At 50.4% G+C, this 57,136-nt stretch overlaps 1 protein-coding gene across 2 annotated transcripts; it reads right to left on the reverse strand.

Moving 5' to 3' along the window:
- Positions 1–4,567: 4,567 nt before the first annotated feature.
- HHATL (hedgehog acyltransferase like) lies at positions 4,568–41,407 on the reverse strand. Of its 2 annotated transcripts, XM_048836942.2 has the most exons (12): positions 41,146–41,407; positions 35,190–35,335; positions 33,736–33,803; positions 33,034–33,147; positions 30,891–31,085; positions 29,151–29,360; positions 15,527–15,698; positions 13,626–13,770; positions 12,515–12,550; positions 10,288–10,489; positions 6,259–6,400; positions 4,568–4,856 (listed from the first exon to the last, which is right to left on the reverse strand). In XM_048836942.2, the coding sequence occupies exons 2-12, from the start codon at positions 35,293–35,295 to the stop codon at positions 4,735–4,737; spliced, it is 1,512 nt and encodes a 503-aa protein (XP_048692899.2). In that variant the 5' UTR covers positions 35,296–35,335; positions 41,146–41,407; the 3' UTR covers positions 4,568–4,734. The 2 variants fall into 2 exon arrangements, with proteins under 2 accessions (XP_048692899.2, XP_048692900.2); XM_048836943.2 differs by lacking the exon at positions 6,259–6,400 and having other exon boundaries at positions 4,723–4,856.
- Positions 41,408–57,136: the final 15,729 nt, after the last annotated feature.

A 57,136-nucleotide genomic window follows, 5' to 3' on the forward strand; every position in this document is an offset into this window, starting at 1 on the left:
ATGCATCTGAAGAAGTGGGTTTTTTACCCACGAAAGTTTATGCCCAAATAAATCTGTTAGTCTTTAAGGTGCCACTGGACTCCTCGTTGTTTCTGTGGATCCAGACTAACATGGCTACCCCTCTGACAGTGTATAGCACAAATCCTTCAGTTTCACCTTGTTGCCCCTGTATTGAGCCCAATAACTTGATTTTGACTAATGCACATCTTCCGGAGCGGCATCTTGATCTGACGACATCAAGAGATGGATAATCCACCACTTTGGGAATTTGTTCTAATGGTTAATCACCCTCACAGTTAAAAATGTATGCCTAATTTCCAACTTGAATTTGCTCTTGTTATGCCTTTCTCTGCTAGATTAAAGAGCCCTTTAGTATTTGCTATTTTTGTTAGGATATAGATATTCAGGCCTGTCTGTAAAGGCCTAGACTCTAAGAATTTAGGTGTAGTCTTATCACTTGGCTAGTCATAGAGGTATAAAAGAAAGAATCAAAATCACTGTCTGCCAGTGTAAGGGCCTTCTCTTACTGTGACAGTCTGAGGCCCTGTTCTTAGGCTAAGGCCTTTGGCTAAGCAACAGAGGCAACCATAAGCTGGGAAGCGACCGGTCACATCCTTACATTCCAAACTAGTCACATCGAAAGAAGGTGCTATTGGGCTGTTAGGATAGGTGCTGTTGTCATCATGAATAGGTCGGAATATGAACAAGAGGCTGCTCGGCAGCTCTCCAACACGAGTTTCTACAAGCCATTACCCTATGATCCCACTGAGAGTTACCAAAAGCAACTACAGCATTTGCTCAAGAAACTTCCTGAAAAAGCACAAGATCAAATCCGCACAGACACACCCCTGGAACCCCGACCTGGGATATTCTATCTACTACCCAAGATCCATAAACCTGGAAATCCTGGGCGCCCCATCATCTCAGGCATTGGCACCCTGACAGCAGGATTGTCTGGCTATGTAGACTCCCTCCTCAGGCCCTACGCTACCAGCACTCCCAGCTACCTTCAAGACACCACTGACTTCCTAAGGAAACTTCAATCCATCGGTGATCTTCCTGATAACACCATCCTGGCCACTATGGATGTAGAAGCCCTCTACACCAACATTCCACACAAAGATGGACTACAAGCCGTCAGGAACACTATCCCCGATAATGTCACGGCTAACCTGGTGGCTGAACTTTGTGACTTTGTGCTTACCCATAACTATTTCACATTTGGGGACAATGTATACCTTCAGATCAGCGGCACTGCTATGGGTACCCGCATGGCCCCACAGTATGCCAACATTTTTATGGCTGATTTAGAACAACGCTTCCTCAGCTCTCGTCCCCTAAAGCCCCTACTCTACTTGCGCTATATTGATGACATCTTCATCATCTGGACCCATGGAAAAGAAGCCCTTGAGGAATTCCACCATGATTTCAACAATTTCCATCCCACCACCAACCTCAGCCTGGTCCAGTCCACACAAGAGATCCACTTCCTGGACACTACAGTGCTAATAAACAATGGTCACATAAACACCACCCTATACCGGAAACCTACTGACCGCTATTCCTACCTGCATGCCTCCAGCTTTCACCCTGACCACACCACACGATCCATCGTCTACAGCCAAGCTCTGCGATACAACCGCATTTGCTCCAACCCCTCAGACAGAGACAAACACCTACAAGATCTCTGTCAAGCTTTCTTACAACTACAATACCCACCTGCTGAAGTAAAGAAACAGATTGACAGAGCCAGAAGAGTTCCCAGAAGTTACCTACTACAGGACATGCCTAACAAAGAAAATAACAGAACGCCACTAGCCGTCACCTTCAGCCCCCAACTAAAACCCCTCCAACGCATTATTAAGGATCTACAACCTATCCTAAAAGATGACCCAACACTCTCACAAATCTTGGGAGACAGGCCAGTCCTTGCCTACAGACAGCCCCGCAACCTGAAGCAAATACTCACCAACAACCACATACCACACTACAGAACCACTAACCCAGGAACTTATCCTTGCAACAAAGCCCGTTGCCAATTGTGCCCACATATCTATTCAGGGGACACCATCACAGGGCCTAATAACATCAGCCACACTATCAGAGGCTCGTATACCTGCACATCCACCAATGTGATATATGCCATCATGTGCCAGCAATGCCCCTCTGCCATGTACATTGGTCAAACTGGACAGTCTCTACGTAAAAGAATAAATGGACACAAATCAGATGTCAAGAATTATAACATTCATAAACCAGTCGGAGAACACTTCAATCTCTCTGGTCACGCAATCACAGACATGAAGGTCGCTATCTTAAAACAAAAAAAACTTCAAATCCAGACTCCAGCGAGAAACTGCTGAATTGGAATTCATTTGCAAATTGGATACTATTAATTTAGGCTTAAATACAGACTGGGAGTGGCTAAGTCATTATGCAAGGTAGCCTATTTCCTCTTGTTTTTTCCTACCCCCCCCCCCCAGATGTTCTGGTTTAACTTGGATTTAAAGTTGGAGAGTGGTCAGTTTGGATGAGCTATTACCAGCAGGAGAGTGAGTTTGTGTGTGTATGGGGGTGGGGGGGATGTGAGAAAACCTGGATTTGTGCTGGAAATGGCCCACCTTAATTATGCACATTGTAGGGAGAATGGTCACTTTGGATGAGCTATTACCAGCAGGATAGTGAGTTTGTGTGTGTGGTTTTTGGGAGCGGGGTGAGGGGGTGAGAGAACCTGGATTTGTGCAGGAAATGGCCCAACTTTATTATCATGCACATTGTGTAAAGAGTTGTCACTTTGGATGGGCTATCACCAGCAGGAGAGTGAATTTGTGTGGGGGGGTGGAGGGTGAGAAAACCTGGATTTGTGCTGGAAATGGCCCACCTGATGATCACTTTAGATAAGCTATTACCAGCAGGACAGTGGGGTGGGAGGAGGTATTTTTTCATATTCTCTGTGTATAAATAAAGTCTGCTGCAGTTTCCACGGCATGCATCCGATGAAGTGAGCTGTAGCTCACGAAAGCTCATGCTCAAATAAATTGGTTAGTCTCTAAGGTGCCACAAGTACTCCTTTTCTTTTTGCGAATCCTGTCCTGATAATGCCTATCGCCTCCAGAGAAAGGGAAGCGCCTAGAAAATGTAAAAGGAAACTTTTTAGTCTGATTTCAGAGGAACAGCCGTGTTAGTCTGTATTCGCAAAAAGAAAAGGAGTACTTGTGGCACCTTAGAGACTAACCAATTTATTTGAGCATGAGCTTTCGTGAGCTACAGCTCACTTCATCACGAAAGCTCATGCTCAAATAAATTGGTTAGTCTCTAAGGTGCCACAAGTACTCCTTTTCTTTTTAGTCTGATAGCATTCTGTCTGGCAAGAACTCACTTATCAATAGCTGGGATGTGAAATCCTCACTTCTGTATTGTTTTGTCATTACAGTTCCCACTTTGCCATTGTTTGTCTGTATAATCTCTGTCTGGTTCTGTGATTGTTCCTGTCTGCTGTATAATTAATTTTGCTGGGTGTAGACTAATTAAGGTGGTGGGATATAATTGGTTACATAATCATGTTAAGATTGGTTAGTTAAATTTCAGGAAAATGATTGGTTCAGGTATAGCTAAGCAGAACTCAAGTTTTACTATATAGTCTGCAGTCAATCAGGAAGTGGGGGGGGGGGGGGAATGGGAACAGGGAATGGGGGTGGGGAAATTGGAATCATGTTTAGCTAAAGGGGGAAATGGGAACAGGGACATAGGTAAGGCTCTGTGGTGTCAGAGCCTGGGAAGGGGGCCACTAAGGAAGGAAACTGGAATCATGCTTGCTGGAAGTTCACCTTAAACATTGAATTGTTTGCACCTTTGGACTTCGGGTATTGTTGCTCTCTGTTCATGCAAGAAGGAACAGGGAAGTAAGTGGGTGAAGGAATAAGCCCCCTAACAATTTTCTTCCCTTGAAGATACTTATATACTGTAATCAAGTCTGTTTTATTTCTGGCAAGCTGAAGGCTGAGCTCTCTAATTCTGTCACTATCAAGCATTTTCTCCAGTCCTAATCATTTTGGTGCTTTAAGATTTTGGGGTTTTTTATATAGATGTTATGTTGGCCTCTGTTGTTATACAGAGATTCGATTGAAACATATGCATAGCACCCAGAATGCATTAGTGAAGGGCTGGGTAATTTTCAGATCCATACTAGGAAGCTATAGTTAGATAGGATAAGAAAACAGTAACCAAACTGCATGCTTCAGGGTATAAGATGACCCTCTCTTCTTGGGAACAGGAAGGAATCCTTCCCTTCCTATGGGAAGAACAATTACCCGGTGCATGACAGGGGAAATGCTTTCTTCTGAAACACCCAGTGTTGTGTCTTGCAGCAGGACAGAATGCTTTAGCTCCACTAGAAGTTATGGGCTCGAGATGCTGGGATCAGTGGGTGAAACCTTACTGTCTGTGTTATGCAGGAGGTCAGACCAGATGACCATAAAGGTCTTAGCATCTATTAAATGGATCTAAAATAACTTAGCCTGCCATCTGATCGGAGCATATTAAAAGCCTATTAAAGTCTTATGGAAAATCTTTATTTAAGCTAGGTTTTTATTACAAGTGGTTTGTACATGGGTAAGATACAGTCGCTTGATTGCAAATAATGCTGGAGAGCCCCATTTGCAGGGGTCTTGGTCTGGATGGCTGGGAGGAAGTGATGCTGCCACTGAGGTGTCTGGGCCAATCCTCTTCTCATCTCTATGCTGCCTTTTCTTTGTCTCGTTTCTCCTCTTCTATTGCCAGGAGGCGCTCCCTCTCCTTGATCAGCTGCACTCCACAGTAGGTGATGAACCAGATGGACAAGGTGCTCAGGGGGAAACCTGCGAGCCAGAGGGACAGACAGTCAGCTTGACTTGGGCGCTAATGAAAAGGGTGAGGTTCTTCTCCAAAGCTAGTCTGAATGCAACTCAGCATCCTTGCTCGGTGCGGGGCAGGTCCTGAGAGGTGATAAACATGGGGAATCATGTCTGTGCATGATCCACAGCCCATGGCAATCCATGGCACTCTTTCCATCGACTTCCCTGGGCTTTGGATCTGACCCCATCTGCACTCATCCATTGGGGCGGAGTTCTCCAGGGGTGGGCCCAGATCTGCCAAAGTAGCATGGTCTTCTATAAACTATGAGGCCCTCCCAGCTTTGAATCCTGTGGAAATACTTTCTCAGCTCCCCAAGCTCAGACAGACTCCTTCGTCCCACTTAGGGCTTGTCTGCACGACTGCATAAGTTGATGTAAGTTACATCGCTCAGGGGTGTGAAAAAGCCACCCTCCCTAAGCACTGTAAGGTACATCAACTTAAAGCTCTGTTCACACCGTGCTATGTTGGTGGGACACGCTCCCTGCCAACATCGCTTCTGCCTCTCGTTGAGGTGGAGAGTAATTATGCCGACGGGAGAGCTTCTAGTACAGGGCCATAATTCCACTGGGCACGGGTCTGCCAGCGTTAGAAGCCACAACTGTTTCCATAGCAGAGAAAGAGAGATCTAGGCCCTGTGCCTGTTAAAACAGGACCTCTCAATGAGTAATACGACTAGCTCTGACAATGAACTCAGCCATCAGGAACTTCTGATGTTCTGAACCCCCCAGGTCACACGTTATCCCCCTCCTGAGCCCCGGTCAGTCCCGTGGGGGAGCCTGGAAGGGGACGGGACACCACTCAGTCAGCTACTTATAGCCCAGGCTGTTTCAACATGCTGCTGCCACCTCTCGGTGAGAAACACGCCGTCAGGGTAAGTTATTAGGGGATGGGAGAATGAATGGGATTTAATAACAGAAGGGATCCAATACAGATGCCTAAGCTGTTAGAAATACAAGGCTGGTGAGGAATCATAGAAGATCAGGGTACCTCAGGAGGTACCTAGTCCAACCCCCTGCTCAAAGCAGGACCAATCCCCAACTAAATCAAGAGAGCGTGTGTCTGCCAAATTCATGGGAATAGTAGCTGTAATGGAAGAAGGAGGAAGCGGGGAAATAAATCCCTGTTATTATTATTTATGTTGCAATAGCATTGACAGGTCTAAACCATGGTCAGAGCCGCAGTGTGCTAGGCCCTGTAGAAACATGGCAAGAAATGATGGTCCTTACCCCAAGAAGCATATACACTAACGCTCCTCCCGTTAAATCAGGGTGCCAGACTGGGGGGGTCGTTGGTTTGAGTTTAGTGTAGTGACTCCTGTACGCAAAGGAAAAGGGCTTCATCTGAGGGAGACCAGAAGGGCTTTACCTGTCAGGAGGATTCTCTTGGCAACCAGCAGCGTGAAGTCCAGGCTGTTGAGGGCAAGGACGTTGTAGAGGACAATGGCCCAGAAGTTTGCAGCCCCGAAGATCCCTCTAATCCGCCGAGACATCGGCTCTGACATGTTGGCCTGCCCGGTGAAACAGAGGGATAGGAGTGGAAGGGGAGAGCGCTGCCTGCTAAGGGGAGTGGGATTTTTCTTAGCTGTGCTCTCTGAGAGCCCATCTTTCTATCTCAGGTTCCACGACTGTGGTATCCGAACACCAGGCCATCTTTAGCCTCAGAGCATCCCCGTGAGGAACAATCCTGCTATTACCCCCATTATACAGATGGGGAACTGAGGTGTGCAGAGACTAAGGCCTCACTCCCACTGAGTTCAGTGGGCCCAAGATCATACAGGGAATCTGTGGTAGAGCAGAGAATCGAACCCAGGTGCAGACAACCTGAACCATCCTTCCTTTCTAGTCTTGTCGCTCCTCTCTCTGGCCCATTCGTTGTCTCCCTCCATTTGGCACTCAGGCTCCCAATTCTGCCAGGTGTTGAGCCGTGAAGTCTGTGGGAGCTGGGGGCACTCAGCACCTTCCAGGAGGGACTCCCGGGACTAGGGCTGCCAACCCTCCAGGATCGGCCTGGAGTCTCCAGGAATTAAAGATTAACCTTGAATTAAAGATGATGTCATGTGAGTCAATCTCCAGGAATATGCCCAACCAAAATTGGCAACCCTACTTGGGACTGGGCCTGCTGCCCACAAAGATCTGCTCTGTGTAAAGTGCCCGTAGCAGAGTGAGGATCCCCCTCGCTAATGGACGGTAGCGTGGGGCAACCAGGCTAATGCGTGAGCTGAGCCAGCCCGAGGCCACCACCTTCCATTCTGCGAGCACCAGCCTGCAATGGCGTTTGGTGCTCCGGACGGGATGGAGCCAGGATGGAGCTGGGGCAGCCGAGTCTGGCCAAGAGAGCAGAGACCCTAAGCAAATTTCATTGTGCTTCACGCTGACTCGGGCCCATGGCTGACGTGGTCACTCTCATTTTCCCTACGCTCTTCCCCCTGCCTCACGGCTGCCTTTGCCCCTCTCTCCTTCCTCTCCTGTGGCTGCCTGGGCCGTGGTGCTCTCTCCACCTCTCATAGCCACCTTGCCAAGCAAACCCTCCCCATTTCAGTGACCCCCACACCTGTCCTGGCCTGGATTATACCCCTGGGTCGTGTCCTGAGTTAGACTGTAGGCTTATCAGGACAGGGAGGCTGATGGGAGGGGAAGAATTCAGCATCTCCCGTCATCAGGCAGGCAGACAGTCCAGGTTCACTCCATACTATAGCTACGTTGTTCTGCGATTCCTTCGGTGGGACAGGGCTGCTTTGCCACCATCTCTCCTGGTCTCCAGAGAGGGAGCCTGGCCTGCAGAGGGGGGCATGGCTGGGATGTTGCTACATGTGGCTGATCTCCAGTTGCTGGAATGGTTTCCTGGGGCCGTGGGCAGTCATGTGTAGAATGCAACAGCGTTTAGGCTCTGTTCGCAGCCAGGGATCCCAGGACTGGGGGAGCACAAGAATGTGTTAAAACTTTTCCTCCGGTCCTGCACTGAGTCCCACTCAGGTAGACAAGGGAATGACCCAATGTTTGCAAAGTGCGTACTAGATGATGGGAGGGATTTTTTGCCTCTCCTGTGCACCTTAGTAATAGGAGACTGCTTTGAGGCACGCTGCTATGGGCACGATCCTTTGCCATGATTGTTATTAGCACTGGCTGGAAGCTGTTAAGATTTAGAAAAACCTAAAGCCCCATGATAATAGCAGAATGTGATAGTCACTTGCACATAATCCTCAGTGCCGCTGCTGTGACTGGAGATGGGAAGTGGTTTTTACAGCAATCTTCAAAGAGAACTAGAAATCCCAGGACCCTTGGAGCTGAGAAGTATGGTGCCTTGGGCAATAAGATTTCTCTGGCTTTGTGGGTTATAATCTGGTTACAAGTTCAATTTGAAGAAGCAAGGGGATAGTTAGCTATGACGTGTTTCTTTGAAGCGCGTCGGTGTCAGGGCCGATGGTTTAGGTTTGGTAAAAACAACAGAAATGTTTCCCTGATGTGATTTCTTGCATCTTTCCCAGCAGCACCCTCCTACTGGCCACTAGCTCCCAGATTTAGATGGGGGTCACTGGTCTTTAGAACGGAGCAAAAAATGGCATTTCAGACCTGCAGGAAATTCCAATATTTCGATGTTTGTTTTCATCCCAGATCGGGATAAAAAGTTGAAATGTCAAAAAAAAAAAAAAAGTGCAGAATGAAAAAGGGTTCTGGAAAAATTCCATGCGGACACATTCAGTGTTTCGTTTCTGGTGGGCATTAACTTTACTTCCACCTGAGTCGCTGTGGGTGCTTCAGGGGTTGTAGTTCTGGGTCCCTCGATGCCCTCTCCATTTTCCCCTAGGGGAAGCTCCAGTTCTGTGGCTGGAATAACTCTCCCCTGAAGCACCGCAGCAGCTCAGGTGGGCTTTGGATCAGGTTCTGGGGGGAAGGAATTTGGATTTTTTCTGCGCATGTGGCTGCTCATGAAGGTAGAGGACTTGGAGCACGAAGGCTGCTCCTTGTTGGTAATCCCAGCAGAAAGGCCATGGACTCTATGGCCATGGACTGAGCTGCCCTCCCTGCCCTAGCGGTGATCCCTTCAGCTCTACCAGCCTTTCAAAACCAAAATGAGGGTGATCTGAAGTACCCAAAGGGCTTTAGGTGGGAGGGATGGGGCTGTCACCCCTTCCCAGCCAAAGATGGGGAATGTTCCTGTGTTGCGGTATATAGACCCTATGAGAGAACGGACACTAAGGCTACGTCTATGTAGCTCATGGCAGCGAGACACCTAGCCCGGGACGACAGCCTCAGGCTGGCTCTACTGCGCGAAAATCAGCTGTGTAGACATTGTGGCTTGGGCTCTGAAGCCTAAGGAGGGGGTGGGTGTCAGACTCTGAGCTCTAGACTGAGAGACAGCATTTACACAGCTGTTTTTAGCACGGTAGCGCGAGCCTGAGTCTGTTGACCCCCACGATGGGATGCTCATGTAGACATACCATAAAGGGTTAAAAAAGGGAGTGATCACCTCCCCAGCTGCACCTATGGATCAGCTACAGACAGGGGGGGATCAAAGGCTGCAGCCCAGCCAGAACAGGGGGCTGGAGATCCAGAAAGCCCCAGGGTAGGGGCTCCATGGGGTCAGACAGGAGGAAGCTGCCCAGGAAAACCAGTTCTCTGCCAGAAGGGATTTGAAAAGATTATCAGGCAGGAGGAACCGTCAAGGCCATGAGGTAGGAAGCAGCCCAGGGAAGCAGTAGAAGATTTATGTAAACAAGTCCCGGACTGCATCACCCAGGGTCCCTGGGCTGGGACCTAGAGGAGAGGGCAGCCCTGGGTCCTCCTCCTAGCCCCACACAGAGTAGAGACTGCTGAGAACCCTGACCAGGGATGGCAACAATAACAGGAATTCTCAACTTTGCCTTTGTGTTCCTGCTTTAACTTACTTCATTCCTGCCCTGTTGAAGAAAGAAGGGAAGACACCAGTAAAGGGGGCAGCCCCCAAAAGAGGGGATAAGAAGAGAGGCCCCAGGCCGAAAGCCCAAACTCCTGGGACTACTGAGAGAAGGTCCACTAAAGAGACGGGAAGGACTTTGGGTGGGGCCAGACTCCTTTCAGTCCTGAAATGGGAGAGACGCAAGTAACCCAGCCGGAGAACTGGGGTTACAGACGCAGACTGCTGGATATAGGTTCCATCCCTGAACAAACTAAGGGAAACCGAGGCAGGGACGACAGCAGTACCGTGGCAGACTGCCAGGGAGTGCGGCAGTGTTGCGGATCCTCAGTTACAGCTCCCCATTTGATCGGAAATCTAAAATGCTGTATGAAGCCAGCGTTTTGGGCCCCGGGTGTAAACTGGTACAGCTCCCCTGAAGTCACACGTGTTCTTATCCATCTGTCACCCAAACCAGATGATCCACCCCACTTGACGGCAGGTTGCCATTGAGTTTCTTACCTCCAGGCTGCCAAAGGGCTCCATCTGGAAACACTTCTGCACCCAGAGCTCGAAGTTGAGTCCAAAGCAGTTGCAGACAGACCAGATGTAAACGATCTCGCAGGGGCCCAGCCACAGGGTGGTGACAGCGAAGGTGCAGATGGTGGCCCGAAGCTCCTTCACAACAGCGTCGTGGTTCTCTCCCAGGTGATCGTACACATACCTAGGGGTCAATAGGATCAGTATTGTTTAGTGGAGATCTGCATTGTATTCCTGGTTCGGCTACTGGTCTGCTGGATGACCTTGGGCCATAGGCGCCGACACCGGGGGTGCTCCGGGGTTGGAGCCCCCAAGGGGGAAAAATAGTGGCTGCTCAGCACCCACCAGCCACAGCTGTCTGGCGGCCCAGGGAGGGGCTTGGGGAAGGGTGGAGAGCAGCAAGCAGCTGGTGGGCAGGGACCTTGGGGAGGAGGCAGAGTGGGGGCAGGCAGTGGCGGAATGAGGGTGGGGCCCTGGGGGCCGAGGCGGAGTGGGAGTGGGGGCTTGGGGCAGAGCAAGGGGGGGGGTGGATCACTGGTGGGGAAAACTTAAACTTGGTGCTTTCGCCTTGGGCAAGTCTTGTCACCCCTCTGTGCCTCAGTTTCCCCATCTGTAAAACGGGGGTGGTGGCCCTGGCCCCCCTTTGTGCTTTGGGAGCCAGGGATGGAAAGTGCTGTGTAAGAGCTCATTGTTGTTGTCGTCACTCCAGCCCCTGGGTTAGAGCAGCAGCTCTGCAGCTTGAACAGAGAATTCCTCCCTGCGTTACTCCGTGGAGAGCGTTGGCTTCCAACCAAGTGACTCCAGGACTGTCTTCTGCAGGCGTTTTGTCTCCCGGGGATTGTACGGGAGGAGGAAGAATTTGTAGGGGTGCCCTGGCAATGAAAGAGTTACATCTGCTGGGGAGTAGAGGGTGGGGAGCTGGGGATGGCTGCCGTCTGGCACTGCGAGGGTTACACCCTGCTGTGGGGCAACTGGGAGGAGAGCCAGTAGGGAATCACTAAGTCTTTTCATGGGGGTTTGCCCTGGGGATGGGATTCTGCAGCAGGAGGGGCCGGGGCAGTGTTACTTGGGGGGCTGGCAGGACGGTGTCTGGGAAACCTCTAGCAATGAGTATGTATCGTATCACCGTAGTACAAGCCACTACAAAGCCCCTCTTGCTCTTCTCTCGCAAGGATATGGGTTTTACGATATGCAGTTATTGTGACACCTCTTCCTAGGGGAGGCCACGTGCTTGGTTTTTGACCAGAAAGGTGGGTTGAAAAGGGAACCTGATAGTGTCCAGTCAGATCTACTGACTGGACACACAAAGTCCAGTTAATGTGGGAGGGGGTGGTGGGGAGGTGCCGAGTCATTACCCACGCCAGCCCCTACTCAGCCGGGGCCGCCTCCTACCTGCATTGGGCGGCTGCAGTTCCCAGCCCCGGCTCTGCAGATGAATCCCTTCCAACCCCGGCAGGGGAGAGAGGGGAATAGCAACGAGCGACGGGGGACAGGGGAATAGGAGGAGATGTTTGCGGGGTCTTGGGGGGGACGAGGCGGGGCTGGGACGGGGCCTCAGGGGGACAATTCAGGGTGGGGAAGGTTCCGGCACTCCTGCTGGAGTGTCCAGTTTTTAAATATTACAAAGTTTGCAACCCTACCACCTCGCCATGTATGAACCATTTACCAGGCTCCCTGGTGCACAAACATTTAATCACAGACCACTGACACTCCTCGCACAGTCACTAGCGTGTTATTGTTACTGAAAACAGCTGAAAGGCTGAGGAAGACATGGATGCAGCATAAGCCTTGGGATATGGTCAGAATGAGGTAACCAGAGATTTGTGGGGGGCTGGATTTGGCGGAGTGAGAGAGAATCAGATTGGAGGCGAGCCGGGATAGAATTGTTCAGCAAAAAGGTTTGAGACAAGTTCTGGGTGGTGGTTCGTGTTGGTTCTTATTGTCTCCAAACCAATTGGCTCAGCTCTTTTTTAAAAACTTTTTTAAAAAACAGTCTTTAAAAAGACTGCCTGGATCACAGCTTAGGGAGCTGATCAGCAAAGAGATGAGAACTGAGATGCTTTAGGATTCTCTGTGACCAGAGTGAATAATGCTTAACATCCTTCTGCCGTTGAGAGCCAGTTACATTGCCATTCAGGGAGTCAGTCAGACCATGGAAGAGAAGGCCCCAAACCCCAGTGGAGATGACAGACCTCCAAAGAAGACTTACTTGCATAGCCAGTCGTTAATCCCTCTGTCAAAGTGCCTAAAATACAGATAGGCGAAATGAGAGAAAAACGTTAACATGGGAAGCGTTAACAATTGCATTATATTACATCTTCATTCAAAGACGTCTGCTCTCACTTGCACCCATTTTATACTGGTGTAATGCCATTGAACTTACTCCCGATTAACCAGTTTGTCTGGCAGGTGCAGAATACCAGTGTTAACTTTAACTGTCTCCGATGCAAATGTTTCACCAAAGCGTCTGATTTTGCAGTTATTTCTCTGCAAACGCCACTGAAGTGAATGGGCCACACTGGGACCTGGGCGTAAGCAGATGCCTCTTCCAGAGCCATCTCTGGGCCACTGATTTCAGTGATATAAATAGTGATGTAAGCTACATTTTGAAGTGGACCAGAAAAGGGGGGTAATTCTCCTTTCACACCACTGTAACACTATGAACAGTTGGGAACAATCCGACATTATCCTGACGGATCCACCATTGAAGCCGGAGGTGGGAAAGGTTTCGTAGTTCACTGGCTGAATGTACTTCTCGGGGAAGGACGGTTTTCTGCTTTTCCTATTGTCTAGTTTTAAAAATGTCATAGGTAATGGGACTTCCACCTCTTCCCTTTGGAAACTGTTCCACACGATAATACATCTCCTTGTCGGGAAGTTCTCTCTGATATTCAGCCTACATGTCCCTTCTCTTCTGTCCATCCCATTACTCCTGCTTACATCCCCCTGGACAACACTCAATAATTTCTCTCCATCCTATGTGTTTACACCATTCTGGTATCAGTAGGCAGGGGTAATGGGCCAGATCCTCAGCTTGTGTAAATCAGTCTAACTCCATAGAGTTGAGCAGAGAAATGACTGTTGACACCAGCTGAGGATCTGGGCCTACGACCACATCTATCTAACTAGGTAACACATGTAGCATAGGATCATTCTCCCTTCCTTTGCGACCTTAGCCAATAAGATCTTGGGACCATTTGACCAACTGGTTGCAAGGAGAGAGAAATGACAAAGCCGTGTTCCTTCTCAGTATATTTTCTTTGGACTGACTGGATGAGTCTCCTGCTGCCTGGGTCCATTAACATTTTAGATGCACTCACGTTTCTGCAAAGACGTAGAGCATGGTGATGCATTTCGGGGGCTGCGGCGGGTCCAGGTGATCCAACCTAGCAATGGTGTTGATAATTCCAAACATCACAGCAGCTTTCACCCAGTCATACACCAAGTTAGAGTAGGCCAGGCCGGCTGTATGGTACATAGCAAAAAAAGGAGTAAAGAGAACTGCACAGTGAGAGGCAGGGAAACAGTAGCATGATCTAATATTAACATGAGAGCTCTGCAGAAGACAGAAGTTCTGTTTAGCGAAGGATTTTGTGATTTCGAAATCTGGCTTTGTGCTTAATAAGAACAGACCCCCAGAGTTTTTGAAATTCTCTGGAAAGGAAAATTCAGAACAAAAACCATTTTGCGTCATTTGAAACGTGTTTCAAGACTGCCCTTTTTATTTTCTACTATGATACCCTAAAAAATAAAAAAAATTGAAATGAAAAGTGGTTTCAAACCAAAAAGTTGAAATGTTTCGTTTGGAACATATCAAAATGGGACGTTTTCATAGTGTCAGAACTCCTCTCCTCCCCCTCCCCCCCCAGTTTTCTTCCAAACCAAAATTCCGGTGAAACTGACCCGATTTCACAAAGTCTTTTTATTTAGATGCACCTGCAAATTCTGACAGAATATGCATTTAACCCGCTCTAGTTAAGACAAGGTGACTCTCTTTTCCTCTGGGGTCCAGACCTCATATAGAAGTAACTTGGATTGTGAGCTCTTTTGAGCAGGGATTGTCTTTTTGTTGTGAATTTGTATGGCACCTAGCACCACGGGGTCCTGGTCCGTGACTGCGGTTCCTAGTCACTACTATAATACGTTAATAATAATAATTAATAATAGGCTTAGGACTCTGCTATTTCCTCTGAGCTAGCAGACCTGGTCTTTTCAACTCAAGCAGTAGAGGCTTGTGCTTTTATATGTAAAACTCCTGGATTTGGTTCCTGCATATGATCCATCGAGGAGAATGGTTATTGTAGCACCTGCCAGCCATCTCAGCACCGGTATCAGCGGTTAACACAGGCATCACACTTTAAAACAAACCAAAGTTTGTTTTTATTCCATTCTCAAACCTTCCCGTAAGTTCAGAGGCTGAGCTTTGGCCACATTCTGGTCTCAGAAAGCACCATGGCAAGAGCACCTTCCACCAGAAATGTACCTCCAGGCTCAGCCAGGGGCAAGTTTTCTCTTTATCTGGTTGTTGCCCGTGGCGCTTGAGTCAAGGCTCTGCCTCCTGTGACACCTCAGCCTGTGTCCACACACCCACATAATAGGCCCGATTCTGCTCCCGGTCACATCAGTGCGGATCTGGAGCCACTCCACTGAAGTCCTCTGCGTTTTACCCTCTGGTGGCCTCATGTGCTCAAGCTGGCGGGGCTGAGACCAGAATCTCAGACTCTGGCTCCGCGAATACAGAGTCACGATAAACAGTGGGGAAGCTGTTGTTGAACACGACAGTGGATACTTTGACAGTGTCTCTTGTTGTCTTAGAACTTTGGCCCAGGCGCACCCTGGCCAAAACGTTCATACGTGGCCACTAATTCTGGGTTACCGGGTGCCCCGTTCGAGACACCTTGGGGCTGATTTTCAGAGGTCCTGAGCTCCCACGATTCTCACTGAGATCAATGGGAGCTGCTGGGTGCTCAGCACTTCTGCATACCAGGGCCTTTTTACTTTAGCTGCCTAAATAATGATTTAGCTGCCCAACTTCAAGCATCCACGGTTAACCATTTTGGCCTTGATTTATCTTCCCTTATTACATTACATTACTTAGGCACCTGAATAAAAATATTAGTTAACATTTCAGACTCAAGATGTTCCTAAACCTGCTAAAATCAGAGATGGCCAATAAGCAACTAAGGGCCAGGAATGAAAGGTGGTTCTCTGGGTCACCCACCTAAAGCCCAGTCCGAGAGCCGAGTCACGAACTTCACGTCCGCAGGAAGGGTCAAGATGTAGAAGAAATGGAAAAACACATCCACAGCGACGATCGCTCCCAGGTGGAGAAAAGCATGGACGCGAATATTCCACATCTCATTGTCTTTGCGTCTCAGCTCCCTGGTGCTTACCTGTTGGGAAGACGAGCATGGGAAGGGTTGAATTGAAAGGGACGCATTTGCTATGCTACCCAGAGAATGTGCTGAGAGTAAAACAGCCACCTTTGGCCATCTCTAGTAGAATTTCCCCAGCCTGCCTGAAGCCTTGTCTACACTGGGGTTTTGCCCCAGTTTGAGCCATCGGTGGCCGCTGTTGGTGCATCTGCACCAGTGCAAATGCCGAGTGTCCACAGGGTAACCTGCTAAAAGTTGATACTAATGCAGTTTAACCCCACTGTCAAGCAGTCCATTGATGCAAAATAGCAGTTTTGCCTGTCTGCATTGGCAATGGGTGCGGCTGAGCTCTGACGACTGTGGCGAGGGCAAATCCAAGCACAGAGGTAATGACTCCTTTTGGACAGAGCGTGTCATTTGCAGGCTACGGCCTTGCTGGTGTGTGAGAAACAGCAACAGAGCTGCTGATACGCTCTTCTGGGCAGGGACTGCGTCGTTCAGTTCTGACGAGTGCAGTGCACTCCCATGGCACAAACACAACGAAATGGAAACAATACATCATTCATTGTAACGACGGTCTTGAGTTTTTTATTTTGTCAGTGATCTGGAAAAAGGGGATGAACTGGTGATCTCGAGGGAAATGCCACAACACGGAGAACTATTTGAGGGGGAATAAGTGCTTTAAGGGATTGGTTAAAGCTTAACCTCAGACCTAGATTGTGGAAGACTCTCTGCATGGGTAGGAATGAGGCAAGGGACACACACAGCCCTGCATGCCCGTTGCAAGGGCCAGTCACAGTAATGATTCTTACACTCAAAAGAGCATGGTGACTTGGTCATGCCACCTGGTGTATTATTCACCCCAAAGGCAGCAGGGAGAAAGCAGCCTCCGAGCTCCCCTCCATGTGCTCCCTACACAGGCTAGCTGGTTGGGCATGACAGTGCTGGGGGTTCACAGTGATCTGTGTGCACCAAGAAAACAGCGAGGAGTCTGGTGGCACCTTAAAGACTAACACATTTATTTGAGCATAAGCTTTCGTGGGTAAAGACCCCACTTCTTCAGATGCATGGAGTGAAAATTACAGATGCAGGCATAAATATACTGGCACATGAAGAGAAGGGAGTTACCTTACAAGTGGAGAACCAGTGTTGACAGGGTCAATTCAATCAGGGTGGATATGGTCTACTCCCAATAATTGTTGAGGAGGTGTCAATTCCAGGAGAGGGAAAGTTGCTTTTGTAGTGAGCCAGTCACTTCCAGTCCCTGTTCAAGCCCAAATTAATGGTGTTAAGTTTGCAAATGAATTGTAGCTCTGCAGTTCCTCTTTGAAGTCTGTTTTTCAAGTTTTTTGGTTGCAGGATGGCTACTTTTAAATCTGTTATAGAATGTCCAGGGAGAGTGAAGTGTTCTACTGGCTTTTGTAAATTACCGTTCCTGATGTCCGATTTGTGTCCATTTATTCTTTTACGTAGGGACTGTCCGGTTTGGCCAATGTACATGGCAGAGGGGCATTGCTGGCACATGATGGCGTATATCACATTAGTAGATGTGCAGGTGAATGAGCCCCTGATGGTGTGGCTGATATGGTTGGGTCCTATGATGGTGTCGCTAGAGTAGACATGGGGACAGAGTAGGCAATGGGGTTCATTACAGGGATTGGTTCCTGGGTTAGTGGTTCTGTTGTGTGGTGTGTGGTTGCTGGTGAGTATTTGCTTCAGGTTGGGGGGCTGTCTGTAAGCGAGGACTGGCCTGTCTCCCAAGGTCTGGGAGAGTGAGGGATTGTTTTCCAGAATAGGTTGTAGATCGTTGATGATGTGCTGGAGAGATTTTAGTTGGCGGCCGTACGTGATGGCCAGTGGTGTTGTGTTATTTTCCTTGTTGGGCCTGTCCTGTAGTAGGTAACTTCTGGGTACCCGTCTCGCTCTGTCAATCTGTTTCCTCACTTCTCCAGGTGGGTACTATAGTTTTAAGAATGCTTGATAAAGCTGCAGAACTACAATTCATTTGCAAATTTAACACCATTAATTTGGGCTTGAATAGGGACTGGGAGTGGCTGGCTCCCTACTAAAGCAACTTTCCCGCCTCCTCATCAGTTATTGGGAGTGGACCACATCCACCCTGACTGAATTGGCCATGTCACCACTGGCTCTCCACTTGTAAGTTAACTCCCTGCTCTTCACGTGCCAGTATATTTATGCCTGTGTCTGTAATTTTCACTCCATGCATCTGAAGAAGTGGGTTTTTTACCCACGAAAGCTTATGCCCAAATAAATCTGTTAGTCTTTAAGGTGCCACCGGACTCCTCGTTGTTTTTGTGGATACAGACTAACACAGCTACCCCTCTGATACTTCTGTACCCCAAGTTGCTCTGGCAAGCACAGTCCTGGCTGGTCCTCCTGCTGGGACAGGGTGACTTCACTCTGACCCTCTGCTTCAGTGGGCTTTTTAGAATGGCCATTGCACCATGTGCATGTTCCCTGACAGCAGTTTCACTGCCGTGCAGCGAGTGTTGTAATAAAGGAAGGGAAGGGCTGGAAGCCCCGTCAGCACACTGGACAAGGCCCTCCGGAATCCAGAGCAGGGGAGAATCCTGCATCAGTTGGGGCTGCTCTTTTCCCTCTCTGATTTCGGGGGCTCACTGGAGTCTGCAGTAACAGTCGGTGCTATTCCTCCCAGTCCCTGCAGCCTCCCTTGAATATTGGAATATAATAATGATCATGACAAATGTTTAGGATTATGCCTTGGCCCTCAGCAGCTCCGTAAAATTGCTGCTGAATAAGAAATCTGCTTATATTCACTACGATTTCTTCATTCCCCATGGGGCAGGAGTTCTCGGAAAGCACTTTGGCGGCAGCTGTAATAGCCCAATCGACAGAAACAGATGATTTCCAAGGATTAAAGCATTGGCCAGCATCGCTTGAGTATGTTACTCTCACTCTGCCTTTGATATCGGCCTGCAAGCAGCCAGGCTGTCAGGAAATGAAGAGGCTTCCAAGCATAGGACCTGAGAAGGCACTGGAGTTTAATCCGGCGGGGATCAGCTGTTACTGGCTGGTTATCCCAGGCAGCTGTCATTTCTCCCCTCTAACAACGGGTTCTGGGACATTGAGGTCTAAGAGGAAACATCTGTGACGCAATACAAGGGGCTTCAGCGAATCACAAAGGCCTCTGCTTATCTCTGTTTCCAAAGCCATCCCTACGCAGTGTCGCGGGCTGGGCGTTGGGCTGGATGGAACTCCTGACTCAGCGTTCCCATGGATACCGCACGCAACATCCTTCCAGGTGATTCATCCCACTGCGGGATGAAGGTCAGCTGCCTTCTATTTGCGCTCAGGGACAGTGCAGAGCCTAGCTGAGAGGAAGGCTGGTGCAGCGGTTAGGACTCCAGTGTAGGAGGTAGCAGACTGGGGTTGAGTCCCTGAGCCACCACAAACTTCCAGTCTGACCTTGGACAACTCACTTAGCCGCTCTGTGCCTCAGTTTCCCCCTCCGTACAATGGGAATGGTAGCCCTGCCCTGCCTCTCAGGGGTGCTGTGACAGCGCATTAAAGAGTGTGAGGCCAGCAGAGGTCATGTTAACTGTGGCCATATAAGCCCTTTCAATAGATTATCAGCGTGGAGATGGTACCAGTGCCAGTGACTGACAAAGACCCTGTTTTCACTTGCTTTGGGCTGAAATTTGCCACACAGGGCGTCGGCCGCAGGCTGAGTGACTTCCGGAAAGTCGGCTCACATGGCTCAGCAGTTTCTCAAAGTGAGGCTGGGGGGGATTGGAAATACGTCGTTTTACCCGGGGTTAAAAAATTTCTGGCGATCTTTCATTTGAGAAGCTCTATCACCCCCCAGCTTTGGAGCAGGCACTAGAAATTTGACGGGAGCACGGCCTTTGCCTCAGGAAGGTGCTCCGGGCTGGGGCCGTGGGGTTTAGAGTGCGGGAGGAGGATCAGGACTGGGGCAGGGGGGTTGGGGTGCGAGAGGGGGTGAGGGCTCCGGCTGGGGGTGTGGGCTCTGGGGTGGGGCCGGGGATGAGGGGTTTGGGGTACAGGAGGGGGCTCTGGGCTGGGGCCGAGGGGTTTGGAGTGCAGGAGGGGGCTCCAGACTGGAGTTTGGGTGTGGGAGGAGGCTCAGGACTGGGGCAGGGGGTTGGGGTGTGGGATAGGGTGCAGGATGCAGGCTCTGGGAGGGAGTTTTGGTGTGGGAGGTATCTCAGGGCTGGGGTAGGGGGCTGTGGCGGCGGGAGAGGGTTTGGGGTGCAGGCTCCGGGCAGCACTGGCCTCAGGGGGCTCCTGGGAAGTGGCCGGCATGTCTGTCTGGCTCCTAGGCAGAGGTGCAACCAGGCGGCTCTGTTCCCAGCCAAAGGAAGCTGCGGAGCTGGCGCTTGGGGCGGGGGGCCCCCGTGGCCACCCCTATGCTTAGCAGCCAGAGGGAGTGCCAGCTGCTTCCCAGGAGCCACATGGAGCTGGGCAGGCACTCTGCCTGCCCCACTGTGGGTGGTCAACCAGACTTTTAACAGCTTAAAGGCCTGGGATAGGAGATGGGCAACAGCTTAACCCCAGGCTGCCTCTGAGAACCTGACAGGGAGACAAAGGAAGACTGCAAACCCTGGAGATTAAGGGCTGATGGACTGAGCTAATTTGAGATGGATAGAGGAGACCAGTTAGCAGAAAGCTGGGACCTCTAGAGACTGCCACAACAACAGTTGACACTGAGCCAGGGGTAGAATCCAATTCTCCAGGGTGGTATTCAACTGGATAGAATTTCCTGGGCAGGGTCTGGTGGGCAAACTAGTAAGTGATCATGTAATTAAAGATTGACTCATTACAGATACATACAAAGGTATTTGGTATTTTCTAGCTTTTCAGTACTTGACTTTGCAACCTTAACCTTAGTTTAGGTGTTTTGTATGCAATTTTCTAAGCTGTTGAACAAGCAAACTGACCTGTCCCTGTATGCCTCTCCTCCTATCTTCCTCCCATCCAGGCTCCTATCCATCCCCGGTGCCTCCTGCCCTCTCCCCCTCTGCTCCTAACTGCCCCTCCTCCTCCACTTTTACTCCTAGCCGCTCCCTCCCCCTCTGTACCTGTTCTACTTCCCCTCTCCCACCGAGCTCCTGCCCACTTCCCTCTCTGCACCTATTCAACCCCCCATCCCCTGGTTCCGTTCCTCTCTCCATTGGTGTCCACCCACTGCTTCCCATCCAAGCAGCTGCTCCCCTCTTCTGCTCCTATCCAATCCCCCCAACCCTGGCTCCTGCCCCTTTTCCCTTCTATCCATCTCCCCACCGTGGTTCCTGCTACGGTTGCCAGGCATCCGGTTTTCAGCCGGCACGCCCGGTCAAAAAGGCACGGTACAGACACGTAGTAAAGCACAATCCTACCACTGCTGCAGGTGTAGCAGTGATAACACCCATGGGAAATTAAAATTCCCTGGTCTACACCCATCCTTACCCTGCCAGCTCTTTGGGGGAAGGGACCGAGTCTTTCTTTGATTTTTCTGATGCACCCATCCCATCTTTGGGTATTATGCAATCGTTATTATATTATTATTTGTTAGTACCAACGATATTTCAGCATCCTGCATCCCATAGATGGCGCCATTGTGCAGCCAACCGTTTCTGAAAGGGGAAATGGCGGCTGGGGTGGGAGGAGACGTCTTGTGTTTTCGGCAGCATCAAAACGTGTCGTCTGGGAGATTCTGGAGGGCTTGGTATTGCCTGGAGGGGAAGTGTTGAGCAGTAGGCCATAAGGGAGAGGAAAGTTCAGCTCTGACAAGCTGCGATGAGGTCAGGCCTTGGCAGCTTTTAGCACATCAGGGCCTACAGCAGAGTTTGCCAGGGCTGTGGAAAAGCAGGCTTTGTGTCTGTGGGCAAGCTAGGCCCTGAATATTGCCCCATGCAGTCTCATTCATCTGAATGGAGCTGGGGAGGTGTGGCATCTAAATGGACAACTCAATGCAACAATGCACATCAAAGCCCGGCCCAAGTTTGGATAATGGGGGGGGAAAAGGGGGTGGTTGGGCAGATGGGAGGATTTTAGAGATGCAAGTTGCTGATGTATTAATGGGTCAAGTCCTGAGGCCCATACTCAGTTTTTATTCAGGGAAAAATCCATAGCAGTTAATGCACTTTATAAACATTAGTCAATTCAGCCTTAGAGCATCCCTGAAAGTTCCTAGATTTAAAGGCTTGAAGGGACCGTTAGACTATCTAGGCTGAGAGCTTGTCTACGCTTACAATGCTTTAGCAGCACAGCTGCACCACTGTAATGCTTCAGTGTAGACAGGACAGAGTTTGCCCACAGGAGGGATTCTCCCATCGGAGCAGGCAATCCACCTCCCTGAGAGGCGGTAGCTAGGTTGACGGAAGAATTCGTCCATTGGCCTAGCTTTGTCTACACAGGGACTTAGGTTGGCTTAACTACACCCCTCAGGGGTGTGGATTTTTCACACCCCAAGCGATGTAGTTATGCCGACCTAATTTTCCAGTGCAGACCAGGCCTGAGTTAATTGGTATGACCAGTACACCCAATTTACAGGTGGATAAACTGAGAACCAGAGAGGCTAAGTGACTCCTCAGAAGTCATAGAGCCAGTTAGCGGCAGAGTCAGGAGCAGGGCTGGTTCTAAGGGTGGGCAAGCAGGGCAGTTGGCCTGGGTGCCAGCTTCTGGGGGGAGGGCGGGCAGTGAACAGCTATACCACTTGTCTTTTTTTGCTCCCCTCTAACTGGCCAGCTGCATTTTGTTTTTGTTTTTCTCTGCCACTGCAAGGGGTGGGAGAGTAGGGGTGCCAAAAAAGTTTTCACCTTGGCCGGCCAAACAGCTGGGGCCGCTCCTGGCCAGAAGTGAGCCCCGGAGTCCTGACACTGTGTTCCTGGCTCCAAACATGAGCTCGCATTGCCTCCCCAAAATAGCCCTCAACGACCTGCTATCATTAACGCTATAATAAAGTGTGTAACTTGCCACGGCAAGTTCAAAATGTAATAAGGACCTTCAGGGCCAGATTTTCAGCCAGCCTCCTAAGGATAAGGGCAGAAGAATCTGTCACATGTCCATTTAGCACGGAGGTCTTGCAGGTGCAGCTGGAGAGTCTGTGGAAGATATTCAGAGGGGGTAGCCGTGTTAGTCTGTTTCAGCAAAAACAACGAGGAGTCTTGTGGCACCTATGCTCTAATAAATTTGTTAGTCTTTAAGGCGCCACAAGACTCCTCGTTGTTTTTGTGGAAGATATGCTGATCTAGCTTGTTAGGCATGTATATAGGTTATTTATATATATATATATATAGGTATATAGGTTATATAGGATCTAACTAGCTATGCCTTCTGCAGTCATGTGCTACTGCAGCTGTGTTTATCTCCTGCTGTATGTTTGGTTTGCTTGTGAATTTCCCTTTATTTTCTCTAATAATCCCTCCTTTTTTTTGTTTTTAAAGGCAATACCATTGGCGAGGGACCTTGGGGAGAAGCAACATGAACTCAGAGGAGGCTGCTCTGAAAAGAGGTAGATCTGAGCACTTGATCCAGGGTGAAGGACCACTTCCTCCTTAAATAAAAGGGAGCTGCTGGGCTCAGTGCAGGAAGCACTGGGTGAAATTCTATGCCTTTTGCTATGCAGGAGGTTGGACTAGATGATCTTGATGGTTCCTTTGGGTTTTTTGAGTCTGTGAACCAGTCTGCAGGGGATGAAACAAAACGGCACTGACATAGGCCAGCGTGGGTGTGGGGTAAATCTAAAAATGTAGGGGTCATGAGATTTGGTGGCACTGAATAATTAAAAGGCTTAATTACAGCCTCACATGGAATGTCGGGCCAATTTCTGCTCTCCGTGACACCACTGCACAGATGGAGTAATTCCACTGGTATCAGTCAGCCAATTCTGGATTTACCCCAGTGAAAACGAGCGCAGGATGTGGTCATAGAATCATAGAATATAAGGTTTGGAAGGGACCTCAGGAGGTCATCTAGTCCAACCCCCTGCTCAAAGCAGGACTAATCCCCAACTAAATTATCCCAGCCATGGCTTTGTCAAGCCTGACCTTAAAAACTTCTAAGGAAGGAGATTCCACCACCTCCCTAGGTAACGCATTCCGGTGTTTCACCACCCTCCTAGTGAAAAAGTTTTTCCTAATATCCAATCTAAACCTCCCACACTGCAACTTGAGACCATTACTCCTTGTTCTGTCATCTGCTACCACTGAGAACAGTCTAGATCCATCCTCTTTGGAACCCCCTTTCAGGTAGTTGAAAGCAGCTATCAAATCCCCCCTCATTCTTCTCTTCCGCAGACTAAACAATCCCAGTTCCCTCAGCCTCTCCTCATAAGTCATGTGTTCCAGCCCCCTAATCATTTTTGTTGCTCTCCGCTGGATGTTTTCCAGTTTTTCCACATCCTTCTTGTAGTGTGGGGCCCAAAACTGGACACAGTACTCCAGATGAGGCCTCACCAATGTCAAATAGAGGGGGACAATCACGTCCCTTGATCTGCTGGCAATGCCCCTACTTATACATCCCAAAATGCCATTGGCCTTCTTGGCAACAAGGGCACACTGTTGACTCATATCCAGCTTCTCGTCCACTGTAACCCCTAGGTCATTTTCTGCAGAACTGCTGCCTAGCCATTCGGTCCCTAGTCTGTAGCGGTGCATGGGATTCTTCTGTCCTAAGTGCAGGACTCTGCACTTGTCCTTGTTGAACCTCATCAGGTTTTTTTTGGCCCAGTCCTTTAATTTGTCTAGGGCCCTCTGTATCCTATCCCTACCCTCCAGCGTATCTACCTCTCCTCCCAGTTTAGTGTCATCTGCAAACTTGCTGAGAGTGCAATCCACACCATCCTCCAGATCATTTATGAAGATATTGAACAAAACCGGCCCAAGGACCGACCCTTGGGGCACTCCACTTGATACCGGCTGCCAACTAGACATGGAGCCATTTATCACTACCCGTTGAGCCTGACAATCTAGCCAGCTTTCTATCCACCTTATAGTCCATTCATCCAGCCCATACTTCTTTAACTTGCTGGCAAGAATACTGTGGGAGACTGTGTCAAAAGCTTTGCTAAAGTCAAGGAATAACATGTCCACTGCTTTCCCCTCATCTACAGAGCCAGTTATCTCGTCATAGAAGGAAATTAGATTAGTCAGGCATGACTTGCCCTTGGTGAATCCATGCTGACTGTTTCTGATCATTTCCTCTCCTCTAAGTGCTTCAGAATTGATTCCTTGAGGACTTGCTCCATGATTTTTCCAGGAACTGAGGTGAGGCTGACTGGCCTGTAGTTCCCAGGATCATCCTCCTTCCCTTTTTTAAAGATGGGCACTACGTTAGCCTTTTTCTAGTCACCCGGGACTTCCCCAGATCGCCATGAGTTTTCAAAGATAATGGCCAATGGCTCTGCAATCACATCTGCCAACTCCTTTAGCACTCTCAGATGCAGCGCATCCGGCCCCATGGACTTGTGCTCGGTCAGCTTTTCTAAATAGTCCCGAACCACTTCTTTCTCCACAGAGGGCTGGTCACCTCCTCCCCATGCTGTGCTGCCCAGTGCAGGAGTCTGGGAGCTGACCTTGTTCGTGAAGACAGAGGCAAAAAAAGCATTGAGTACATTAGCTTTTTCCACATCTTCTATCACTAGGTTGCCTCCCTCATTCAGTAAGGGGCCCACACTTTCCCTGACTTTCTTCTTGTTGCTAACATACCTGAAGAAACCCTTCTTGTTACTCTTAACATCTCTTGCTAGCTGTAACTCCAGGTGTGATTTGGCCTTCCTGATTTCACTCCTGCATGCCTGAGCAATATTTTTATATTCTTCCCTGGTCATTTGTCCAATCTTCCACTTCTTGTAAGCTTCTTTTTTGTTTTTAAGATCAGCAAGGATTTCACTGTTAAGCCAAGCTGGTCACCTGCCATATTTACTATTCTTTCTACACATCGGGATGGTTTGTCTCTGTAATCTCAATAAGGATTCTTTAAAATACAGCCAGCTCTCCTGGACTCCTTTCCCCCTCATGTTATTCTCCCAGGGGATCCTACCCATCTGTTCCCTGAGGGAGTCAAAGTCTGCTTTTCTGAAGTCCAGGGTCCGTATTCTGCTGCTCTCCTTTCTTCCCTGTGTCCCCTGTGTTGACGTCACATCATATCACATTTTCAATCTTGCACAGGAGAACTTATGTGGCAGCAGCTGTGCAGGTTGCAAATGGTGTTTGACTGGGAGTTCCCCAGGGATAGTAATTCGTGGATGTGTGAGGTTGGCCTTGGATCTGGCAGTCGGTGTCATATCTGTTTTGCGTGGAAGTGAGAAAGAACGGACCGTAGATGTCAGGTGGGTTGAGCATACGCTTTGGGAGGAACACTAGAATTAACTTGGAGAAGTTATTTACTGCACTGTGTGTCACTTATTGGAGACAGATAAGGCTCAGCCCTGTAAGATGCAAACTGAGCATCCTCAGTTCCTATTGACTTCATTAGCAGATGAGGGTGCAATGAAACCTCTCATCAACAGGGTTTGAACCCAGAACCTTATGCATCAAAACACAGATCTCTACCTTTGGAGACAAAATGTAGCTCTGTTAGCTGGCAGCAACATCAGGCTGTTCTCCTCAATGGTGGGTCACCCCCTAGAGTGAGCTACAACACCTAATTATGTTACCAGGGCACTCAGCACTTCACAGGAAGTGGTGCAGACTGAGAAAACAGCTAGGTGGCTGAGATTTGGCCACTTACGTGATGAAGCATAAGGCTGTCTGTAAACAACGTGGCCTGAACACACGAGTCCAGTGACAATGTCGTCACTATGCAGTGCCATGTTGAATCGGCAAGATCGGCATTCTGGTTTAGTCTTCAAAACTAAAGAGACACTGTCAAGATGCAAAAGCCATTTTTGCCTGCATCTCTAATACAGTACAGGGTGATAAAAGGGAAGAGTTTGTTTAGCCATTTATTCTGTTTTATGGTATGAACGTCACTCCACTTAGGCAATGAGGATACACTAGTTGGTTTCACTTTCTAGGTTTCAGAGTAACAGCCGTGTTAGTCTGTATTCGCAAAAAGAAAAGGAGGACTTGTGGCACCTTAGAGACTAACCAATTTATTTGAACATAAGCTTTCGTGAGCTACAGCTCACTTCATCAGATGCATACTGTGGAAACTGCAGAAGACATTATATACACAGAGACCGTGAAACAATACCTCCTCCCACCCCACTCTCCTGCTGGTAATGGCCCAACTTGATTATCATACACACTGTAAGGAGAGTGATCACTTTAGATAAGCTATTACCAGCAGGACAGTGGGGTGGGAGGAGGTATTGTTTCATGGTCTCTGTGTATATAATGTCTTCTGCAGTTTCCACAGTATGCATCCGATGAAGTGAGCTGTAGCTCACGAAAGCTTATGCTCAAATAAATTGGTTAGTCTCTAAGGTGCCACAAGTCCTCCTTTTCTTTTTACTTTCTAGCTCTTCTGCCTCAGCACCAATGCGGCCACGTTTGAGTTTCCATCCCTGCAGGGAAGCATTTACCAGCCCCATGTTTTCACTGAAATTTTTTTGAATTAATTAAAAGATTTCTATTTCCGTTAGGTTTTATCGAATGTTTTTGGGTTCAGACCCTGAATTTTAGACCTCCAGTCGACAGTCTTCCTTTAAAAGAAAATTAAAGGGGGGCTGATTAATAGTACATGATCTGCCAGCATTCTTGGCTGTGTTGGGGAGTGGATTTTTTTCCCAGCCTTTTTGGGGGGAGAAATGGGGGGGGAAAAAGAACTGGCTGTGATGTGGGGGGTGACAGTGAGCACAGTGCTGCTATGTGGCTTTGCATTTAAATATCTCACACTGCACAGATGTCAGCTGGGTTCCTGCACTGGGAGTGCATCTCTTTCAGGTTTCAAGGTCCCCCTCAAAAAAGGAAAAAGCATATGCTTGTTCCAAGGCTTAACGTTTCCATCTTATTTGGTGTCCTACTGAGTTGTGGGTTCTGTTTCTCCTTTTTGAACAGACAGTTGGGTGTCAGCCAATGACGAGGATGACTGGATGATTGCACACATTTGGAAGTTCTCCTTGCAAACATAAGTTCTTTGTTGCACCAACATGTAATATATGTATGTGCGTTAGTGTAGATATAGATACACACATATGTACGTATATACAGACACAGGAGTAGGATAGGAGGAGCAGGAGGAGCTTGTATATTTAGTTGCCAAGCCACTTCCCATTATAAAAATTCTTTTGTCCGTTTGAAATTTATTTATATATAGATAAATGGCTTGATTTTTCTGCGCCTTAGAATATCTACATCTCCCATTAACTTCAGTGAGGCTACGGGCACTCAGCACTTCTGAAAATCAGGCCTATATAAAATGTAGCTCTGTGTAGCTCAAAAGCTTGTCTCTCTCACCAACAGAAGTTGGTCCAATAAAAATTCCCTCACCTTCCTTGCCTCTCTAGACTGAAATTCTGTCTTGTATGAAGGCTTATGGTGTCTGTCGGTTGCAGCAGCTAGAGGGCGATGTGATCATGTGTCTTAGACTGCCTATGCAGGTCTGACGTTCCATCCAGTAGAGGGCAGTGTTGCATGCACACATTGTGGGAGGATGGACAGACACAAAGATGTGACACACAGAGGGATAGAAACATATAATGTGTCTAGTCCACATTGGGGCCCGCGTGGCAGCTGCAGAATGTGTGACCATGTGCACATGGGGATAACTGCATGTACAAATGGGAATTTGTAGGGGCAGCTAACTATCTGCACACCTCTGAGTACTTTGCAGATGCAACTTCTGTCTGTCATCTAGGTTGTCATCTGGCCCCCATAGTACCTCAGCTCCTCACAAACAATGAATTTATTCTTGCAACACCCCTAGGAAGTAAAGAAGAATTATCATCCCCATTTTGAAGATGGGAAACTGAGAGACAGAGAAATTAAGTCCAAAGTTGCACAGTGCAAACTGTGGCGAAGCCAGGAATTGAACCAAGATCCTCGTCCAATGACTTCACCACAAGAACACACTTCTTCATATATTTTTGGTAGAAACAGCTCAGCTGAAAACTTGACCCAGTGGTGCTGAGTTTTAGAAACAGCTTCTTGTTTTGCATCTGGAATTTTGTTCCATTATCTAATAGCAGGTGCAACTGACGTCAACCTCATGTCTAGCCACTGCTTAATTTGTGCCAGGGCTGAGCCCTGGCACCTCTAGGCTTGGCAATTCATAGGCTTGGCATCTCTGGGCTTGCTGCATCAGAATGTAAAAAAATTGCTTGAGCCCTGGCACCTTTTTCGTCCTGCTTTGAGCAGGGGGTTGGACTATATGACCTCCTGAGGTCTCTTCCAACCCTGATCTTCCATGGTTCTGTAATAACTTAAGCACTGTGTCAAGCTACCTGACTTGTGCCCTACAGGTTTGAAGTGGGAGGCTGGGCTGAGGGTCCCTTTTAAAATCTGCCCTGTAAGGTGTAAGGAGGAAAACCCAAAAAGCTAGTACCTGAGAGTGGAATCGATCAAAGGTCATGATGGGTCCGAAGAAAAAAAACGGGAGGTAGAAATTGTATTTCAGCAGGTCAATGATGGAGTAAATCCCTTCCTTCCTCTCGGAGTTCTCCAGCGCAAAGCTCATGCAGCGCATGATGGTAAAGCCGCTTCCTCCATAAAACAGAACATCTTGAAGATCAAAAGTTCTTGTTACAAATCCATTCTAAACCAAAAAGAATAGTTACTACGTCATTCGGCTGAAAAGGTTGTCTTCTGTGCAACTGGCCGCAGTGGGCATCTCCTACTACCTAGTCTTGCTTCAGATATGTTTTTCTATGAATGGTGCCTTATTTTCTGAGAGCCTAGCTGCATAGATTTTTAAGACCAGAAAAGCACCATTATGATTATCTAGTCTAACCTCCTGCGTAACATGAGCCCTTGAACCTCACACACTAATTTCTGCCTCAAGCCCATAATTTCCATTGGAGCTATAGCGTATCTTTTGAAGAGACACCCAGTCTTGATGGAAAGACTTGAAGGGATGGAGAACCCATCACCTCCCTAGGTAAGTTGTTCCAGTGGTCAGTTACCTTCACTATTGAAAAAACTGCCCCTTATTTCTAGCTTGAATGGTCTGGCTCTTACAACCAGAAGGATCGCGAAAACTTTACGCTGAAATTCACCATTATGCAGGAGTCTAGCACAAGGCCAATGGTGAACATAAGAACTCAATATAGCACTGAAGCGGTGTGTAGCTTTTGTGCTGACCTTTGGGACAGGTGTGAATGTCACTCTTATAGAATATCATACATAGGGATGACTTCACACAGCGCTGACCTACAGCCACCTCTGGGGTGGAATGTGACCAGTCTATACAGATGGCCTGAATGGAAAATTGCAGCTGCAAAATTGCAAAGGGGCATTTAGATTGATAAAGTAATTACCAGCGGTGGGACTGGAAACTCAGACTATCACCTTTACGACTGCAAAATGTGCTACGGGAAATGGCTTGGCGTGCAGAAGCGCTGAGAACCCAGAGCTCCTATTTTCTCTAACGGGAATTGCAGGTGCTCAGCACCTCTGAAAATCAAGCCCTGATGGACCATGGGTAGGCAGGACTTTGGTTTTAAGCCTTATAATACCCCTGTAAGGCAGAGAAGTATTATTGGTCCTGAGTCAGCAAGCTCGTTAAGGAATACACCTACCAGTAATTTATTAATAATATCCAGCTCCTCCATAGAGCATTTCAGCCATAGATCCTGAAGCACTTTACTAATGCGTTCAATACCATTTTAAAAGATGGAGAAACTGAGGCACAGGGAGGGGAAATGATGCACTCAGAGTCACCCAGCTAACTCGATGCAGAGCCTGAGTCCCCGTCCGGAACCCTATGCACCAAGCCTGCGCTGGGGCTGTCATTACTTCAGTGGGACTGCTCAGGTGCTTAAGTACATTGCTAAATTGAAACAATTACAATCTCTGGGGATGCTGAGGCACAGACAGGCTAAGTGACCTGCCTGAGGCCCCTAGTACATCAGTGGCAGGGCCAGGAATAGAATCCAGGCATCCTGATTCCTGCTCTAACCACTAGAGGCTAGCGTGCTCCATACCTGTGGCTCTTCCTCAAATGTTTTAGTCTGACCCAAGCTATCAAATCACAGGCCCAAATACGCTGGTGTTTGGCCAGGGCACGACCCCGGCACTGGGAACAAAACAGAGCTGCGCGCTGGAAAGAAACCGGCTATGCGCGTACCTGCCATGTGCTGAAAGGCTCCAGCCTGAAAGAGGCCAGGCTGCAAAGCCCGGCCACAAAGCATAGCCACCTCTTCTTAGCCAGCGCGACAGTGTAGAGCACTACACAGTGAGAGAGGACAATCATCAGGTAGGCACGTCCCATGGCGCCCAGCACGGCCAACATCCCGTAGAGCATGTATACCACAGATCTGTGCTGTGAGAAAAGAGAACGTGCTTCAGGCCTCTCCTCGGGGAGTCTAACACCCAGCACCCACGGTCAACAGAACCCTGCCGCCCACTGCACCGCGGGGGTGCCAGACGGATACCAGGGGGGAGCAGGAACAGTTTTATCTTCACTAGAGCAGATCAGTGTATGTGTCGTTGTTTTTTTCCTACATTCAGCCAAGACGAGGGAGTTTTCTGCCCCTCTCCTTGTTCACATTAGTCCTCTTAGAACCACGTCACCCTGGGAGCTCGTGTTCAGCTGATTATCCAGTAGGACCCCCATGTTCTTTTCAGTTTTGCACCATCTGGGGCTTTTTCCTGGCATGTGACATCATTCCTAGATAGGGGCTATCTTCGCCGCACTGACAACAGTGACACTCACGCTGACTTCAGTGGGGCCAGGATTTCAACCCATAAGTTTCTCTTTCAGGTACTTATCTGCCTCCTCTCACCCCGGCCCCTCACAATCTTTAATGTCTTTAATCCCCACAGGTTTCAGGGTAGCAGCCGTGTTAGTCTGTATCCGCAAAAAGAAAAGGAGGACTTGTGGCACCTTAGAGACTAACCAATTTATTTGAGCGTGAGCTTTCGTGAGCTACAGCTCACTTCATCGGATGGTGTAGCTCACGAGGATGCTGTAGCTCACAAAAGCTTATGCTCAAATAAATTGGTTAGTCTCTAGGGTGCCACAAGTCCTCCTTTTCTTTTATCCCCACAGTACCCCAGTGAGGTAGGGAAGTGCTGTTATCCCCACTTCCCAGGTGGGGAACGGAGCCACAGAGACACGAAAGCCCAGATTGTAAAGGTATTTAGACACCTAACCTGTGTTGCAATCAATGGGAGCTAGGCACCAAAACACCTTTAAAAATTTGGCCCTAACTGACTTGCCCAAGGTCTCCTGAGTCGCAGGCTAGTACGCTAACCCCTGGACCGTCCCTGCTCTCTGAGCTGCAATAACTGAGCCAGGGGATCTCAGATTTGTGGATTTTTTGTGACACTTTTTTGAAAAGGAAAACAATTTTAATGAAACATTTCCTCACTCCACCCCACAAGCAGCTGTAGTAAGTAATGAGCAATGATCCTGCTTTTATGCATCTGCCCTGATTAAATGAATGACGGACAAAGAGGTAGAAAACCATCCCCAGAAAGTATGACTGGAAAAAAGCAACTTTGTCTGCAAGGTCGAGAACCAAAAAGTCCTTCAGCATCTCTCTCAGTCACAGCCACTCATGGCCTGATCACCCACAGCAATTGTTAGTTAGTTTTATTATGGTAGTGCCTAAGTGACAGACAGTCCCTGCCCTGAAAGGCTTTTAATGGGACACACTTGGAAGGCCATTCATTGGGTGAGCCCCCTCTCCCATCAAATTCTCAGTATACACCGATGGTTTTTATGATATTGTCCAAAGATCCAAGTATTTAGCTTCCACCAGACCCTTGTGACTGTGGATTCCCTTTGGCCCAGCTGTATTCTTTTGTCTTAGGCCTGGTCTAAACTAGAAAATTAGGTTGGTGTAACTACGTCACTGATGGGGTGTGAAAAATCCACACCCCTGAGCGGCGTCATTTAAGCCGACCTAATTCCCTGTGCAGACAGTGCTAGGTTGACAGAAGAATTCTTCCGTCGACTTAGCTACTTTCTCTCCAGAGAACCCCACCCGTCAGCGTAGGTAGTGTCTACACGGAAGCGCTAATGCATCGCAGCTGTCGCGTTTCGAGGGTAGACAAGCCCTGAGCCCCACAAGGGCGGGTCAGATCATGAGGCATTTGCAGCCCCCCTAGGTCCAAGGAATATGCCCTGTGAACAATGTTGATTGGAATCTTAAATGACGCCATCACCAGCTGAGCAAGGAAAGGGATCTGCGTTTGCCCCGCAGGGATACCATGCGCGCCCCTGGTGCTTTTAAATCCGTGTCTGGGCAGTGGCCCTTGCTCACCTGAGGAGCCACCATGGAGCAGATCTTGGCAAACAGGATGTGCCCCGAAAGGGCAAAGATGATGACGTTCCTGAACGAGGTGAACCACATCGCCCATTCAAAGTCAGCTGCGTCCTGCCGGAACAGAGCCACGTCAGCACGGACAAGCCACGGAAGGGCTACTGCAGTCGCTCCAAGGCCCCCTAATCTCTGACTTCCTGCTTAGTAACCCTCCTCCCCGCAAGACTTCAGCTCCCACAAATGTCCTTCTCTGTCAGAGAGCACGGATACAGCACCTGCTCCTTCTCGGTGCTGGAGGCCCTCCGCTTCCATTGACTTCAACAGGAGTCGAGAGCGCTTGGCACCTCAGGGGACCATGCCCACAGTTCAAGTTATTTCCGTGACCTTTCTACCATCTGTGGATTTCAAAGCAGGTTAGCTTAGCTCTATCAACCCTGTACGGGCTCTGCTGGGATCACTTGTGTCTATAGGTGCACGTAAACGCCGTGCATGCTTGCTGTGTTGCGTAACTAATACATTCCTCAGTGAGTGAACATTTAATGGACGACACGGTCGTTTCGACATGCAGCAGAAAGGTTCACGCGGACTGTGCAAAGAGACCCGAGCGGCGGAAAAGTCAGGGCTCTTTTTTGTAGCTGGCAGCCTTGGTGGTGGTACTTTAAGCAACCAACGCCTTAGCGTGCCCGCTGTTGGGTTGCTTACCATTTTCCTGCCGAAGTAATGCCAGACCGGATTTATGCCCTGCCGAAAGGCTTTTCTGTTCATATTATCTGCAAAAGAACAGGTGTTACCCGGGGAGAAACCACTCCAGGGCGTTGCTGAATCAGGGCCTGAATCTTCCCCGTGATTGGTCAGCACAGGGGACGAGCATCGGGGTAAGCAGGGGAGGGGTTTTCCCTGGCTTACTTGCCTCCTTCTGGTAGATGGGAGGAGAAAGAGCAACAGAGAGGAGATAAGGCCCTTGAGGTTTTCAGAAGTGGCCGGGGGTGGGGATTTACCGCATGGCTTCTGTGGAAATGAACGGGAGTGGTGTAGCTACAGCTCTTCTTCCCCTCTGAAAAATCCCACTCAACCCAAGGAGCCATCTCCTCCATCACTCCAGCTCCTCCGAGTCACCCCCTGTGCACTTAGGGCGGGGTACTTCTGGGGGCTCCCAGACAGGTTCTCTGTTACCCCTACAGCCAGCCCATAAGGGTCCAATCCTGGGAGGTGCTGAGCACCTCTGACTCCCTTGGGATTTGGGCGTGGAGCCACTCTTCAGAAACCTGCAGGCCTGATCCAAAGCCCACTGAAGTCAATAGGAAGAGCTTCATTGATTTCAATGGGCTTAGGGGGCAGGTTCTCCGTCGGTTGATTGGATTGCTCTTTGGTCCATTGGCGCAGTATTAGTCTCAGTCATAGCTATGCCCAGTTAACTGTGTGGATTTAGGGTTTAGCTGAAGGAGGCTGGAACGACCACCCTCAGCCTGAAGCCCCCTGTTTATGCTCCAAACAGATACATCATAGGCAGCAGCAGCCCAAGCGTCACCTGCATCACCCCACCAATGTGCTTCAGACTCAATCCAGACGGATCGTCCCTAAGAGGTTTGTTTGCACTGCTAAAGGTACCAGAGGAAAGGAGCAAAGACCAAAGAGCCTCCAACCAGGGATTTCTCCAACATCCTGCCCCTGCCCTGTTTGAGGAACCATCATGAGATGGTACACTGTAGATAGGAAGAATTGGGAGCTTTCATAGGGGGAGGGGGATCTAGCCATCAGCGGTGCCGTTGTCTGGTGTTACATAAAAAGATGGGTTGCATTACTGATTATCAGAGCCCTTGAAGATAATGTATCGGCCTGTCTAGGACATTGACATAGGGACTTTGCCACTGCTTTGCGCCTGACGTTGCCATTCACACCTGTGCCCAGTGAGTGTGGAACAGTTCCACTCGGATTGGGCAGCATTTCACACCTACTTTGCTCAGGTGTACGTGACTCCCAAGGTCATTCTCAGGAGAGAATCAAGTCCAAGAGCTTTATACTTATAATCATAAGAAAACATATTCCAAATGGGTGGAAATTGGCTTCTTCTGAATTCTGGGTTGTAAGAATACCGGGTTGGAATACACCTACCACTTACATACCCACACCTGGCGAGCTTTGATTAGGGAAATTACCTCTAGATGCGTCAAAGATCCCATTCCCACTGTACACCACAGCACATGTCAAGATCAGAGCGTAGAACCCCAGCTCGTAACTCGGTAACACTGCTTTAATACCCATGTTGGTGGGTTACCACCCCAACAGCCAAGGGTCTCCAGATCTGGCAGAGAAAAAAAGGAAAGGAAAAGTTTGGTGTCTAGAGCTACTCACACCCACACAGTGTGTGGGATCTCATTACATGTGAATGACTTGAAACTGGAGGATTGGATCCATTTTGTCGTCTTTTGTCTGCAGTGTTCTACCAGGTGACGGGCTCCTTTACCTACCACCCCTGGGCTGGCTTATCCTTCTACTATCCTTTCTGAACAAGAAGGGGAATTTCCTCAGCCCTGTGATTCCAGCCTGCCTTTATTTTTCGAACATAGGAGCTGCTAGACTCGACACAAGAATGGTCCATCTAACTCCACTCCGTCTCCAGCAGACCACGTGACCAGAGAAATCAGAGGGGCTATTTGGTCATGTGTTTGCTCTTTCTGACAGAGCAGCGTTGCTCTTTACAGCGCTCGGGCCAGTCTGGTTTTAAATATCCCAGGGGATGGGAGTCACCTCATTGTCCAATATGATATCACGTCTCTATTGCTCCTCACCACTGCAAAATCCCCTTCCAGTCAATCACTGCCGATGCCGCCCCTTCGCCTTCTGCTGGGAGCTCGGACGGTCAGTGGCACATTGTATTCGGCGCCTTAGTGTTGCAGAGCACTTGGCTATTATCCCTTTTTCCCAAAATGGGGCTAATCGGCTTAGGCCAGCTTCCTCATCTGGGGATGGCCAGGCAGTGAGCCACTGCGCTTTTGGTGCAGTTTCTGATCTGCCTTTATTGGACCAAAGAGAGGTTCCAGCTTTTAAAAATTCAGTAAAATTAAAAAAAAAAAAATAACCCGCCAAAGGCAAAAACTTCACAAGTCAGATATTAAATCAGGGGACGCCAGAGTTGTTTTTTATCGCTGCTCACGCATGCAGTCCCCTTCCTGATCCCCTTTAAAGTTCACTCTGCTAATGTTACTGAGTACACAGGATTAACTGCTCCCCTGCCAATCTGTATTTTCCGCATCTCCCTGCAAGATAGCCCAGAGTGGCTTCCATCTAAGCACATCTCCCTGGCTGAGCTGTGAGCCTTTTGGCTCACCTGCCTATGGCTCATCAGGGTCTGGCCCACATGCTCAGGGATCAACTGCTTATCATATTTGGGGTTGGGAAGGAATTTTTCCTGGGTCAATTTGACAGAGACTCGGGGGCTTTTCTCTTTCCTCTGCAGCAGGGGGCACGGGTCACTTGCTGGTTTGAACTAGAGTAAATGGTGGATTCTCTGTAACTTGAAGTCTCTGTATCATGCTTTGAGGATTTCAGTAACTCAGCCAGAGGTCAGGGGTTTGTTACAGGAGTGGGTGGGTGAGATTCTGAGGCCTGCGTTGTGCAGGAAGTCAGAGTAGATGATCATGATGGTCCATTCTGGCCTTAAAGTCTGTGAGCCTATGAGACTCGGCTGCTGTAATGGAGGCGGTTGAGTCACTGAATGAGTGACTCTGCTAACTGGGTAAGTCCCCTCCAGGGGAGAAATTCACCAGCTACTACTGCTAATGGGCACGTCTACACAGCCCATGGTTCCCAGCCCGGGCTAACAGGCTTGGGCTAGCGGGGGGGCGCGCTAAGAAGAGACAGCGCTTTGAAGTTGCAGTTCGGCCAGAACCAAGCTCAGAGTCCCATTGTCGTAGGCCCTGTGAGCAAGAGACAGTCCCTGCCCCACAGAGCTTACAATAGCGGGAGACCAGCCAGCCAAAGGAAGAGGAAGGAAGTACCCTGTGACAGATGGGCAACTGAGGCACAGAGAGAGGAAGTAACTTGCACAAGATCACCGAACGCCGTCCTGCCTCTCGGACAGCTTTGACTGAACAAGCAATGCTGCCCGTAGCTACTCCCTCAGCGGTGTCTGGACAAATGATGCATGGAAGGCGATCAGGTTATCAGACAAGCAAATCCACTCAGAGCAGTTACCAGCTGGTCACTAAATCTCTCCAAGCCGTTGGAAACCACATTGCAATCATACCCCCTCCCCCACGAGATCCTGCCCTCGCAGCCCTTCAAGCAAGGTGCTGGGCAGATCGGCCATGGGGAGGGGGGCTGTTTAGATACAAATGTTCCAGTCTCTGATCCCAGAATAGGGAGTGGGGAACACAACATACAGGAGTCCCACTTGAGGGCTGCAAGGTCTTGATGGCTCTGGAAGCTCTAAGTCCAGCCCTGAAAAAATCTGACCCTGTTTAACATGACAAGATACACATAAAAAATCTAATACCCTTCCTTCGACTAAATTGCTTAACAATGCAGAGGACACTACCAGGGACCTGCTGCAGATGACACATTGTCATTGGTAACCCTACCTTGCCTGTATATTGACAAGGATACCAAGTACATTACCTGTTACACACCGTTCATTGCCACTGATGCTGCCGGTGACACACACTACACACTACACTGCCAAGGATGCAATAGCTTCTCGTCCATGAGTGTGTATGCCAGCTACGTCCCGTACCTAGCATCCAACATGCGGTGTGGATATCAGCTATGCACTGTTATCCGCTACACCCAGGACACGCGGGAGTGTCTTGCCATGGGACTTACTAATACTGAACCAGTCAATGAATTTCGGGAGAGGGCGGGCTGTGTGCGTACATCGCATTGTACCCAGTGGTTCGCGCGCTCCCTCGGAGCTGGGCGACTCAAGTTTGGAGCCCCAGTCTAGAGCAGAGACAGGAGCCTGACTCTCCTACATGCCAGAGGCGTGCCCTAGCCCTCAGGCAAGAGGACTGCCTTCTCTTTCTCACCTGCTCTAGGCATAGTGAATGAGAAGCCCCAGCAGGAGAGATGGAGAAAGGCTTTCCCCCCGGGATCCCCGAGGGCCCAGTGGTTTGGGCAGTCAGCTGGGAGCTTTGGGTTCCAGTCCCGGCTCCGAATCAGGCAGAGCAGGATTGGAAAACAGGGCGACTGCTTCCCAACTGAGTGCCCTACCCACCAGGCTATGGGCTATCGCAGGGCTCTCTACCACGGGAGACAGGACCAATCTGGCTTAGGCTCAGGAGGGTTTACAGCTGAGAAGCCCAAGCGGAGCAAGGTGTCTCCCTCCAACCCAGAGCTAGAAGCCTTAGCTACCCTGGAGGAGCAGTGCTTAGGCTTCACCCATTCCCTGGGCATTTCCCGCTGGCTTGCTTCAGCAGCACCCTGCTCAGCTCGCTGGCATCTGTGCTGCCCAGTCTGTGCCCCCCAACAATGCCTGGGGAGCCCGGATGCCCAGCGCGGGGCTGTGAATTCCATGGGGCGCCTGGAAGCTGGCTGCTGTGGCAGTGAGCGCTGGGACGCCTGCGTCCCCTTGTGGGGAGAGCCCCTGCCCTCTCCATGCCCCTCTGCCCACCGGTTAAATGGGGCCAATGGCATTTTCCTGCCTCCCCACGGGGCTGTGAGGAGGAATGAAAGCCTGTGAGATGCTCCATGTGTGCAGCCGGAGGCACCCAGTGGCAACGATAGGGTGGCCTGGTGCCCGGTTTCCGACCGGCGTGTCCGGTTCAAAAGGGGACCTGACAATGTCTGGTCAGATCTACTGACAGGACACCCGAAGTCCGGTTACTGTGAGCAGGGGAGGCACCAGGTCATCACCCGCTCCAGCCCCTACTCAGCCGGGGCTGCCTCCTACCTTCACTGCGCGGCTCCAGCTCCCAGGCCTGATTCCACAGGCAAGTCCCTCCGGACCCGGGCAGGAGGGTTGGGGGTGGGAGGGGAAAAGCAGCGAACTATGGGGGGTAGGGGGCAGAGGAGTGGAAGGGGGCGGGGCCTCAGGAGAATAGGCAGGGCAGGGGCGGGGCCTCAGGGGGAGAGGCGGGGCCAGGGAGGTTCCAGCACTCCTGCTGAGTGTCCAGTTTTAAATATTACCAAGTTGGCAACCCTGGGCAATGAACGGGGGATAGCGGGGTGCAGAGGGTCATCTCCGTCATAGGCCGGACAGGAAAGAGGAGCCAAAGAACCTGCAGAGAAGTGATGCTGACGGGAGACGATGCAAAATCAGTGCAGTTCGGGCTGGGAGCCAGCCTGACGCTGCTGGAAGACTGGGATCCATCCCCGGCACCTCCTTCCCAGAGCAATGGGAGGCCGCCTACACTCACTCCTAGGCTCTGCTCCTGGGAGAGGAGCCACTGGCTTTGGGGGCGCCTCGTGGCACTCAGTGGGTTTCTGCAGCGCGCCGCTGAGCTTGGTGGGGGGGTGACCCGTGCTGACAGTCTCCAAACAATTGCCATGCAGAAAGGCCGGGCATCCCGCAGAGGGGACTCAGGAGTCTGGCTGGGGGAAGGGGGCATTCAGCTGGCATACCAGGCTGGGCTTCCTGGCAGCGAGGTGGAACAGTCTCCCAAGGGATGGGCACGTTCATAACCAGACGAAAGTACTGGGGAATACAGCGGAGGGCCCAGTCCTGGGCCTGCAGGAGGATTCAGCGCCCTAACACGGCAGCTGTTTTCCAGTGCTAGTTGCCCTGCAGCAAGGCCCTTGCAGTTTTGTCCCTTATGAATGAGCAGGACAGGATCCGGGCCCAATTCTGTCCCCCGGGGTCCCCTGCTGCCTTCAGGGTGCTGCCGGGGAGAATGCAATGAGGTTGCATGGGTATAAACCAGGGCGGACTTTGGCCCCGGCTGCAGTGATCACAATGAACTGAATAGTGCTGCTTGGTTATTGGGAACCATGCGGAACCCACTGCTAGCTGGAGATGGTGTTTTGGCAGCTGGACGGCCCCCCGCAATCACTGAGTGTTGCTGCAGGGGCCTGGATCATTACAATGGGGTCCTGCGCCTTTTTTCTTATGAGACTGGGTCAGCACTTACATTGCACTTGTCAGCCACACATCTCAACATGCCCTGCAAAGAAGGTCAGCACCACTATCCCACTTTGCATATAGGGAAACTAGGGCACAGTGATGGGAAGTGACTTGCCCAAGAGCACCCAGCAGCAGAGCTGGGAGTAGGACCTGGATCCCTTGAGTCCCAATCTGGCGCGCTAGCCACTAGGCCCCATTGTGTGTCTTCCAGCCTGCAGTGCAAGACCACTTCTTATGGTCCAGTGCCTTTGCTTGGCACTAACTAGTTTTAACCCACTTGGAGAGTGTGCTTGGTGTTTTGTTCCTCCTTGTGGACGTCTCTTTAATCAGGCCCCCCACTCAGCACGACTGTGCCACTTACAGGGTGTTTTTCAAGGGCATTCCAGGTATTGATCCCAGCAGGGTCGGGCGGGAGAAGGTTAATGGAGCAAAGTTACGTAAACGGGAATGCAATGCCCCCGAAGCTGGTCTGAGGCCGAGGTGGAAAAAAGCCTCAGTCTGCAGAACACAGAGCCCTTTCCAAATTTAGCTCAGCGATTGCCCTCTCTGCAGCTGCAGTCCTCTGTGACAGCACCTGGTGCCTGTCCCTGGCTGCAGTGGGGCTCAGCTCCCGCTTTGCAGGTATGTGAGTGCACAAAGCCATGCACAGGTAGCGAAGCGTGCCCACTTCCCTGTCTCCCTGCTCCGCTCTACACCTGGGAGGCGCTCGGACGTGCTAGCAGATGTGCACTTCGCACGCTATGGCCACGGCTTACGGTTGCGTTACCGGCACTTCTACACTGTGGCTGAATCTTGTTGCAAGCGGTCGCTCTTACACACAGCGCTTGCGCCATGTCCAGTGAAAGCAACCCGTCCTCACGTCCCATCCACTGCAGCTGCAGTTAACAGTATCCTCCAGCCACAGACACAGAAAGACAGTCAGCTCCACCACGGTGCCAGGGACGGGTTGCAATCACAATGCAAGAAGGGGTGAGCTCGCCCCATGCAAATAAGTCGTTTAACAATGACCTGATTCACTTGCCTCCTTTTTTGACATGCATTTCCCTGCAACTGACCTTGACAAGCAGTTGGCACAATGCAGCACCGCCTCGGATCTCAGAAGTGAGGCAAAGCAGGGGGATGGACGATTCCTTTGGAAATCCAGATCCCAATACTGTCAGTTGGGTGGGAAGGAAGAAATAGCAAGTTGTCCTTCCGCTACGGCATCTGTCTGTCCGTCCGGTGGCTCTTTGGTTTTTTTGGCTGCCAGTCCCCCCCTGGGGTGGATCTCTGGAGTGAGTTGAGCTGGGAGTTGAGTGCGGAAGGCTGGAGATAGTTTTATTTTAGATCAGCACTACAGAGGGGGGTTGGTTCAGAAGCTGCCTGTCAAACAGCAGCAGCAAAAGTTAATTCAGGGCAAGTGGGGGAGGATGGAGGAGGGAGAAGTGGAGGCAGGGCTGGCAGCCTAGGGCGACAGTCTGGGCATGTGCCAGCTGGATATCAGGTCCCTTCTCGCACTGGGGGCTGGTTAGAGTTTTACCTCCAGGCTTCTGGGTCAGTGGTATCCAATTGCTGCCCCTGGCGTGGTGTTTCTAGGGCAGAGAGTGTTACTGCAGCCTGACCTTCCGAGACGGGCTCACGCCCGGGCTAACCAGCCCACCACATTCACCCAGCAGCTCAGCAAAAGGCCCTTAGCTCACGTCGTACCACGGGCCACAGATTGAGGCCCCCACCCTGTCATGCGGTTTGTAAGGGTGGAAGCCTGCGCCTGGGTGGAGCCCAGTTACCTTCAGCGGGGCCTGGCGTGGGTGCAGGGAAATGTCTGTGCAGAGTAGCGTGCAGGGTCGGGGCCGTATCTGCTTACCAAGGGCTGCTGGGACTTCCCGCAGTTTGAAATTGGACTTTGTGCCAATGTGTGCGTAATGCAACCAGGTGAATCTAGCCTGGTTCCGGCCTCCATTGCAAACCTGGGGTAGTGTGGCTCCGACACTCACAGGCGTAGGAGCCCAGGGGGCCAAATTTCCAAGAGGCATCCGTGGAGGGGGAAGCTTCGCGCAGCTCTGGATTCTCGCATCTGAAACCCCCAGGCGCTGGCAGCCTGTGGGTCAGACGCTGCACCAGGCAGGGGGAAACTGTCCCAGAATGGCCTCTCCAGCACTGAAATGGCCAGGGCCAAATGCAACGTGGGAGCCAGACCAATAACTGCACGGATGCTGTGTCAACTTCCCCTGCGGCTGAATCTGGCCCAGAAAACGCCACCTGACCATGAAAGTGGCACTAAGGCCTCAGCACAGCCTAGCCATCTTCTCTGCTGCCGCGGCTTCGATCTCTTCTGCCGAGCAGCCAGGCAGGATATGAGAAGTGACAGGACCCTGGTCAGCCCAAAGGTCCATCGAGTCCAGGGTCCTGTCCTCTGACAGTGGCCAGTGCCGGGTGCCCCAGCGGGAATGAACAGAGCAGGTCATCCCCAAGTGATTCATCCCCTGGCGCCCATTCCCAGCTTCTCATTCTTGTTGGAATCGGTGTTGTGTAGGTCCTGCACAAACACAGAGACAGGCCCTGCCCCAGGAAGCTGACGGGCTATGCAGACTCTACTTCTAAGTTGGCAAGTGGATACGACGATCAGCCAGGAGAGCCCACGATAACCACGCGATGATTCTGATCAGCACTCACAGGAGGGAGGCCACGGATGCAGCCCCCAGAAGGACAATGTCCCCCGAGTCGTCCCTGCCCCTGTCTGCGTGACTCCGTCCCTGCTGGCGTGACCTCGCACGTGACCGCACAAAGGATGCTCTTTTGCTGAGCGTGCCAGAGGCGTGCGAGGGTGTGCCACACAGCGGATGCTGTTTTGCAGAGGGCGCAGAGTGTGCTGGGAGCATGCGAGGTCATGCCACACAGAGGATGTCATTTTGCAGAGCGTGCTGCCCTGCCCCCCCACCATGGTTTGACATGTGGCAGGTGAGGTCAGCACCCGCTGCATGACAACCTCTGTACGGGATACCAGACACAATCAAGTCTGGTTTTATATCAGTACCGGACAGGAGCCAAACCAGACACAACCAGGGCCGTGTGGCTTGAAACTGGCCGAACGGCCTGCCGAATTCAGAGCACGCCCGCTGCTAACCTGTCGCACCTGCCTGGTTTTAGCTTTGCTTACTGCCCTCACTGGTGTAGAGTATGGCTCCGAGGCTCGCTCTTAACAGCATGTACGGCACGTGGAAAACAGGGAAAGAGGCTGCACCAGATCAGGACTCAGCGAATTAAAATTGCAAATAATAACAACTGGCTGGTGATGCTACAGATGCTGTTAGCCAAGTGAGGGGCTTCTGGCTTAAACCTCAAACCCAAGGCCCTGCCAGCTCTGCAGGGACGTGATTTGTTGCCACTGAACCTTATGTGGGGGGAGCATGAACAGACATACATGGCCAGGAGCCAAAGGCCATTGCAGTCAATGGAAAGACACCCCCACCCCACACTGGCTTCAGTGGGTTTGGGATCAGATTTATAATCCCCACTGAGATTGGTGTCCTGTGAGCTACTGAGCGAGGGCGTCAGTGGGAGCAAAGGACGTATTCAGCACCTTGCAGAGCTGGGCCCGTTGTCCTGCCCCCCGAGTCGCTTAGATGCTAAGGGCCCAATCCGGTGAGCACTCTCAGTTACAGCTCCATGGGAACTGGGGGGTGGGAGGGACAGCACTTTGCAGGAGAAAGCCCTAAGGGGCTGCACCCCTCTCTCATGCTGCGTTGTCACTGCTGTATGCCCCTGCCCCCTTTCTGTGGCGCTCACGCCGGCTGTCACAGCCACAGCTGGGCAAGTGGCTTCATTGCGCCGTGCCTCGGTTTCCACCTCTGTAAAGACTGTGGAGAGACTCGGTGCTTCCCAGCCCTTCTTCCCACGGGCGGTGCCTATCAATGTGGGGAGAGTGCCAGAAGCTCCCTACGTCACTGGAATCCCCTAGCTCTGATCCACTGCCCGAGACCAACCTTTAGTTGATTGGACTTTGATTAGAAGAGATTTTAGCATTTGCCTTAGCAAAGCAACGTGGGAATGGCAGCTCCAGTGACCTTGGTCCAGGTCATCACAGGATCCCTTCGCTTCCGTGGTTCTTTTAAAGAGAGGAAGGGCCATGTTCTCAGCTGGCATTAATCCTTGCCACCCCCTCACACTGGCTGATCCCTAGTGTCTATTTACAGCAGCTGTCCTTGACAGCCTGTGTCTCTGTCCCTTTTCTTTGCAGGCAGAGAACTCAAAGTCTAACTCAATTGCTCGGGAGAGCTTGTAACTAGAGGAGTGATTTTTCCCCTCTAAAGGGCTAACAAGGGGTTCGCCCCTCCTGCAGACCTTGGAAGGTCCATAGAAAGGGGCGAGGAAAGCTGCTTGATCTGTGCCCCCCCCCCCCGCCCCCAGCCTCCTCTTTGTAAAGCACTTTGATGCAAGTTCAGAGCTATATGTGCAAGGGATGTTAGTTACTACCAGAGTCAAGTGAATTTTCCCTTCCAGTTACCCCGTGTCTAAGATGAGTAGGAAGCTACTGGAGACTTCTTACATTTCTGTGGCATCTCCAGAATGATTACATCTGCCCTTGCCGTTCCATTCTTGGTGTGAGCCAGTCCGATCCGCCTCTCTGAGGCTATTTGGATGTTATATATCCTTTAGTTTCTTATCTTGCCAGTTGCACAGACAGCAAGTTTGGGACTGATTTGGGAGGATCAAAAGCTTCTGTGTCTGTCTGGGCTCTCTGATCCCCAGCACTGCCGTGGGGGCAGGGATGTGGTTTCAGGCTGGAGTGGTATCGCGAAAGAAACTGGAACAAAAATGGTGCTGATTTCATGGCTTTCCCTTCCCTCCCAAACATCTCCTGCCGTCTGGCTGCAGTACATGGTGCATGGGAGTGCACACAAACAGCCAGCGATACCCTGCCTTCGGGAAACAGGGCCAGATTCTGATCTTCGAGACAGTGGTATAAATTGGGAGTAATTCCACTGTCACGCCATAATTGCACAGGTAACTGAGATCAAAATCTGCCCCGTACTGGGTAAGGGATCTGGGACAGGACAACCAGCCCTGTGGAATTAGAGGGGGAGACCATTGTTGGAGTCAAGGATGTGCTAATCTCCCCAGAAAACTCAGCCTGAGGATTCCCTGCTTGCACACCTTGGGTGTATGACAAATGGTAGCAAGCTCACTGTGCACACACTTCACTAGGTTATGACTTGGGGAGCCTCAAGCTAAGCGGGGAGGCGAAGGAGAGGGAAAACAGCCCAGCCCTGCTGAAAATCGGGGCCAAGAGCACTTTCTGCCTCAGTTTCCCTGTTTGTGTATTAGGGCTAATAATGCTTCCCTAACTAACAAGCACTCTGCGGAGCTTAATTAATTCCCATTTGTCAGGCCTCAATGGGGAGGATTCTAGCAATGCAACGTGCTGGTAGACACACGCCCCACCGTGCCGGGACTCGTTACTTTGATGCAATATTGAAAGAGACCCTGCACTATCACAGCAGGTGTGTGTGTGTGTGTTGAATGCACACTCAGCACTAAAGTAAGTGTGCCCTTATACAGAGAGGCCCAGAGCCTCAAAGGTATTCAGGTGCCCAATTCCCACTGAAATCATTCAGCTGGAGTCGTCCGGAGCAGAGCGCTAAGAAATATTTTCAAACCCGCAAGAGCCCCAGCATCTCCGTGGGGCTGAAAACCCGAGCCCTGGCGTGCCCTGTGGGATTGAAGCCCTGAATGCTGGTGGCCTCCCAGCCCCGCGGGGCTAAAGCCCCGAGACCTCCTGCCCCCCACAGCTGAAGCCTGGAGTCCCCAGTGGGAGATGGGGGGCTCTGGGAAATAATCTCTGAGAAGTTAAGCACTGAATGGGGAGTTAGACGCTTAAATGCCTTTGAGGAGCTGGGCCAGAGTTGCCATCAGGGAGCACAGGAAGAAATCACCCTGTATAATGGATGCTGTATTAAATTCCTGCCCGGAGGAAGTCAGAGCATCAGACCTTGGCATAATTTACTGTGTACTTAGAGGAAAAGTAATTAAGATAGCTACACCGATAAGCTAGGGAATACAGTTTGTCATGCTGTAGGTGTCTATGGAGAGCTCATTTTATCGACAGCATCTCGAGTTATGTCCAGCAATGGCAATATGTCAAGAAACCGTGGACAGCAGCAAACTAACACCAGGAGAGTCTCATGGCACTGAATGCCGAGGAAGGCAGGGGACTGGCAGATTTCCCCAGCAGAAGGGGTGACAGGCCCGGCATCTCCCTATGATGCAGACCAACATTTGCCCTCCCTGTACTGTCAGAAGGGCGGCACATGTCGCATACAGGGTTAATGGCCCGGGTGCTGCCAGGGGTCTAAGGTTAACACCATGGCAGGGGTGTCACTTAACGGTGCGAATGGAGCAAAATTCTTTAAATCCGGGGTGGGTGCTTGTAGAGGAAAACCACAAATAGCTCCGTGAGCCAAGATATAGACCAGCACAGGTCTCATCCACTGGGCTCCATTGTGCAGCTGGGGCGTGTTGTATTAATTTAGCTGGAACATCTGGGCTAGCGGTGCTAATATAACCCGTCACTGTCCACCATTAACCAGTGTTAAACAAGGTTTGGGGTTTGGGACACAGAGATCCCCAGCCTGCTTAGCACTACGGCAAACCCACCGTGAACCAGCCTTTTAACCCTTTCCGGATGATACAAGTAGGAAGGAAAAAGGATTTGAAATGTAAAAGAAGGCTTTTATTTTACCAGCATCTCTTGTTCCCGTTCCCTTTAGCTGGAGAGACAAAACCCCTTGTTTAACAGGCCCTACGGTGGTAATAAAACTGGCAATAGCTGGCTTTAGGGGGCACTGAGAAGAAGGTAGATAAGAGCGGTTGGAGCGGTCACTGCAGCTGTTGTTAAAGTCCAAGCCCATTGCCTTTCAAACACACCGAGACACAAAAGGGGAAATGAACAGCGCAGAGAACCTGCAGCTTGTGACGCTGGTGCTCTCTCTCACTTGCAACCTCGCTGCTGGAAAAACAGCCTTAGCACATGGGCTGCTCAGGCACTCTGAGCCCTGACCAACTCGTACCAGCTGTTTAGGGCATGGCTTTTCCATGGTCACAGGCTTATAGGAGTGTGGCAGAATATACAGTCTTGGCAGGCTAAGCCAAGCTCGTATTAGACGGAAGGAAAAAGGCGAGAGAGAAGAAATGAGGTGGGGAAGGAAAAGGACACACTGCTGGAGGGAAGGGGGAGGAAGAGACAAAGTTTCACATCCCAGGTGGTGGCTGGGATTCATCTGGTGCTGGTAAAGGTGGTGCCACCTGGGTCCCACTCTTTGGCCCACTCAAGACATCTCTCGGGATTAGGATGAAGATGGTCTGGGCGGGGTCCTGGGAGACCGGGCGGGCGATGGCAGCCATGATGGCGAAGTTGCTCCAGAAGCCAACTGTTCTCTCAAAGGCTCTGGCTTTAAGGCCCCGCAAAGGCGTGCTGGGTGGACTAGCTCACCCCCTGCATTAGTCTGTCCACTAATTAGGCCTAGTTTCCAACAGTCCAATGATGGTTCACTGGTTTCTGGTTCCCCACTTTTCTTGTTTACAAGGCATGAGTGTAGCACAGCCCTGGCGTTCTAGCAGGAGCCCGTTTTGTTTGCGCTAATTCAGGCTTTGTCTCCCGGGCTGTTTGTGCCCACCAGCATTTGCTATTATAGGTTATAGTGTCATCATCTGAACTTGCACTCGCTTTTCACACATGCGCTCACCATTAGGTCCCTGTGTAGGCCCACTTATCACACCCGCGCCCCATCCCAGGGAGGAGACAAAGGCTACGGTGAAGTTCTCAGTGACAGTATAACGAGCTGGAGCCAGAAACAGCAAATCAGCTGCATCAGCTCCATCACCTTGGCCCTCCCTTCACCCGCTTTGTAACAGAAACATTGTGCCAATGAGCCCACAAGAAACCCTGGTTAATTGCTGGAACAGGTTCCAAGTTTACTGAACTGCATAGGTTTTAACTCTCGTAACAGTACTCTCCTGTACTGCACTCAGCCTTGCAAGATACAGCCACCCCCTAGCCCTAGTATAAGGCTCTCCCGTCGCTTTCCAAAGGCTCATTATCCCCCATTGTATAGCTGGGGAAACTGGGGCACGGCAAGGTAATAGGATTGGCTCAAAGCCCAGTTCCCCCTCTGTTCATCCCCTAATTGTTTCATGACCAAACTAAGCCACAAAGTTAAAAAAGAAAGGAAAACGTCCTAGTAGGTTCGTTCCTGGTGGGTTAGAAGCGCCTCACACGGCCGCACAGCTAGCTGGCTTCCATCCTCTATACTGGCGAGGGTGACTTTCAACCGCGCTACATGCAGCAGACCAAGCGGGCGAGTGCCTATGCTCGCTACTGCCCCCCACTGGATGGAATCAAAGCTGTGGACTGGCATTCTGGATTCTGCACCGTAAATCCACTGTAAATTTTGTTACAGTGGATAATCTGAGAGGCCCTTTGCGAGCCTCTTGGATGAATGACACCGCATAAATGGAGGACGACTTGGTAGATTTTCATTAAGCCCCGGGAACCGCGGCAGTAAAAATCATTTAGCTTTAATTTATGGATCAGGCCATTTCAACCCCCCAAACTTTATTTCTAATAGAACGTGATTTATTTGTAATGTGACTAACACTCCTTCCTCGGTGCGGGCGCCTGCTTTATTACCCCAGGGCTGGTGCTTTAAAACTGATGGGGATTTACGGCTTAGGCTGGCCCACTTTTTAATTTTTTTATTGCACATGTACGCTGAGTCCCCGCTCCTGGAGGCAGCCTGTTATGGGAAGTCGTGAAGTTGTGGGACCCCAGTGACAGCTAACTGACCCGGATGGGGCGGCGCGGCAGGGAGCCCTGGATGTTAGTGGACTCAAAGGGATGGAAAACACACCAGGGAAGACTCTGTTACCATCAGGACTGCAGCTTTTGCAGCAAAAGCAGGGGCGTTGGCATTCTGCACTGAAAGGAAAATACCTTGGTGCCCTCTCCTTGGCTGCACAGTGTTTCGCCTTGGGGGTTAGAGGACACCAGGGCACAGTCCGTAGGAAGGCATGGGCCAGATTCCCAGGGAGCAGCTTACATCTCACTTATTTCCCGGCTGTAGTCTCCACCACAGCCCCTGTACAAATTAGAGCACCCTAGAGGCTGGCTGTAGTAACTAAGTGCATGTTCATACACTGCAATGTAAGCCTAGGGTTCGAATTCAGACACAAGCCTAACCCTCCCTGCCCTGCCATCTACAACAATCCCGCACTCACCCAAGGCTCGGACCCAGGGTCCCAGGACCCCATAGTGATAGCATGGCTGAGCCTGAATCAAGCTGGGGCCCGGGGTTCAAGCCTCTATTGCTTTGCCATGTAGACACAGCCCAACTGGCTTTGTGCCCTGGAAATCCACCAAAAGTATCCCACAGGCTGACCTTCTTTGTCCTTGGGACAGTCACGTGTTCCCCACATGCACCAAAAAGGGCTGGAGCAGCCCTATTTTGGGTGGGCACTAGGAAGTCTGCGATATGGTTGGCCAGACTGGGGCCCACGTACTGCAGTGCGGCTGCTGAAGCCCCAGATTGGGATTCAGGGGGTCAACAATTCATAACCTGGGATGTGTTGTAGACAGTCAGGCCCTAGGTTAACACAGCCAGGGGCTGCTAACTTGAGTTCTGCTAACTGGGCTGACACTGTTGTGTGGCCAGACCCTAAGGGACTGTATGCTGAGCCGCATGGGTGCAGAGCAGAGCTGCACTCCACCACCTATGCTGTGGTGGGTACGTTGTGGATCGCCGGGATCTGGCTTTACCAGCATTGTGTCGGCTGAGAGCTCTCCCACGCCGGGATTAAGCTCACTGGAGCAGCGGGCCCAGCCTTGGGCTCTTTTGCCCACTGGGGTGGTGCTGCAGGTCTGCAAGAGAGGGGCCGAACCTGGCCCATACGTCACACCCAGACCCCTGTAGCAGGGCTAGTGGCGTTATATGATCTTGGGCGGACAGGACAATGGCTCACAGTAAATATTGAACCAACCCTTTTAATGACAGGTTTCAGAGGAACAGCCGTGTTAGTCTGTATTCGCAAAAAGAAAAGGAGGACTTGTGGCACCTTAGAGACTAACCAATTTATTTGAGCATGAGCTTTCGTGAGCTACAGCTCACTGTAGCTCACGAAAGCTCATGCTCAAATAAATTGGTTAGTCTCTAAGGTGCCACAAGTACTCCAACCCTTTTAAATTCAGATTAGTGCCACTCCTGTGGATGGCCAAGTTCAGGCCCTTGGATTTCATCAACTGGGGAAGCCGATTCAGAGGGAATGGGTCCTGTCCTGCCCTCCCTGCTGTTACCTTCTTTCCCCAAAGTCCTGAGATGCTACAACTGAGGGGACAGAGCAGATGGCAGCTACAGCTCCAGGGCCAACGGTGGCTGGGCCAGGGGGCCTGGGCAGCAGGGGTTGGAACAGGCAACATGGGGGCTTGATGGCTCCTGTCAGTGTCTGTCTGTCTTGTGTAAGCAGGGTCTGACTGAGCTCTCCCCCGCCGGCAAGCCACGGAGGGGCAAAGACTCAGGAGCCGCCTGTTTTCACATGAACACGGCTACTCTGCCTAGGTATCCAGCAGGCAGAGCAGCGTTGCCCAAAGTGATCCACTTTGTTGGGTTACAAATCAGTTTAGTACTGAATGCAGGGGTAGTGAAATGTTGCTATCTGTATTGTAGGAGTAAAGGGCAGCAGAACTGTGCGTAGCCTGTCCTGATTGTGGGGCTCAACCGCAACTGAAATGAACTTGCTAAGCCAGGGGGCTTGGATGCAGACCAGGTGCCCCTGCCAGGAGGTGTGGGCTCTATCCCAAAGCCCCAGGCATGGTTTAACCTGCCCCTCCCCACTGTTCAAAGACAGAGCTAAGCAGGGCTTCATGAGGCGTCTTTGGCTAAGTGCTCACTACAGCTGAAATCACTTGTGGGACAGCATTTCTGCCCAGCTTGCTTCAGCAATGAAGTTCCCCACTAGGAGCTGACACTGGCTGAGAGCATAGGTGCCGACGCCGTGGGTGCTCCGGGGCTGGAGCACCCATGGGGAAAAATTGGTGCGTGCTCTGCACCCACCGGCAGCCAAGCTCCCCACCCCGCCCCAGCTCACCTCACCTCCGTCTCCTCCTCTGAGCGTGCTGTCCCCGCTTCTCCTCCCAGTGTTTGCCGCCACGAAACAGCTGTTTTGCGACGTAACAAGCTGTGGGAGGGAGCAGGGAGGAGCGGGAATGCAGTGCCCTCAGGGGAGGAGGCAGGGAAGAGGTGGGGCTGGGGCCGGGATTTGGGGAAGGAGTCCAGTAGGGGCAGGGAGGGGGCAGAGTTGGGGCGGGGACTTTGGGGAAGGGGTTGGAATGGGGGCAGGGCAGGGCTGGAGGGCGTGAGCACCCACCGGCGCCAGGAGAGGTTGGCGCCTATGACTGAGAGCTGAAAATCACGAAGAACTGGGGGGAAACAACAAGAGACCAACCTGCAGAGGTCGCAGTAGAGAAGCGGGCCGCAGCAACAGGTGTGCAGTGCAGTGGCTGGCAGGGTGGCCAGTCAAGCAGCGAGTGGCCGGTGGAGTGGAACGGCGGCTAGCGGGGAGGCCACCGAAGTGGAGTGGTGGCTGGCGGGGTGGCCAGCCAGAGCAAGTGCTCAGATGGCGGAGCAAGCCAGGGGCCTTTTTTCCCCCCGCCACCCGCCAGGATGGGAGGAGACCTCACACAGATGCACCTCTGAAGCCTGGGGCCTCCCTGACCAAGGGCAACCACTGTGAGCGGGGTGTGGTGAGGGAGCAGCGAGGGGCACAGAAAAGGGAAAAACGGCTATTCACTGTCTCGTAACTGTTGTTCTTCGAGATGTGCTGTTCACGGCCATTCCAATCCGCTGTGTGCGCACCACGTGCACGGCAGCCGGAAGATTTTTTGGGCACGATGAAGGCGCGACTCCAGGGGGCGCCCAGACTGACCCTGTGGATGCTGCTAGTGGTACAAGCTTCCGGCTGCCGTGCACGCAGTTCGCGCACACCTGATTGGAATGGCCACCAACAAGCGCTCAGAGGACTTTGGATTGTAGAACTCAAGAACATGAGACAGACGACTCTGTCCCCACGCACTCGGGGGTGGGTGTCCGGCTCACTGGTTTATGATTAGAAATCCTACTTGTGGCATTTTCCCTAATTAATGTGGGGTGACTTCCCTCCTTTCATTAAAAGTTCCTTTTCTACACTCAGACTCTGTGCGGGCGAATGGGGAAGTATTGCCTCTCAGAGGTGCCCAGGGGTGGTGTGTAAATTTCCCAGCTTACTGGCTGGGGACTCACGCCGGTTCTGTGTTGTATTGTTGGAAAGGAAACCCTAGATATTGAACCTGGCCCTGGTTGCTGCCAATGCCCCGTGGCAGAAAGGTTATACTTGGATAAGCCCAGTAGTGCGTTTGTTTCTGGCACCGCTGTCCCTCTTGACTGATGATTCTTGTATGGCAGCTAAGCGGTGTGAGAGGTGGGAGGCAGGTCCAGGCGCAAATTCAGCACTGTGTTGGCTTGAAACAAACCACTGCCTTATGCAGACAGCTTACGCTGGCCCCACCTGAGCCCTGTTCTTATCAGGTGCCTGCCGGCTGTCCTGAATGAAGCTTGGCTGTGGGTGGGAGCAGCGTCCAGAATTAGCACTTCACGGACAGATGGACGAACCTACCCCCCGAGGGGTAATGAAGAGAACCAGTCAGGGAGTGAAGTAGGCAGGGTCCCTCCCGAGTGATCCCATTCATCTCAGCCACACAGCAAAGTATAAATGGGTGTTGTGGCCCCTGGGCTGGCATCCTGTTTATCGTGTATATCAAGGCTTGTTTGCAGAAACCACATTCCTTCCTTTGGAGGCCATGGTTTGAGCTGGAGTTTGATTTCAAAGGAAACAGGACTGGCCTGGTGGGCAAGCAAAGTAAGCAGTCATGGGGTAAGAGGGAAGGTGCTCTCATGGACTGGTAACTGGTTAAAAGATAGGAAACAAAGGGTAGGAATAAATGGTCAGTTTTCAGAATGGAGAGAGGTAAATAGTGGTGTCTGTACTGGGCCCAGTCCTATTCAACATATTCATAAATTATCTGGAAAAAGGGGTAAACAGTGAGGTGGCAAAATTTGCAGATGCTACAAAACTACTCAAGCTAGTTAAGTCCCAGGCAGACTGTGAAGAGCTACAAAGGGATCTCACAAAACTGGGTGGCTGGGCAACAAAATGGCACATGGAATTCAATGCTGATAAATGCAAAGTAATGCACATTGGAAAATGTAATTCCAACTATACGTATAAAATGATGGGGTCTAAATGAGCTGTTACCACTCAGGAAAGAGATCTTGGAGTCATTGTGGACAGTTCTCTGAAAACAGCCACTCAATGAGCAGTAGCAGTCAAAAAAGTAAACAGACTGTTGGGACTCATTAAGAAAGAGATAGATAATAAGACAGAAAATATCATGTTGCCTCAATATGAGTTCACGATACGCCCACATCTTGAATACTGCGTGCAGATGTGGTCGCCCCATCTCAAAAAAGATATACTGGAATTGGAAAAGCTTCAGAAAAGGACAAGAAGAATGATTAGGGGTATGGAACAGCTGCCATATGTGGAATGATTAATAAGACTGGGACTTTTCACTTTGGAAAAGAAATGACTGGGGGGGGGGGATATGACAGAGGTGTATAAAATCATGACTGGTGTGGAGAAAGTAAATAAGGAAGTGTTATTTATTCCTTCTCATAACACAAGAACTAGGGGTCACCAAATGAAATTAATAGGCAGCAGGTTTAAAATAAACAAAAGGAGGTGTTTTTTCACACAGTGCAGTCAACTTGTGGAACTCCTGGCCAGAGGATGTTGTGAAGGCCAACGCTATAACAGGGTTCAGAAAGAACTAGATAAGTTCATGGAGGATAGATCCATCAATGGCTATTAGCCAGGAAGGGCAGGGATGGTGTCCCTAGCCTGTTTGACAGAAGCTGGAATGGGTAACAGGGGATGGATTGCTTGATGATTACCGGTTCATGCCCTCTAGGCCACTGTCAGAAGACTGGGCTGGATGGACCTTTGGTCTGATCCAGTATGGCCATTCTTATGGCACATGTCTGGCCTACATCCCCCTAGGATCTGAGCCCCTCACTCTTTAATGTGTTTACCCTTGCAACTCCCTTGGAGTAAGGCTGTCTATTGTCCCCATTACAGATAGCGTCTCTGTGCCTTAGGGCTATAAATGACTTGCCCAAGGTCACAGAGGAAGTCTGTGGCAGAGCAGGGAATTGAATCCAGAGCTACTGAATTCCAGGCTAGTGCTGTAACCGCTGGACCAGCTTTCCTCACAGGCATAGTAGCTGCAAAGCTGTCTCTCTCCCTCCCCTTTGCATCCTGCCTTGCCCTGCAGTGAATGCTGTTCTGTTTAAAGCGATTCATTCCTCAGGAAGAACAGTTCTCTCTGTTACCAAAAAAAAAAAAAAAGGCAAGTAGGAAAACTTTTAAACAAGAACTTTACCCACCACCGGTGCCTGCAATTCAGGTTCCAAGCCTTTGGCTCGAAATGGGAGCAGTGTGGGGATCTATTCAGTATTTAGTACCAGGAGGCCATCCTGTCCTGTGGGAGTAGCAAGCTTTACAAGCTACCATGGCAGAGGTGAGGATGACAAGAGAAACCCAATACTCCTCTTGGCCTGGACGGAGCTTAATTTAAAGCGTGGTGGCTCGGTTACAGGATTTTTTTCCATTTGCATCCTCGCTTCATTCCTCTTGCAAACATAGCAACTGCCCCCTGCTCGTGCAGTGGCAGCAACTGCTGCGTTGGCTGCAGCTTAGTCTGAAAATGCAATATGAACTCACTTGCATGGAGAGCCCCAACTTTTCATCCCCAAATTACCCAGCTAGGTGAGCTAAATCCTGCAGCCTTTATCCAGGCAAAACTTCAGCGGAGTGCCTACTCTGCTGCTGAACAAATGGAAGATCTCTTTTCTCCCACTGTGCCCACACCTAGGCCTTGCTCAAATCCCTCCTATAACCCACCTCTTCCAGGAGCCCCACATGTGGAAAAATATACCTAAAAAGAAAAGGAGTACTTGTGGCACCTTAGAGACTAACCAATTTATTTGAGCATAAGCTTTTGTGAGCTACAGCTCACTTCATTGGATGCATCCGATGTATACATCCGATGAAGTGAGCTGTAGCTCATGAAAGCTCATGCTCAAATAAATTGGTTAGTCTCTAAGGTGCCACAAGTCCTCCTTTTCTTTTTGCGAATACAGACTAACACGGCTGTTACTCTGAAAAATATACCTGTGAGCCTAATAACAAGAAGCAGCATGTTTAGCTGAAGGAATGGCTGCTTCCTGTTCCATCTGTGATCCCCTCAGACCTAGGCAGAGACTCATTTCACATTGGCCAGATAAGCATCAGGTGGGAACTGTATTTGGGAACTGTTTACCTGGGCTGGGCTGGGCTTTGCTTGAGCCAGCGACTTTAAGGTGAAAGGCAAATGTACCTCTTTACCTGAGCTTTCCAGTCCCTTGTAAAAATAGAGGACATTAATTTTAACATAAAGCTTGGGGTTAGGGCTGTGCACATTTAGCCAATTTCTACAGATTTTTACAAGGCTACAGTGGAAAAATTTTGATCCCAGGGCTGCCCCTTGGATCAGTAGTGTTCAGGGTATGGAAGAAGTTTATATATTCATGAACCAACACTAGCAATAACCCTGTATGCTCTCCTATTAATAGTTATAATGCAACTCAATTCACATTGATGTTAATTGATCCTTTGAGCCACACCACTGTCATGATGCACATTGTTCTCAGGCAGATGCCTTTAGGCAAATAAAAAGCAACTCCCAACCCACTCATAATGCTTTATGCTACTTTTGTTTCCAAGAGTTCTGATTGCACTGTTAAAAACTGTACCCATTCAACGGACAACTTCTGAAGTTCAGTAGAATTCCTACCTTCAAAAACAGACTCCAACGAGAGACTGCTGAATTGGAATTAATTTGCAAACTGGATACAATTAACTTAGGCTTGAATAAAGACTGGGAGTGGATGGGTCATTACACAAAGTAAAACTATTTCCCCATGTTTATTCCCCCCCCCCATTGTTCCTCAGATGTTCTTGTCAACTGCTGGAAATGGCCCACCTTAAGTGATCACTCTGGTTACAGTGTGTATGGTAACACCCATTGTTTCATGTTCTCTGTGTATATAAATCTCCCCTCTGTATTTTCCACTGACTGCATCGGATGAAGTGAGCTGTAGCTCACGAAAGCTTATGCTCAGATAAATTGGTTAGTCTCTAAGGTGCCACAAGTCCTCCTCCTCTACCTGCACAGAGTAGAGCAATCGATGCCCCCTTCAAGTTATGCTCTGGCCTTGTCTAGAGTAGGAAAAAAAACGTGTTCTTAGCACATGTTGGCTAATGTGGTAAAATCTTGGTGAAGACAAGGTAGTTGTCGTTTTAATGCTCCTTAACAAGCTATATTCTACAGCCAATTTAAGAACCACCCACAATGCAGAGGAAGGCCAAAGCTCCGATACAGCAACAAGGTCAAGCAAGGCCTCAAGCAATTCAGCATTCCCATTGACAACTGGGAAAATCCAGCCCATAATTGCTTAGTCTGGAGAAGCCAGGTTAAGACTGCTGCAGTCACTGCGGAGAGCCATCAGACAGCCCAGGCTGAGGCCCCCAGGTGAGCCAGGAAGCGGAGTGTGCTCCAACCTCCATCTGGCGAGTGGACCAGTAGCCACTGTGGGAAGGTTTGCCGCTTGTGCATCGGGCTCTTTTCCCATACCATTGCTAAGTACCACTGACAGACCAACTTTGTCGCATCTCCTTTCATCTGTCAAGATGTTGGACGGCCATACAACAGGGCGACGAACCACTGGCACAAACTAGCAAGGGAAGGGGTAGATTCTTCACCTCCTGCAGTCTTCAAATCAGCTGGATGTCTTCCTGGGAGATATGTTTTAGCCAAACAAGGTATTCGGCTCAATACAGGAGCCTGTTTTATACAGGAGGTCCAACAAGGGAACATATGGTCCC

The sequence above is a fragment of the Caretta caretta genome, chromosome 2 (assembly GCF_965140235.1).
Source record: "Caretta caretta isolate rCarCar2 chromosome 2, rCarCar1.hap1, whole genome shotgun sequence".
Classification (NCBI taxonomy): domain Eukaryota; kingdom Metazoa; phylum Chordata; order Testudines; family Cheloniidae; genus Caretta; species Caretta caretta.

What these genes read in the sequence shown, in the direction of transcription:
- HHATL (XM_048836942.2), bottom strand. Translation starts at nt 35,295, where the DNA reads ATGGGTATTAAAGCAGTGTTACCGAGTTACGAGCTGGGGTTCTACGCT. An exon ending in CTCTACGTCTTTGCAGAAAC is followed by an intron (nt 12,551 to 13,625) that starts GTGAGTGCATCT and finishes TCTGTATTTTAG; the next exon opens with GCACTTTGACAGAGGGATTA. An exon ending in CAAGAGAATCCTCCTGACAG is followed by an intron (nt 4,857 to 6,258) that starts GTAAAGCCCTTC and finishes TCTGGCTCGCAG; the next exon opens with GTTTCCCCCTGAGCACCTTG.